The 72089-nt window shown below is 37.7% G+C and overlaps 1 protein-coding gene across 1 annotated transcript; it reads right to left on the bottom strand.

The window, feature by feature from the left end:
- Positions 1–14843: 14843 nt before the first annotated feature.
- LOC149171309 (putative protein phosphatase 2C 62) lies at positions 14844–57031 on the bottom strand. Its single transcript, XM_089425925.1, has 5 exons — positions 56805–57031; positions 21156–21417; positions 17462–17735; positions 17187–17291; positions 14844–14923 (listed from the first exon to the last, which is right to left on the bottom strand). Exons 1-5 carry the CDS (start codon positions 57029–57031, stop codon positions 14844–14846), a joined length of 948 nt encoding a protein of 315 aa, XP_089282051.1.
- Positions 57032–72089: the final 15058 nt, after the last annotated feature.

Here is a 72089-nt window from a genome sequence, read left to right on the forward strand (position 1 = left end):
ATGATCAAGAATTAGATTGAGAGGCCCTGCTGCTTAGAAGGTATGCTATTGTTTTGTGATGAATGTAAATAAATATGTCAATCATTACCTAGATGTTCATGTGATTCACTTGACGATAGAGATAGTCATGCATCTAGTAGTAGTGATGAATATAGATCTTAATTTGTAGCAATAGCAGAAGAATATACCTCTCAAGAGGAGGGAAGAATGTCTCATGGTGAGAATGAGGAAATATCCCATGCGTTCTCATTCATAGGAGAAAATGAAAGTACCACTAGTAGTGATGAAGAAGGGATACTTCTCAGGCCTATGGAAGATTCCATGGACACAAAGAGGAATCCATATCTCTATGGTGGCTCAATTAGAACCTTTGATAGTGAAGAAAATGATTTATTTTTGGAGGAAGTTGATCTCTACTCTACAAGAGATCAAAGACCTATCAAAAGCAAATCTCAAGCAGAAGGAGTGAATGCAAAAATTGTGATGTTGAGAGTGAACAGGTGAGAAAAAAATAGTTGATCCTAATGTTCAATAAGAAGAGGCCAGTGGATTGAATGAATTGTTAACCAATAAGTTGAATGGAAGAGAAGCCCTTTGTGAGAGACTACAAGCTGAAATTGTCTTGTTGAGACATGACCCAGAAAGGGTAAGTAAAGAGTTATCTCAATATCATAAGCATTAAGAGAGAAAGAATCCCTTGGATGAGATGTTTTCTAAGAAAATATTCCCTCTCATCAAGGTTGGTTTGGGGTGCAAATAAGAATCAAGCTCCAAGGGAACAAAGACAGTTGAAGGTCCCAACAACAATAAAGGAAAAGGAGTTGTTGGACAACAAAAACAACAAGAGAATAAAAATCAGCAGTAGAATGTTAAGCAACAACATCAAGGAAGAGAGCGTAATAGTCAGAAGAGCTAGAAACATTAAGGAAAATCTCAAGGTAGCAATTCAACTAGGCATAGAGAGAAATTGATGAATCAACAGAGGTACTTTTTAGTTGAGTGACAAAGGTATCAAGGAAAAGATATATTCAAGTATCCAAAGCTCTTTTATGGTTATTTTTTTCTTGCAACAATTTTGGACATAAACCCATAGACTGTAGATGGCATGCAAGAAAATATAATGTGTTCAGTAGCAACAACCCAAGAATACACAAAGTGCCTAGGAGAAGGCATGTTGGCCATCAGGGAAATTCTGATAGGAATGTTTCCAAGTGTAGCAATTATTTTTCTCCATTCCTAAGCCCTATTGAATGCTACAATAGTGCCTATTTTTGGCACAAAAAGGAAACATGTAGATATGGAAAGACAAGGCAGCTCACTCAAAATATGCAAGCCAATGGAGCAACTCAAACTTTGAAGATGAAGAGAAATATGAGAGCATAGGATTATGAGTTTGTCTTCAATGCTTTGTGTGGAGACAACATGTGGAAAAGACGAGAAAAAAACGAGAAGAAAAACAAGAATAATGATTGTCTTATCCCTATGATGGACCCCTCTATGAGTATTAGTTTCATTAAGCATAAATTGTAGGCAAGCAACAATAAAAACAACCCAATTATTTCTCTCTTTCAAATAAAGAAAAAAGGTTGCAAGAGGATTTGGGTGAAGAAAGAGGAATGAAAGGAGGAGTACCCTCTAATGTGCCCTCTAATTACTTATTTCCATTCTAGGATACACAACAATTCTATCAGGAACTCTCTTTCTGGTTCAACCTACATCACAACATGAGGCGGTCTTAAAACTTTATTTTAAAAAAAAAACAAAAAAAAGCAAAATTAAATTCTAGGTTAACGTATGAATTATAGCAGCTAGTAACTTTTACTTGTACTCTTGCCAATTTATTATATGGTTGGAATCATATATGTATTTGTTTGGTAAAGAGATGTGAAATACGTTATGCACACGCATATAACTTGGTAATGTGAGTCTATATGATATAGGTCTTATTCTTTCCAAGACTTGGAAGGGTCCACAATATCAAGGTGCTAACTTGGTGCAACCAGTCCATCTCAAAGTATTTATTTTGGGCTTGACCCTTACATAAACATGATCCCCCACTTGAAATTCCTTGAAGGTTCGTTTTTTGTCCGCGTAAGCTTTTTTTCTGTCTTGTGCTACTCTTAAATTATGCTTCACCTTCTTTACAACTTGCTCCATTTATATTAACATGTCTGGCCCCAAAATTAGTATGTTTCCTGGGCTATTCCAATTAACAGGGGTTTTACACCTTCCCCCATATAACACCTCGAAAGGACTCATCTTCAAGGATTCATGGTAATTATGGTTATATGAAAATTCCATTAAGTGGAGGTACTCCTCCCACTTACTTGGTTGTTGCATTACATACATATGCAACATATCTTCCAACACTTGATTCACCCGCTCTATTTTCCCATCCGTCTAAGGGTGATAAGTTGTGTTGAATTGAATCTAAGTCTCTAATCTCGAGAAGAGAGCTTTCCAAAAGACGGATGTAAATTTTTCTTCCCTGTCGAATACTATTACCTTAGGAATTCCATGGAGTCGGAATATTTCCTTCATAAATATATCTACAATTTGTACAACATTGTAAGTAGATTTAACAGGGATAAAGTGAGCTACCTTGCTCATCTTATCTACTACCACCATGATTGAGTCATTTTTTTTTTGAGTCCTTGGTAGTCCAGTTATAAATTCCATCATGATCGCATCCCATTTCCATTCGGGTATGGGTAAGGGGTGGAGCAGACCAGCTAGGTGTTGGTGCTCTGCCTTCACTTGTTGACATTCCAAACACTTATCTAGATATTCCATGATATCCTTCCGCATTCCTAGCCAGAAATAGTTTCTCTTAACAACAAAAAACAATTTTTGAGATCCAAGATGTTGTGGCATAAGGGTTTCAGTGGAATTCATCTAATAGAAACCTCTTAATAGCTAGTTGGTTAGGTACATGAATTCTTTCTTTAAATGTCAGCAAGTTTTCATTGTTTATACTAAAATTAGTCTGTTTCCCAGTACCTTGGTCTTGTTTTCTCTGTTTCCACAAGAACTTGTAATTCATATCTCGATTTGCTACTTCCTTAATTTGTTCTGAAAAATTAGATTCCACTTAGCTATACCTTATCTCATAAGCACAATGCAGCTTTCTGCTCGATGCATTCGCTACTCGATTTTCCTTGCCTTTTAAATGCTTTATATCAAAATCAAATTCACTTAAGAACTCATTTGATATCACTTGTTTAGAATTTAAATTAGGTTGTCCAAAAAAATTGGTTAGACAGTTATGATATGTCATGAGCAGGAATTCCTTTCCCGACAGGTAATTCTACCACATTTTAAGAGTGTGCACCACTGCAATTAATTCTAAGTCATAAGAAAAATATTTTTGCTCATGATCCTTTAATTTGAGAGATTCATAAGCCACCACCTTATCATCTTACATTAGAACTCCTCTAACACCCTCCTGGCAGCCGTCTGTACATACTACAGTTTTTTTTCTTGGACCAACAAATTTTAGCACCGGGGTCGTAGTTAACATATGCTTCAGTTCTTCAAAGCTATGTTGGCACTCCACGGTCCATTTGAATACCATTCCCTTCTTTTGTGGAGAAGTTATAGGATATGTGATTCTTGAAAATCCTTCTATAAAACGACGATAGAACCCAGCTAATCCCATAAACAACCTGATGTCTGCCACATTTTTGGTTACTTACCATTCCATAATAGTTTTGATTTGTTCTGGGTCTATTGCTAGAACTTCTGAGGATATCACATGCCCTAGATACAGAATCTGATCTTTATAGAAATCACACTTACTAAATTTTGCATAAATTTGATTTTCCCTCGGGGATTGTAGTACTATCCGGAGATGCTCTTTATGTTCCTCCAAACTTTTTGAGTAAACCAAAATATCATCTTAATAAAGACTAAAACAAACCTATCCAAATATGGGTGGAAGTTACCATTAATCAAACTCATAGACGTCGCAGGGGCATTAGTTAGGCCAAAAGGAAGCACATTAAACTCATAGTGGCCATAATGGGTCCTGAATGTTGTTTTATTGATGTCTTATTCTTTTATCCTTATTTGATGATAACTTGAGCTTAAGTCTATTTTCTAAAATACCTTTTCACACTTTACCTGATCGAATAGATCATCAATTCTAGGAAATTGGTATTTATTTTTAATAGTTAATTTGTTCAAATGTCTATAATCAATACATAACCGTAAGGTACCATATTTCTTCCTTGCAAACATCACCGAGGCAATGAGTATTTATTTTTAATAGTTAATTTGTTCAGCTATCTATAATCGATACATAGCCGTAAGGTACCATCTTTCTTCCTTACAAACATCATCGGGGCACCCCATGGTGATACGCTTGGGCATATGTATCGTTTTTCAAGTAGTTTTTGTAGTTGCAACTTCAGTGCTGTCAGTTCTGGAATGCTCATACGGTAAGGGTTTTTTGACACTAGAGTTGTTCTCGACACTAGTTTTATTGTGAAATCAATATCCTGCTTGGATGGAAGTCCCAAAATTCCCTCTGGAAACACATCAATAAATTCTTGTAGAACCATTATGTTTTCCAGAGTAGAGAGCTTGTTCTTAGAGTTGGTGTATCCAACTTGTACAACGTAAATTTAACAGCCTTTCCTTATACATTTACCTAACTGGTTAGTTGTGATTAGACGTAATTTTATCCCCTTTTTAATTCCCCGAATTTCTTGTCTACTTCCTTCATCTGTAAGGAAACTGGTGGTATTTTCTCTACAGTTTACCACAGACCAATGCTTCTCTAACCATTCCATGCCAATCAATACATCATAAGATCCTAATGGAAACATATTTAAAGTTGTCTTAATTGGTTGGCCACCTATTTCTACCAAACAATGTTCCACCTTGGAAGTCAATCTTCGTTTTGCCCCGGTGGCCAATTGTACCAACCAGGAATTATTAAACTTGGCACTTTGCAAATGACATGATTCAACTATATTTCGGCTAATGTAACTTAAACTTGCATGGGAATCTATTAAAACAAAAACAAATTGATTGGCTAATTTACCTTTCGAATTTGACCATTGCTGGTTGATATTTGGCCTGGTGGTCCTCCAACGCTACATTAATTTGTGGAATGTTCCTCACCACTTCCCCAACTGTAGAGGCTTCTCAAATGTTAGCAGTTTTCTCCACTCTACCACGATAAGGACAGATTTGATCTAAATGGAAAATGGCATCAACCCATGGTACTCATCCACCCATATTATTCATCGACCCATGGAATTTACCCATGGTATTGTAAATGGCATCCGCCCATGGTATTGTAAAATCCACCCATGGTATTCATTCACCCATGGAATTGACCCATGGTATTGTAACTAAAAAATACTATAAGTAACAAGTCACATTTTGTAAAAGAAAAGATTGTCTGCCACAATGTAGACTTTACACTTCAGAGGCATGTAGCCGCCACATCTCTTCTCAGAGATAAGCTACCATCGCCCTAGCTGATTTATTTCCATTACTGTTTGTAAGCTTTAAAGTTATTATCGGTTTTAATAAAAAGTTCCTTTGTGGTTTTGTTTATGGGGCATTCTCCTCTTTTTTTCTTCTAGCAATTCAAGTTTTCAAATCTTGGGGGTCTCTCCTCCCAAGATCCATTTCAATCTTTTAGATCTTGCGGGCCTCCCCCCAAGATCCGAATTAGTGGTATCAGAACAGGTTATGATTCCATGGGAATGAGGGTTTGATGCATATTTTAGTTTCAAATTTTTCAACAATATTCAACAAACTTCAGGCATGTGCTACAACCTCCACAAAGCACTTTCTTGGGTCAAGCAAGAAGAATTTTTTTGCAGGAATTTTTTTTTTTGGCGGCGACTTTGCAGATCAGATCTGAAACATTTGGTACAAAATTTACAAAAAAAAATAATACCAGATCTGGATTCCTCTCGAAAAATCACCCAATTTCAAAAAAAAAATGGGTCGAATCGGAGTTCGGATGTGGGAGATATCGCTGATTTAAAATCAGCTATTTTATCAGAATTTTTGTGACGGCAGAACTGTTGCAGCGCGAATCTGAGATCTCAAAGTGTCCAGATAAAGATTTCCATCACATGGGAAGATGCAAAATGGTCCTTCTGCTTCCAAAAATAGGTTATAATAAATATTCTGAGTTATATTGATTGAGTTATGCCCATTTTAATTCTGGAGCAGCATTCGGAGTGGGTTCTCATTGGAGACGTGCCCTCCCACCCCACTTTAGTAGGCACCTGCTTCACATTCATCAGTTTCAACATAGCAGCATTCGGCTTGGGTTATTTGGAGACGTGCCCTCCCACCCCAAGCTATGTAGGCACTTACTACTTCATCAGCTACCAACATCATGGTTATGGGTCATCCACAAACCCACACTTCATCGAAGTCCATTTGCTAGGCCGCACACTATCATCATCACAGTTGGTCACAAGCATTACAGGGTATCTCTATCCTCGGATCTTCATTTATCATGGTTATGGGTTAACCACATAAAACCCTTATCTTCAGTGGCTCTTCATATTCAACAAAGGCTTCACAGGAGGGAACTTTACGCAATGGGGACCATTGCTTCTTAAGGAGGGAGGAATGATCCAAATGGAAAATGGCATCAACCCATGGTACTCATCCACCCATATTATTCATCGACCCATGGAATTTACCCATGGTATTGTAAATGGCATCTGCCCGTGGTATTGTAAAATCCACCCATGGTATTCATTCACCCATGGAATTGACCCGTGGTATTGTAACTGAAAAATACTATAAGTAACAAGTCACATTTTGTAAAAGAAAAGATTGTCCGCCACAATGTAGCCTTTACACTTCAGAGGCATGTAGCCGCCACATCTCTTCTCAGAGATAAGCTACCATCACCCTAGCTGATTTATTTCCATTACTTTTTGTAAGCTTTACAGTTATTATTGGTTTTAATAAAAGTTTCTTTGTGGTTTTGTTTATGGGGCATTCCCCTCTTTTTTTCTTCTAGCAATTCAAGTTTTCAGATCTTGGGGGTCTCTCCTCCCAAGATCCATTTCAATATTTTAGATCTTGGGGGCCTCCCCCCAAGATTCGGATCAAGATTTTATAATAATGAGGCTCCCCACAACCCCAACACTATAAAGGGAATTTTTTTACTTGATTTGGATATGGCTTACTAGATTCCTTCGTTTGTCTAGTCTCATTTGTAGTTCAGATTTTCTGCTGACTCTGTTACATAAAATATTGTCACCATGACATTCTGCAGTCAGTGTGAGCCTATCACCACTCATACTTTCCTCCTATGCAAGTCTTAAACCTCATCTCTTCATGTCAAGCCTTGAAAAATGAGAGAAAGTCCTTGAAAATCTCTAAAACTCTGGTTCCACACTTTCTCTTAGCATTACCTGCGGTCCCGCACCTACTGGTCACATCCCCTGTGGACCTGCCCGCTCTATTTCTGTGTAATGGGTGCATACCCCTGTAAAAGTCAAAAAGGCACAAGTACATTCTTAAAAACTCACTTTGGGTTATTTCTGGAAGCTTCTAGAGGGAATCTTGAGGTGGCAAGTTCACTCCTTTGAGGTTCATGCATCCCATGACTAAAGGAGCTAACCCCTTGATGTGAGGAGCTTATCCCTTTGAAGGAGGACTCTATCCCTTCATAGGTGGACTTGTAACTTCCTTCCTCTGCACTATAAAATCAGGCATTGCGCTGGTTACTAAGGAGGTTGAAAGCTGAATATTTTTGAGGTGAAATGTTGTTGAAATTTAGTCTTCCTAATTGAGCTTGAGAGGAGAAAGTACATACCTTTTGATCTCATTGGGAAGAGTGTGAAGCTTGTCAAAGTAGAGGAGATTCTTGCTTGGACCCTGGGAGGAGCTTGTACAACATCAAGGCACCAAGGTTGTAAAGTTCTTCTTTGTTTAAATTTAATACAATAAAGTTTATTTTTCTCAATAAGCTGCCTCTTATGGTTTATTTCATGGATTCCTTGATCACCATGATGAATATGATTTATTATATTGGCTATGCAGGTGTTATTTGATGTGTGCTTGTTTGTGTTTGCGGGTTCTTTAAAGGAAACTTGTTCAGACGGTCAAAACGTGGCTGCCACAAACTAGCGTTGGACTTAAGGTAGGGTCTAAAACATCTCTTGGTTTTTATTTATAAATCGCAATATTTAGAGAAAGGTAGATTTGCTTGTTCTGCTTGTCTCTAGATATCAGTTGATACTAGGGAGATCGGTCTTGTCCGCAAGAATGATTTATCTGACCGACAAAATGGCGACTCCACGATTTTCTTCTGACTCCCTAAAATTGAAAAACGTCAAGTTTCTCCTATAATGGACTCGTTAAAATTTAACAGTAAAGGACATGTTCAACTTTAAACAAGAACGGACCACTCCTTCTTAGGGTTCGAATTTTAAACTTAGTTGGACTCATCCAAAGGGTGAGCTTATAACCAAGCAAATGTTATCCTCCTCAAGCTTGTCAAAAATAAAGAGGTACTTGCCAGAAATGGTGGGGGAAAAGAAAGAAAAATGAACCTGTTTGTTATACTTTGTGTTTTAGAAAAGCATCTAACCACTCTTGAACACGACACTTTTTTTTCACCTGGATTGGGAAATCCTTTGCCTAACAGTTAATCAAACCATATTGAAAGTCTTCAGCTGGTTTTTGGGTATTAGCTTTGGGTAAATTGTCACCAAACTATCTGCAGTGTCGTTATGTGTTCAAGAGGTCAGTGCAAATAAACCATTCATCTGCAAAATATCTGTCATCCATCTTGACCATCCCTGAGTCAGTCCTTGCAAATATATTTCTTCAAACTTGATCTATGATTTCGTGTTGTGGGATTGCCTACTCCGTATCGCTTTCTATCGACTTCAGCTCATTATCTAGAAATATGATCTAGAAATCGTCAGTACCTTGGAATCTACATGCCTCAATAGTAGGTTTCTCACCTTCGACGACAGGTTGCATCATTGACCTTCGATCAAAGGATTCCGTGACATGTTCGACATCAACTCATGTATTCACATTTCATGGATTGTATTGAGTATTTTGAGAGCCATTGAAATTACTGGTGGTTTCTCTCACACCTGTTAACAGTTTACATCATTGACTGATAATCAAGTGGTTTCTACCATGTTCAACTTCGACACATTCATTCACATGGATAGAATTGTACTAGTTCGGGAAGTAGAAATCAAGACCCTAGATCTAGTTTCCACCACCCAGGCTGCGAGGAATTTTGTTATTCATTATAGGGTGGACTATTCATAAACAGATGGTTGCGCCCATACTGTGTCTACATATGTCTATACTTGTGATGTATTACAAGATCATTCCTATATTAGAGCAGTTTAGTTAGTTTTCTAGTCAGTTTTGATCTGAGTATGGGAATGCCTACCTCAACGATGATATGATCACATATATATATTTTGTATTGAATGTTTTTACAGGTTCCAACCAGGCTCTCTACTATTCTTAGATGACAAATACTATCCTCATCTATTATAGACTTCGCACTTTAGGGGGCAATCCGTTACATAAAATATTGTCACCATGACATTCTACAGTCAGTGTGAGTCTATCACCACTCATACTTTCCTCCTATGCAAGTCTTAAACCTCAGCTCTTCATGTCAAGCCTTGAAAAATGACAGAAAATCCTTGAAAATATCTAAAACTCTGGTTCCGCACTTTCTCTTAGCGTTACCTGCGGTCCCGCACCTACTAGTCACGTCCCCTACGGACCTACCCACTCTATTTCTGTGTAATGGGTGCAGACCCCTGTAAAAGTCAAAAAGGCACAAGTACATTCTTAAAAACTCACTTTGGGTTATTTCTAGAAGCTTCTAGAGGGAATCTTGAGGTGGCAAGTTTGCTCCTTTGAGGTTCATGCATCCCATGACTAAAGGAGCTAACCCCTTGATGTGAGGAGCTTATCCCTTTGAAGGAGGACTCTATCCCTTCATAGGTGGACCTGTAACTTCCTTCCTCTGCACTATAAAATGAGGCATTGGGCTGGTTACTAAGGAGGTTGAAATCTGAATATTTTTGAGGTGAAATGTTGTTGGAATTTAGTCTTCCTAATTGAGCTTGAGAGGAGAGTTACATACCTTTTGATCTCATGAAGAGTGTAAAGCTTGTCAAAGTAGAGGAGATTCTTGCTTGGACCCTGGGAGGAGCTTGTACAACATCAAGGCACCAAGGTTGTAAAGTTCTTCTTTGTTTAAAGTTAATACAATCAAGTTTATTTTCCTCAATAATCTGTCTCTTATGGTTTATTTCATGGATTCCTTGATCACGGTGATGAATATGATTTATTATATTGGCTATGCAGGGGTTATTTGATGTGTGCTTGTTTGTGTTTGCAAGTTCTTTAAAAGAAACTTGTTCGGACGGTCGAAGCGTGGCTGCCACAAACTAGCGTTGGACTTAAGGTAGGGTCTAAAACACCTCTTGGTTTTTATTTATAAATTGCAATATTTAGAGAAAGGTAGATTTGCTTGTTCTGCTTGTCGCTAGATATCAGTTGATACTAGGGAGATCGGTCTTGTCCGCAAGAATGATTTATCTGGCCGACAGACTCCTTCCTAGGGGTCCATTAAAGGGTCTCTTAGATGAGTTATTGTTTCCAACAACTTTAGTACTCTTCATATTCTGAACATTTTATGTCCCTTTTATGCAACCACCCTTTGTTGTTTTCACCTTTCTATTTCATCTGTTGATAATAAATTCGGGCCTTTCGAGCAGCCTCATACATTGTTTTCGGGTTGTCAAATTCTAGCATCTCCTTCATGAAGGTTGGCAAGGTACTAATAAAACGTTGTATCTTAGCTTTCTCTTCCCGAATATAGGGCATGTATCTCAATAGTGAGGTGAACTTAGTTATAAACTCATCCATGGTCTGTTGACCCAACTTCAAGTCATGGAATTCTTTTGCTTTTTCATCGTAAAAGAGTTATGTCAAGTATTTGTCTTTAAAGTGTTTTTGGAACTTGTCCCATGTTACTTCCTACTCATCAATCTATCGAATTGCTTTCACCTCCTCCCACCACAGAGTAGCTTTGTTCTGTAATTAATATATTGTCAATCAGACATTATCATCGTATTCATATATTTGAAAATATGTATTCATGTTAATTAGCCACGCTTCGGCAACTTCCTCTGCCTCACCATCAAATGTTGGAGGTTTAATTTTCTTAAACTCCCCATGAAACTCAATTTTTGTTTCTTAGTTTTGCGAGCTGACACATTTTCATATTCTTCTTCATTATTCATTTGACTTCCCTCCACTTTGGGATGTCCTTCCCATGTGGGTTAATCTCTGCTCTATTATCATTATCTGCACTCGGGTTCAGATTCCTTTGATTATGTCTATATGATAAATTTTTTATAATTATTTCATGCTCCAACCTCAACCTTTCGTTGTCAACCCGTAGATTAGTCATTTATGCCCGTAATTGTTGGACTGTTTCCAGTAGTAATGCATTTGTGTTCTGAGTATTCTCCCCCAGTTGAACCCACATTTCTGGGTTGGTTCCCATGTGGAGTCCTGACTCAACTCCATCCCTTAGTAGTCTAGATGGTGTAGTTTCTACTCCTCTCTGCATAGTATCTTACTTCCACTGTGGATCATAAAGTGATTGTTATTCTTCTTTGTGCCCATACATGCCTCGACTTTTTAACCTTGCTCTGATACCAATTATAACATGTTCACACATATTATTAACCAAATAAACTTAACCATTACTATATATATATATATACACATCAACTTACAACACCACACTGATTAGTCCATGTATCTAGGTATATTGCTTTATTATAAAATATGTAGACATCTGACCTAGGGGTTTAACTGATTGGATTAATGGATGCAACTAATTCAATGCAACAAGACATGGAAATAACAACCGACAGACCCTACACAAAGTTTGGACTCGATTGGAATGATCCACACATATATGTATGATCATATATGTGTGGATCCAATTCTAATAGATTCAAGGGTTTGGATTTCATTTGAGTTGGTAGGGTATTACCCCTACCCCTAACCTTCGCAAACCTTCTCATTTTCTCTACCCTCTTCTAGCGGCTGCTCTGCAACAAAGGGTTTTCGGTTTCTCGGCAACTATGAACCTCCATGGGTGGTAAAACTAACAGGTAATCTTGCAGTTCCCTTCCTGTGATTAGAGAAAAAATCAATCAAGGGTTTCCAATTTTTTTCTATTCTTGAATAGGCTTTACCACAGTTTTTCTTAAAGGCTTATCCTTCTATCGTTGCTTCCTTATATAGACAACGAGTTGGCAATTCAATTTGAAGGAGCGAAAGAATTCATAGATATGGCAGGTTCTCGCCTACTATTTTACCTAAATCTTCAGAATTGAGCTCACTTTTATTTTATTTATTCCAGGTATGATTTTGGCGTATAAATTGGCCCATTTTTAACACGTAAGGTTCAAGTTACTCTTCATACTTTGCAGTTTGGGCTTTTGTCCAGGTCTGAGGCTAATCAATTTCCCACTCGCTGAATTTTTCAGGTACCCTATCTTTCCTTAAGCGGCCTGCTCATTTCAAGTTTATATATGTATTATTGAAACACGGGTTCAAGCAAACTCTACTATACTAAACTGGTATTCCCTTTCCCAAGTTATGTAGTTTTCTAGCTCAAAGTGTCGGTAACCTTGCAATGAAATTTCCTTTGGTTTTTTTCCTCCTTCGGATTCCATCCCCATTTCGGGTGGTCCTTTAAGCACTTGTTTAGGTTAACATGGATTTTTTTTTTTAACGGCTCAGCTATAAGCATCAGCCGTAGCCATTATTGGGGTTGTATAATGTTTATTAGAACTCGATTTGAGTCCTTTCGAGAATGTTTCCTCCTTATGTTTGGAATTCAATTTATCAATTGCATAATCGCTATTTCCTCCACAACTGATGTTAGGTCTGCAGTTTCAGTATACTAAATCTTGTAGTTATTTAGCCCTTTGTCTAAGCGGGAGTGGTCTAGCTTTTGCTATAACAGGGTATTATTTACTCATCTCTGATATTCATCTTTTTTCTATGAACATGATGTCTTTTGCCTACCTCTGTATTCAGTTCTGTTAAATATTATGGTGACTTTGTGGTTATTATAAGATTGTGTGTTCTTCTTTCTCCTGGAAATGAATTTAATTGTGTCTTTAATGATTAAGAAATGTGGTACCAATTTTATTTCCACGGTTTGTTACAACATATTTAATATTACTACTTATCAAGTATATTCTGAGTCTATTTCATGTTGGCATAGTATGATAGTTTTACTTGTATACCAAAGGTTCTTCTTTACTTCTCTTTTCTCCTTGTTTGTTAATTGGTTCCACTGTTAATTAATTCATACCTCAGGTTCAGAGCTGAAGTCCTTCTGGGATTTCTTTTTGGCCCACGAGGTTAATACGACCCCACTGGTAATGGACTATTCGACCCGAGGTGCTTCCAGGGGTAGACTAACCCTACCGAACTTCCAGGATTGTATTATTGTGTACTTTCTATAACAACCAGACTAATTCTGAATGGACATTAAGAACTTGTCCACTGGTCTTATGGTTATCTAATGTTCTCATGGGGCTCACTAAATATATGCCTAGTCTTACATAATAATTAAATTGTATTTTTTAATTACGCCGTAAGGCGTTCCTCTGGGAAGGACTCCCCTCCAGTGCCACTCTGTACCTTCCTGCGCCATTGATTTCGTTGTTAGACGATGGAATTAATATTCACCGTTTGATTCGAAGTGTTCGATTCATTATCCCTGGCCGCGCATCGCATCTGGCATCTGGCCGCGGCGCAAGAAAGGATCGCATCTGGCATCTGGCCGCGGCGCAAGAAAGGAGCGTTTACACGTAATTGGCTGAGGTACGTGGCTCCCTTGGAATGCTTTACGGGGAGACCTGGTCCACTCAACGGCCTTCGCATCACAATTGATCCCATCCCATTTCAGAGTAATCAACCGATCCATATTTCCATTAATTCCTCTAATTTCTCTGCCCATTTCTGGGTTTACTTTCGATTTACTTTCATCCATAGGCGGGTTTCATATATCTCATCTTACTTTCATTGAGCTCCTCCTCTCATCATCGAATCCATCGGTGGGGTGGAGTTGTTGCTACACTAGTGAATAATATGAAGGCTACAATAACCCAACAATGACCAGAAAACTATCAGGTATTTATTGTTTTTTTAGAGTGCTAGATTACTGTTTTTCTGTGATGATCTGCTTTCACTGGTTTTTTAAGCAGAGTTTCCTGTTTTTTGCAATGACCCGCTTTCACTTTTTTCTTTTTCTTTTTTTGGCAAAAGGCTTTCCTGTCTTTTTGAATATATGATTTCACTCGCTTTTTGCAGGCTCTTTTACCCAATTTAAAATTAGTGCGTAAGGAAGAAAGAAACATTCTAAACATACCAGTGATCTGCTGGCTCTCTAATTTTTAAGGCCTCTCTTTCTTTTAAGTTGTAAACTAGTAAGGAAAAGAGAAATGTTTTAATTAAATAGATGGATATATGATCTGCACCAAGTAAAGCGTATTCGAATTGCATCAATCAGGCTTAATCATATCAAGTAGCAGCAGCAACGTTGAGGAGAGGATAGGAGCGATGGGTAGCAGCTTGGATTTTAATGTTAATGGTGATAGTTGAAGTTCCAGGGACCACATCTGCTGTAACAGAGGTAGTTGATGAAGTAGCGGTAGTTGATGAAGTAGGATATTCAGTACGCCAGCTAAAGGCTGCTGTAGCTCCTTCTGCGCCCTCTCCAGGCCATAATGGTCATCCTCCAATACCAAAAGTCTCCGATGAAATCAATGAGTGAAGGGAAAAGTAAACACCAATGTCATTACATATTCCTTCGATATATCAACTGTTTTGGAGTAAGTTAGTAATAAGATAAGTTAGTAACAGTTTTTACAGATGGATGGCAGATTTCCAAGGGATGAAGGTTGATGTAAGGGTTTTTTAATTAATAATAAGTAATTTGACAGAATTGTTTATTCATATGAAGAGAGTTTATGAATTGAAGCATTTTGTAGTAATTTTCATTTCAGTATGATTGAATTTCTAGTATTTGAATACTTTTATATCGATGCCATTGATTTATTTCTATGAAATTTCAATATACATGATGCCTAGATCGTGGTAAAATTCTAATTGGCATATAATTTCTGCACCGTAAGCTTTACTGCATTGACTCTGATGAAGTCTTTTATGATAAATTCGCGCGCAGCTTATAAATTAGTAAATTTAATCGATAGAATAATATTATGATAATAATACAATTTTAAAATTGTATTCAAATTGATGCATAAGGATTTTCTCATGGTTAATAAATTCTCTGGTTTCATTTTCTACTGCATTTCTTTCCATGGAATTATAAAGTGTTTTAGGATCACCGTAGCAATGAAAGGACGTCTTCGTACTGAAAGGATTGATCTCATGAGACTACAATATTGTTTGGTGCAGCATAATATCAAAGTAGCTAATCGTAATACAGTTGAGCAATGGGATGGATACAGAATACCATATAATGTGACAACTTAATAGAGTTGAGTTGTAATGTGACAACTTAATAGAGTTGAGTTGATTAATTAATAGTGAAAAATAAATAATTTAAGATAATATTTTCCTATCTTTAATGTTTTGAAATATTAAAATATTCTTGAATTTATGAATTATTATTATTATTTTTAAGCCACGTTCATATGAGAGTTAGTAATAATAATATATATTTTTTATTATCTTACTCTAAAATGAAATAAGACATTCAAGGTGTTCCTTGTAACATAGATATAAACAAAACATCTAAAGAAAAGTAATTTCACAATGATCCAGTCCAAGAAAACAAGGTTTTCCACAAACCAATTAAGCCTTTCAACTTTTTTGGCTTATTTTCTTATATCAAACATTTGTGCAGGGTTTCAACCAATTAACATTTCATTTTGTATGTATTTACAAATCAATGATTTTGGGATCAAATCCCACAAAGCAATTCTATACCTGCTCTTCAAATTCCTTCAAGCTTTTGAAAGTAAAACCAATGAATTATCAATATAATTTTACTATAATAAAAAACAATTAGAAAGCCTTTAGCCAGCGCAACATCTCTTCTAGAAAAATTCAACAATTCCAATTTAATAATCCTATCGGCCTCTCTTTGTACCTTTTGGGACAATTGCTAGTGAATAATATGAAGGCTACAATAACCCAACAATGACCAGAAAACTATCAGGTATTTATTGTTTTTTTAGAGTGCTAGATTTATGGATCTGCCTGTGTTTTTGAATTTTGTTGATCCATCTCTTTTTCTTATATTAATTCATCTATCCATCTCTGTAGGGAAAAATACAACGAGAGGCTCCACTCATCGATGGAAGCCAACGCTGGAACAAAAAACTGTACTTGAATCTATTCACAAAAGCGGCATTCATTCACCAAGAGGATTACCAAACATTTGCAGCAGTATGGCAAAGTTGAAAATAAAAGTTCTGTCTGCAAGTATTTGATTCTGATTTGGAAGCATTGCCAACACAGCAGGAATCATTACGCATTCAAAGGCTGATTATGTCTGAAATAGGCAAATTGCAAATTTGTTTTGTGAAGGTCTTGGAGAAAGGGGATAGCTATGAGGTTCAATACACACATTTTATCAATTTGCTTGACTTATCATTCTGCTTCCACATACTATCTGTTTTAGCATTCTATTCGATTAGAAGAGAATTCTTGCCCATGTATACATTGCTAATTTGTAATAATATAATGCATCTTTGATTCAACTGGTGAGGTCGACGGAATGTTAAGCCAACCACCTTACCTCCATTCTCGCTACAGTTTTCCGCATTCCTATACCATAAGTTAAGGGGTGACACTACGTGCAATTCCAGGGACTGGGCAGATAAATGCCCCTCGGATCTGGCACCTAGGGAAAGGAAATCCTCTCTTTGCAATGCAGTTACTTGGGGCATATTTCTTTAAGAACTTCAAAAAAGAACCTCTCTGGTATTCAGATGAAGTATTCGAGTAAAATTAATGACAATACAGTAATCAAAAAAATTTCCTAGATGCTTTCTCCCATGAGATGAGTTTGCGAAAAAAAATATGCATCTAACAGTAACTATGCAAATAAGTAAATGATTGGAAAAAATGCCTTGCCTTCCACAATCCATCACTAGCCAAAATGAGAAATTTTGTGGTTGCATCTATGGTCGTGTCTCTCACATCTGGTTCTGAACTTAAATGAACTCGAGGTACATCTCCTAATATATCAAAAAAAAAAAACGCCATTAAGTATACATTTTCTCCTGTGACCATTCAAATGTTACTCTTGAGCTAGACCATTAAGATAGAATTATAAAGTTACAAATCAAAAAATTATTTAAGTATGTTCTCATTAAAATTAATCTCTGCACATCATTTGTAGTTGTACCTGGCAGGAGTGTCAGAAATCCACCCTTCTCGATGTTTTGGCGTTCAATACTTGGCTCATGATCAACAGTCAGCTCAATAGCAATGTCGTTTTTCAATATAACAGCCCTGGAATCCCCTGTATTTGCTACAAAGAGTTTTTTCCCATCAACTAAAATAGCAGTGACTGCTGTGGAGCCACCGGGCCCTAAATCAGCTGCCTTTGCTAAAATTTTCCCATCAGTCCGGTTGTATGCATTCTTGATGGCACTTTCTGGGTCTGTCCAGAACTTCGGCTCCATTATTATCAGAGATACTTGTCAGCATTAAAATACTTAATTAGCATTTTACACCATACGAAACTTTGAAAATAGCAAGTGACAACCAATACAACGAATGGCAGATCAGTTGTAAAAGCATTTTACTGGATGTGCATCAGAGTCAGAAATCTCATCTAATATACAATTTTTTTTTCTAAAGAGTCATTTGAGAACCATCATATTTATATAAATGAAGGAAATTATCAAAAATGATAACGATTTGTCACAAACGCAATTTTTGCAATAAGGAAGCACTATTGCTTTATGCCATGACGTAATGCTACTATTGGACGTTTTTTCTTTGGATAGGTGCAAGAGACAAATGAACATATAAGTATAGGAAATATATGAACAGTTTAAGCTATTTGAAAAATAGTGGATTTACGTATGAAACATATTCAACTAGAAATATGATGGGGAAAAACAAGAAATTCATTATATGTGAGAAGTAAAATGTTGGAGAATCTTCGCCTTTGAGGTTTGAGAAATGGACATGGCAATATATCACAACTAGAAAAATCTTGTTCATTGAAGCAGATCATTGTTACAATTAACAATATATATCATATGCCAAAGATAAAACACAGGAAATTAACCCATGAAGTCAAATGCAAGTAGAAACACCATAATAGAACCAATAGAGGAGAAAACGAAATTGTTTCACAAGTTACAATCAAGTTAGGAAATTGAGATAAACATATGCAATTTGGAAAATGGAAAGAAACTTTGAACCTGCTCCAATTTAATGTATAATTTTAATTTTTGATTGACTAGCGATTGCAAAACAATACATGTCACAATACAATCAACTATAAAATTTAAATAGATGTTGAATTTTGATTACAAGTATTCCCCATGATTCATAGATGGTAAACCAGGTAGACCATCAGCATTGATTACAAGTATTCCCCATGATTCATAGATGGTAAACCAGGTAGACCATCAGCATTGATTACAGTGCATAACCCCAAAGGAATTGTAAGAGTTGAACTTGTGACATCCCATTTCTGAGAAGTTCAATGTCTAACTCCAAGGCCAATCAAGCCAACCCCAGGGCTCAAAAATAAGATAATAAAAAATATATGCATTTGGTAACGAGGCGTGATACCTATCATCCAGCTCAGAAAGGATATAGGTTGGTAACAATTGAAATAGACTTACAAATTAGCTAATTTAGAGAGTTTCATTGTGGGCAAAATCAAGAATCTCATTCTAGATTACGATTTAAGTTGGGAATCAAACCCTACTCAACTAATGAAAGGACTGAAATTTGCTAAACCCCTTTCCAGCACTAATTTAAATATGTAGACTATAGATTGGTACTACCCAGGCACTCCCTAGGTGACATTATCAAGCAGCGCATCAGTAGCTACAGAGTGATTGATACAGATGTGGATGCTTCTTCTCCCTCCTATACTTTTTACATCTATACCTAATGACAAGTAATGGGCACTTCCACAGTATGTTGTAACTGGTGTACTTTTGAGCCCCGTCGACCTCTCTTTTGGTCACCCACTGCCATTAATAAAACTAGTCTTATCTTATCTTCTGTCGTCTGTTAATAGGAAATGGTACTGTAATATAAAAACAATACTAAATAGCCAGGACTAACTCTCACCAATTTAGATCCTCATCTAGGTGAGCACTTAGTGTCTATACTTTCTTTTCTATATTTGAGGCCAATGTACATCGAGAAATTACACTGTACAATACAAGTATTCAAGAGACATTTGCTATCAATTCCATCTGAGCAACGACAATCTCAGTTACATACCATGAACCACGTAATCCAAATGTACATCAAGAAATTAAATTGTACAAAACAACTATTCGAGCGACACCTCCCATCAATTCCGTTTCAGCAAAAGCAATCTCGGTTATTTACCCTGAACCTCAAAATTTTGACGACATGGTTCATGGTATACAACTGAGATTGTTGTTTGCTGAAATGGAATTAATGGAAGGTGTCACTTGAATAATTGTTTTGTACGGTGTAATTTTTTGAGGTACAATGGCCTCAATAGCCATTGGGTTCTAGGCTTATTCTACATTACATCTTTAATATCGGAAGCAGGATCCAATTTGACCCATATTTAATATCGGAAGCAGGATCCAATTTTACCCAGATCTATATACATAATAATAATAGTGGATTGAGTACCATCAAAATTGTGTAATAAAATAAATTTTGTTATTTTAATTTTTTATTAGTTTTTTTTAACAAATTTGATTTTTATTTTATTTGGTATAGAGAGTAAATGTTTGAAATTGTTGGTGTATAATTAGCCCATGCCATACATTTCAATAATGAACATTGCATGCAGTTTTGTTAATAGTGTTTTTGTAATTCACTGTTAAACAATTAGAATTAACCATATGTAGTGGTAGTAGGCAAGACCTTTTTTCGCACCATTTATGACTGAATTTTTTCAAATTTTATGAAGAAAATTGATATTTAAAAGTCTCTTTCAAGAGGTTCTAGGGAATTTGTATTTGGAAAATATTATATCCATGGTTTATAAATTACTCACAAAAAGTTGATTCAAAGTAAAATTCCAATTTCTATTGTGATGGGTTAGAAATGGTTTTAACTATTGACTTTTGTATTTTAATTTTCCCCTAGCTTTTAAATACATTTCAAACTCTTTAATTGGCTTCATGGATTGTGAATGCTTAGAATTATTGACCTAAATATATGTATTATTAATGTCTTTTGCAAAACAACCCTTCACAACCACCATAAATAAAATAGACCCTAAAATCTTTGAACCCCACACAATATTTAAAATTTTTAAATCAGTAATATTATTAAATAAACTAATATCATTTTTTTTTTGAGAAATTTAAATTTTATAAATTCTCAATATTACTTGCAGTTATTCTTAGCTGTAAAAATTTTACACATTTAGGGACGAAAGGCACACTCATCATAAGTTTTACTTCATGAATTGGAAGGTCAGTTTACCAAAAGAAAAATATAGTATTTTCTTGGGAATTTCACGACAGTAACAAGGTGCTCTACAGCCCAGTATTACATAGATGTTGTTACATATATATATGGCAATATCTAAAAAATAAATAAAATAGCATAGATCCATCTTAAACCCGGATCTCTCAAATACCAAGAGAGATCAAATAATAATAAAAATTTACACCTCAAGAAATTTGATCCCTCTCAGTACTTGATGAACCCAAATTTGATGAATCTACACTAGTTTTAATAAAACCCTTTAAAAAAATGTTTAAAAAATGTATTAAAACATCATCATTAACAAAATTGAATAAAGTTGATCAGTTCAAAAATTTACGAAAAAGGTTGAAATGCAATACAAAATCTTGCAAAAAGTCCAAGAAAATTTGAGATGACCATCCAAGGCACGAGCACTTCATACCTACCTCATTTAAAATGTTGTCAAAAAGATTTGATTGCAAGTAACATGGGACGCCATGTCCCAAATGTCCATCAAAGATAGCAAAAAGCCCCAAATCATGATCTTCTACATGCCTATACTCTGCGACATGGTAGTCCTCCATATCATGCCTTGTTTTACCCTTCACTAAATGAAATCCATGAATTACTTTATTGTTTGGTAACTTGCAACATCCTTTTCTTGTATCAGATGAGGATGGAGTGAAGCCAATTGCCGTATTGTTGCCACTTTAGCAGCCATTGTAGCCAGTCAAGCATTGATTACGGCAACATTCTCAATCATAAGACAGTCCATGGCTCTTAGTTGCTTCCCTCGAGTGAATATTGTTCATACCTCACAAAACTACGAGGGTTAGATCTATTCACCTAAAGTTAACTATGTTCTCATGGTTATCTGCCTTGCAATTGTCGTAGGATTCCGGGATGGAACACAATTTGGTAATGCATATGGTAAGAATATACGAATTTATATCTGACAACCGAATTTGGTAGTTTTTATCGATTCTTTTGAGTTTCCAAGGATAATTTTAGGTGTTTGGTGGTGCAGAGGTTGCAGTGGTTGGGGTCATGTTCATTACAACGTGCGTAGTAGCCTTGGTCATGCTTGTGGTTGGAACATGCATGTTTTTCTTATACTACCCTTCACTCTATTTTTTGCTATCTTTGAAGGCGTTTATCTATCATCTATATTGAAAAAGGTGCCACAGGGAGGTTGGTGTCCCTTCCTAATTGCAACAATTTTGGTCATGCTTGTGGTTTGGAACATGCATGTTTTTCTTATACTACCCTTCACTCTATTTTTTGCTATCTTTGAAGGAGTTTATCTATCATCTGTATTGAATAAGGTGCCACAGGGTGGTTGGTGTCCCTTCGTCATTGCAACAATTTTTCTGACCATAATGTTCTCTTGGAAATAAGGAAGGTAGAAAAAGTATAAATATTTAGCACAGAGAAAACTCAGCATAGAAGGTTTGAATGGATTGATCGTTGGGATTAATTCACTTGTATCAGGAATTCATTTCTTTTGCAGTGACCTTATTTCTGACTTACCACCGATTATTGAGCATTATGTAAAGAATGTGGGGTTTCTGCATGAAGTTCTTATCATTGTCACCATAAGAATGGTTCCAGTCAAGACAATACTTTTGTCGGAGAGATTTATGGTTGGAAAACTAGAGCCAAAAGGTGTATATAAATGTGTAGCCCAATATGGTTACAAAGATGCCCCAAACATTGAAGGCTCTAAATTTATCAGCCAGGTTTTTGAAAGCATAAAAGACTATCTCAAGCTTAGAGGAACTCATTCCTCCTCACATGACAGAAGTTATGCAAGCAGAAATACAGTGGAAGAAAGTAACTACTCTTAGATGAGGAATTGTAGTAGATTGAATTGGCAAAGAATACAGGGTTTGTGTATCTTCTAGGAAAAATCACATTGAAGACTAATAAGAGCGCTAGGCCTTTTGAAGGATTACTGATTGACAAGCTCTATAGGTTTCTCCAAAACAATTGCAGGTTGATTATGTCTCCCTACAATATACCACCTGTGCATTTACTTCAAGTCAGAATGGTGCAAGAAATTTAGAGCTCATTCACACAAAACTGTTAGAAGACTGAAATTATAAGATTTTACTCATAATAAAACTTTTGGGGCTGTAAAGTTCCTGATCACTCAAAAATAAGATATAATTTTGTACTATTGTTACTATTTTAATAGATTTATAAGATTTCAAAATGCAAAGTTCTGTTGAGATCAGAAGAAATAAGCATTGATTTTTTTACCATTTCTGCAATAAATCATGAATCATGTAGAGTGAACTGGTACATACATGTTTAATGTTTTGTGACTGGTGGAATAGAAAAAAATGATAACAGCTCATTACTTTTCAGTTTCAATCCTTATTTTACAGTAAGGCTCTTATCTTTTGATGAAATGCAGAGGCTAGTAAATTAAAATTTTCAAGAAATCCCAAGTAGAGTTTGTTAAGCGGGAATTTTAAATTTTAATAGTAACTCCTTTTTATCCTTTGTCCTCGGAAATTTGTACACTCTCGAGTTGTTTGGGGCTAAGTACCAGTTGATGTGTTACAGGCCCAAGCCACCAAACAACACTATTACGATGTTGGTCCCTTCAAATTCTGAATCTAAGAAGCCCCATAGGAGCAACAAAATGAAAATGATACCTAGAAAATCACTCTTCTTGCCTAAGCCACCAAAAGGCACCAATCCTAGTAAGGCTTAAGGAGGACCAACGATAATTATAAGGATTCCATGCTTCCACTATACTCTCTATTGCTTTATGATCCAATATGTTTCTCATCCTACCTTTCCATTTTGTTTTGAATGTGGAGTCTTTACAGCCTAAGCCCCTATAGCAATATTCAAAATGTGGCTAGCGTTGCTTTACAATATCTGTAGATGACAGTATGCAAAATTGTTTTATTATTATTGTTTTGATTTAATGTTTCATTATGCATACTAAATCTTTTTTTCATATAAAACCAAATTTTAAATGTTTACTCATTTACAAATACTACAACAGATACCCCTTTTTCGGATTGATGTTTATGAGTAGTAGGCCAAAACTTGCCAAACACTTCAATTTCTTTTCCAAAATTTCAAAGATGCCCATTTGAAAAACCTTAACATAATGTACAAAAACACGTTCACATAAACAACAACTACTACATGGATAATGGATAACCTCTACCTGACATTAACTATAACTCATTATCATCCACCCATGCTTTCAAGAATGTCCATTCACATGTTGCTATTCTTCCACAAACTACTATTACTTACAAAATATCCCTATTCAAAACACACATAACTAATAGTTTCAAGTGTAACTCAATATCATCCACGCTTGCTTTCAACAATGTCCATTCAAATGTCACTATTCTTCTACACACTATTATTTACAAAATATCCATATTCAACATACACATAACTAACAATTTCAATTGCAACTCATTATCATCCACCCTTGCTTTCAACAATGCCCATTCGCATGTCGCTATTCTTCCACACTCTATGCCTTACGGCGTTTCCTTTGCAACATCAGGTGCAAATGCTAGTTAAGACTGTTATCACAAAATTTACTTTAACATTGTCAAGCATATTTTTCATACCACTTTCATGCCAACAATAATACTAAAACAAACAGTACAAAATATAATTATCTATATAGATCCTTGCAGCTTAGGAACTCTACCAGAGAAGTGCTCTCCTCCCTTCCAACGAGATTGGCAATTACCTCTATGTCTCCCCCTAAGCTGCTAAACTTCCAACAGTTCTATGATAGTGATTTTTGAGTCAAACATTCAGATATCGAGACTCACTCGAGTCCAATCTGAACAACTCCAAACCTCTGTCTGTCAGGTGAATAGTTCCACTGATTCGACCCAACTCAAGAACTAATACTCACACCTCTGTCTGTGAGGTGAATAGTTCCACTGATTCGACCCAACTCAAGAACTAATACTCACAGCATAGCTCTATGCTACTTTCCTGTCCAATTCTAAGGTTGTCCCCGTCTCCTTTTTTCCTCCCAAAAAAGGAATTCAAAAAGAAAAAGAAGCAACCCTCTCATTCACCGTGACTCTTTATCTCCAGAATGAAAAACAAAACCCATAACCGTCACAACTATTCGGAAGTTAGATTTTCATCTATAGCTCTTCCGAAAATTCCATTCTTCTAAAAAATTCCTTTCAAGATAAGAGAATATTCACATAACGACATATGTTGTTGTCCAGGGTTTATATAAATAACTCTTTTAAATATCAAATTCACCTATAGTAAAAGTAAGGAGTCGACGGCCAAAAGTGGTCAGAATCCGGGCAAAAAAATTTCAAAAAATCTTGTAAAGGCAGTATTTGAATCGTGTTTTTGATGGTGGAAATAGATTCAACACCATCAAAAACGTCTAGGACAACTAAAATTTTGAAATTTAACAACTATAACCTGGATTTACAATAATCTTTGCTAGATTTTCTCTAAATATAACCGGAATTTCCATAACTTTCTGAGCAACTCCTCCACCTCATTGACTATGTATAAAAGTAATAAGAGAAATTACCAACATCTGCTGAAACTCACTGGAGTGAGCATGATAAATGTTGTGGGCATGTGGTATTGCACACGGCATGACTTGTCTAGAGGTGGAGTTTCCTAAGACTTCAATTCTCTTCCGTCACCCGTAGGGCGGACGCGTATGTTTCCTGAAATGGATGACGCATCCCACACAGCGTGAGTCACGTAGGGGTGGACTTTTATACGAAGTCAATTTTTTCCCGTCACGCGTGCCACCTTCTTTCATATTCTTAGGATAGCCTCAATCAATTTATTCCCGTTTGGAGTACGTACAAGAAGATATTCATGAACGCGAAGATTCTTAAAAAATTATAATCCTACTAACTAAATCGAGCAAGATTGCATTATACATCATTATCATTTATAAAAAAATTCAATTACAAATATATTTCTTTATACATCATTATTATTTATAAAAAAATATCAATTAACAAATAAAAAATCACTTATTTAATTTTTATAATTTTAAATTTTTGATAAAATATTAATTAATAAATAAAATATATATAAAAAAGGTGAGAGAAAAATATTAATAATTAAATTTAACCAAATATAAATAACATAGAAAATTAATATTTAATTAAAATTAGATTTAATTAAACAATAAAATTGACATGAAAATGATATATTTTTTCATCAAAACTAAAATTTATTAAATAAAATTAAAATAATAATGTTGTATAATAATTCTTTAATAATAAAGAATATTTTTATTAATAGAGATAAAAAAATAAGCTTTCAATTTTTCATATTAATAAAATAAAGATATATTGAGAGGTCAGTGGTTCAATTCCCTTGTTGCTTTGTGGTTGAGTTGGTAAGAAGTGATCTTTTTGGATGGATAACATAGAAAAAAATAACATAAATTGATAATCTAAAAACACATTTAACTAAAAACAACATTATAATAAAACCAAACTAGATCTATCTTAACCCTAGATCTGCCAAGAGTCCACCGGGATCAAATCTCTTGAGGTGCAAACCTCTTTTTGGGTGCAAAACTTGAGGAAATGTTTGCACCTCGAGAGACTTGATCCCTCCAAACGCTTGATAAATTCGAAGTTAAGGTTGATCTAAGCTAGTATTTATTATAATATATTAAACCTAATATCATATTAGACCTAATAATATAATATAAAAATAAGTTAATATTAAACATTTAAATTTAATGTTAATCTTCGATTAATATTAATATTATAATAATTCACTTTATATTATCTCTCAAGTTACAATAAGGACACACTACATACAAATGGGTCCTTGATGGCAACCTTCACCTCTTTTTCTATCATTTTGAAGTTTATTCTAGAAGAACTCATGAATTCCATGAGGGAAGCATCACCTTCATCTCCAAGACATACAACAATTTTATCTCACTTAAATAATTTAATAAATGTAAAATATCTAATCTAATATCATGTAAAATATATTAAATATATTATCATAATATCATAAATAATTATAATATGATAATAGTTATAAAATAATCATTATATAATGTAATCATTAATATATATTAATAAGTGTGAATCATCATTTCTTTGTACTTTAATTATAAAAATTAGTAAATAATTAATATTTACATATATTTATTTTGTGTGTGAAATTTTCAGATGTTAAATGTAGTTACCATTAATTTTTTTATTATTTTTATCTATGTTTTTGTGTTAAGAAATGCATAAAATAAAATTTGGTAGTAACTCCTAGTATGTATGTTTAATTACATTCTAATCCTACCTATTTTGATGGAAATACTTGTTTAAATTATGGTAGGCAATAAGATAAATATATTTATTTACATGAATATATATTTATTTGTCTATATTAATTCATGTGTATAAATAATTATCATATGGAATTTTAAACATAATATAGATTTATATAATCTTTGAATTTTTTTAAATTGAATTGACATTTAAATGTTTACACTCATTTACTAACATTACAACATCTAAAATAAACCAAACATTAAAATAGTATAACAAATAAAAAATAATACAATACACCCTGAAAAAAGTATAAGATGTGGTTACATCTTGACCTTTCTTTTATAACAAATATGAATCTCATAGAACTTTTCTTTTTTTTGGGTTACTTTGTCATTATAGGGTTCTCTTTAATTTAGTTTATAGTTATTGACTTTTTCATGTATGGAATGAAATTCATTCTTTGTGATTTTAAAAATACTAAAATTTTATTTTTATACGAAAAGTATTGCTTATAATAGAGGATAAGGAAAAGTGTAATTTATATAGTATAAATTAAATAAATGTAATATAAAAATTAAAACAAGTAAAGTTATATATAAAAAAGTGAATCAATGTTAAGTTAATTTTTATTTAAAAATGAATTAAAGAGTTTTAAAGGTTTTTAAATTTATAGTTTTAGTGGCTAAAAGTATATTGTTTATAATTTTACATGTAATGAAGTGTATAAATAGATTTGGGATTCTCCATTATAAAGTGTCAGAAATGTGTGAGTGTCGAGTTTACTTTGAAGTTAGCTTGGTTAGATTTAACCAAAAGATAATCAAAGATCTTTATAGTGAGTTTTTTTCACAATGGTTTTGTAGGATAAATTAGTATTGTTGTTATGAATGTATTTTTTTGTATTTTATTTATGTTGTCTTTCTCATATTCCTAACAACTGATATCAGAGTTGGGTGAGCTATTGCATGACCTTATCATGAAGATAATTAGGTAGAATGGAAATCAAGTGGAAGGGTCCTTTATGTGATGGGTTGGCTTGAGAAGTAATGGAAGGGCTCGATTTTATCCATATGGTGATAAAGAAGCATGAGGCTAGGAACTTGAAGGTGGATATGTTGTCTTGATATAAATCTAGAACCTAAGCATTTGAAGGAAATGTGAATCATACTAGGTTTACCAATTTAAAGGAGAAATGACTATATCTACAATATCCTATCAAGAAAGCCACCAGAAAGGAAATCGAGTAAAAGGCATGTTATGCCACACAGTGGTTGGCATGTTACAAATGCAACTTCAGGATGACATGTTTAGGTGGTGAAGAAAGACAATTAACATCTAGTTGGTAGACATTTTTTAGTGGGTATGTTGTGTGATACCTATAGGTTGAAGTGAATGATTATCGAGCAGATGCCATGTGGTTGTACATGTGCCATGGAGAGATGGGTGTGGTAGATATAAGTTGTGTCAAGGATAATCGAGCTATGGTAAGAAGAGATTCAAAATCCTAGAAGGGGTGTGGTGAGAGCCCTAATTGATGCCTAGGAAAACTAGGATGGGGAAGAAATTAGGCTTTTCTCAGTAGTTGATTATTGAATATTGATTAAGGAGGTTATGTAGCAACATAGGTGAGCCAGAAGGAGGTAGCTCATTCTTCTTAGGATTTTCAAGCAAAAGATGCAAAATGAGGTTGTGCAACACATGGTAGGCAATGACCATGGAAAGGAGAGAGAACAATGGCATTTATAAGTGATAGTTAAAAAATCAATGGTCATTCCCAGAGGTTCTAGAGGTAATAGGAACAATAATTAAAAATAATAATAATTATTATTATTTTGGAGATGAAAAAAATTAAACTACATGTAAATAAACTATGACTGTAAGACCTAGTTAAGAATTTGCACCTTTGGTAAAGACTAGATTAATAAGGGAGCATGTAGGATTCCTAGATACCTTGCTTATAAACTTTGAAGGGGGTTAAACATAGAGAATTTTCCCAAGTCAAGTTTAAAGGAAGTTATTGTTGAAAAGTGCAACAAGAAATGCTAAAAATAGAAGATTCTAAAAATAGCACTGCTATAAATAGTCGGGATATAAATAGCAGTTCAGCCATTGGAGATCTTAGCTACAATGGATGAAAAGTGAAAGTGCTAAAAATAGATTTTCTAAAAATAGCATTTCGAGATCCCTTCTTATTTTAGTCAATCCTTGGACTAAACATAGGAAGTAAAATTGGAATTTGATATTAACAGCAATTTGAAAATTGATTAATTAATTCATCTTGAGTTAATTAGTTAAGGAAAATCAAACTTGAAGTCTATGTGAGGACATGCAATAGTTTCTCCTTTGATTGAGGGGTTTATCCATCAGTTAAAGAGATAAGAGTGAGTTGTAATATTGAGTTGTAATTAGTTGGCTCAGTAAATCAATCAAGTCCAGTTAGATTAATTTAATAATTTGTTAAATTAATGAGAGTTTAGTTAGTTAATGCTTGCATGCATATAACTACTGTATTTCAGATAATTGAAGATTCACTCATGGATAACTCATGCATGTCAGTTCAATCAGAGACCCAGTTGAGATCAGATGGAGGGACAGTGTACTATCAATTGCTAGGATATTCCTTGGTGAATATTCCTTGCATGCAGAAGGAATATTATTCCTTGAGGATTGCGTAGTTGAACCTGAGGTTATAGTGATTGTGATGAGACCAATTCACACATGTGATATCATTGGACCCCAACCAAAATTGTGTAAGGAAATAGGAGGCTTGGAGGGCTTGAGGAAGATATATTCTATGTCTATTGAGTCTGTGAGCATAATTGTTTGATTGCAGAGAGAGTAGGATAGCTTGAGAGTTGATTCTTTTTGTAACTTGAACAAGATTTCCACTTGTATGATAATACAGAGTTGGGGTTTTAGGCTGGTGCTTTCCCCAGTGTTATATCTTCTGTGTTATGGTTGATTACTTCTCATTCTCAGTTATATCTGTTCATGCTTGATGTTGCTCATGTTCGATTAAGCTTCCGCTAAATTGTTTGTAGAAGTAGATCAAGTGTTTTGCTTTAGTACATTACATTACCAGGTGATCTACAGTGGGAATTTCTACATGGTATCAGAGCAAAGGTGATCAAGGAAGAACAGTATACAAGTAGGAGAAGTTCGAAGTTTGGTTTTTGAATATTGAATTGAGTTCTTATCACATCTATTTCACCGATGGCGTTCAGTGGTTTGAGACTCGAATATGCCCTTGATGGCAGTTCGAATTATATAGCCTAGAAGGATCGCATGGAGGCAGTATTAGAAGATAACGGCCTAAAGGACTTCATTGATCAAGAAGTCCAGAAGCTGACTGATGCTACTCAACTAGCAGAATGGAAAAGGTGTGTGACTAGAGCAAGGAGAATCATCCTGGAGGGAGTTCGAAATCACATTGTCTCGAGCCTCCGTGGGAAGGAGACTTCGTTTTCGATGTGGAAAAAATTGAAAGATCTTTATCAGAACAGCAACGATCAGAGGAAGTTGGTGCTGAAAGATAAATTTCAAAAGATCAAGTGCGAAAAGAGCGACACAATCTCTACGTTCCTGAACAAGCTCACCACCTGCAGGGATGAGCTTGGAAGCGTAGAGATCGTGACTGCTAATGATGATATGGTGAGTCTTGCACTCCTCGGTCTTCCTAAGAGTTGGCATAGCTACTAGGACTCAGTTAATGGAAGAGAGAAACTGCCAGATTGGGAACGACTTTGGTCGGATCTGATGCAGGAGGAGATAAGGCGAAGCGCCAAGGATGGATCTTCATCAAAACAAGATGATGAAGAAAATCTAGCTTTAGCAAGTAAAGCTAATAAAGGGAAAGGGAAGGTGTCCCAATCCAAATCTTCTCATGGTGGGAAGAAGGTTGACAAGTCAAAGGTGTGATGCTTTCATTGTCATGAAGTGGGCCATTATGCTATGAATTGTCCATAGAAGAAATCCAAGAATGGTTCCTTAAAGGGATCTGATGATGATGCACTAGCTTCACAGTTTGAGCTGGATTTCTCGCTTATCGCATGCATGGTTTCATCCATGGTGGGATGTGTTTGGTACCTAGACAGTGGAGCTTCTTTCCACATGTCGGGTGACAAGAATCTTTTCAATACATTGGAGGAGAAGGATCTCTAGATACGGATTGAGATAAGAGATGATGGAAAGTACTGTGTCTCAGGTGAAGGTACAGTTGTGTTTCAGAGGGAGCATGGTGCTCCTCTCACCCTATCTACTGTTAAGTATGTACCAGGTTTGAAAAAGAATCTTGTGTCTATTGCTATGCTAGAAAATAAAGGCTATGATGTAGTCTTTAGTAAAGGAAACGTTTTCCTGAGGCATATCGGCACTGGACAGACCAAGAAAATAGGGATTCGAGTAAAGAATCTCTACAAGCTGGAGGTAGATGACTGTGTTGCACTGAGTTCCAAAGCAGAGGTGCAAAGCCAAGATGTTGGCGAGCTATGGCATAGGAGGCTAGGCCACTTGCATCACGGGGCCTTGAAGATCATGCAGCAAATTTCTACCGGCTTACCCAAGGGAAAACTAGAGCAAACAGACACATGCAAAGGATGCACCCTGGGTAAGTATGCAAAAGATTTCTTTCGAGATCAGGATAGTAGAGCTGGAGCAATCTAGGAGCGAGTTCACTCAGATGTATGTGGACCATTCTCTACAGCGTCCACCGCTAAGCAAAGGTACTATGTTATTTTTATTGATGATTTTTAACGTAGATGCTGGATCTACTTTATGCAAAAGAAGGATCAAACCTTCTTGAGGTTTTATGAGTTTAAAGCCTTGGCAGAGAAAGAATCTTGAAAGAAAGTAAAATCCTTGCGTAGCGACAATGGTGGAGAGTATGTTTCCCAGTAGTTTAAATACTTCTATGCTACAGAAGGAATTAAATGGGAACTGACGGCACCTCATAACCCACAACAGAATGGGGTGGCCGAAAGGAAGAATAGATCTATTGTGTGAGCAGCTCGAGCCATGTTGCATGACCAAAGCCTACCACTTCATCTGTGGGTTGAGGCATGCAATACAACAGTGTACCTTCAGAACAGAAGTCATCATCATATTTTGGGGATGAAGACACCTATAGAGGCTTTTTCGAGGAAGTGACCAGATGTGAGTCACTTCCACATCTTTAGATCACCATTTTTTTGTCATGTGAACAAATATGCTCGGAAGAAGCTAGACCCAATAGCTGAGTTGGGGATACTTGTGGGGTACACAGATACACCCCACAACTATCGTGTGTTTCTGCCTGCCAGTCATAGGACTGTAGTGTGCAGGGATCTAAAATTCGGTGAGCAGAGAGCCATGCGAGTGTCACTTGAGAGGGAGCTCAAGTTGCATGGTGATGAGGAACTTTTAGTTCCAAAGGAGGAGGAGCCTCCTGATCATGTGGATCAGCCACATGCAGAGGATCCAGTAGTGGAGACCACCACTCCTGGAGAGTCTTACAGAGATGGGCGGAAACACTCGCGGGAAGCTGACAGATTGATGCTAGATGCGAGAGAGAATGTGGGGCAGCCATCCTCTCAGCGCAGACAGAGGAGATCTCCCGAGGGATACATTGGCTACATGGCCCTGGCTAGGGAGTGTGTAGTGACCGAACCTTCTTCTTTTCAGGAGGCAATGCAGCAACTAGTCTGGGTTGATGCAATGGTAGAAGAGTATGATTCTATCATATGGAACATTGTGTGGGATGTTGTCCCTAGACCTGGGGACAAATTAGTGGTTAGTTCCCGATGGCTTTACAAGGTAAAGCAGGCAGCTGATGGCAGTGTTGAGAAACACAAGGTAAGGTTTGTTGCCTGAGGTTTCTCATAGGTTGAGGGGATCGACTATGATGAGACCTTTTCTCCTGTAGCAAGGTACTCATCTATCAGATCGATGCTAGCTCTATCAGCTCAGATGGGATGGAAGATCCATCAGATCGATGTGAAGATGGCGTTCCTCAATGGGAAGATTGAGGAAGAGGTATACATTGAGCAGCCCAAAGGATTTGAGGCCTTCTACTGCGAGTCGCACGTTTGCCGGCTCAAGTGAGCACTGTATGGGCTAAAGCAAGCACCCCGTGCTTGGTATACCAAGATCGACAGCTATTTCACCAGGTTGGGCTTCACCAAGAGTGAAGTAAATGCGAACCTTTACCACATCATGGTAGAAGGTAAGCCATTAATTATTGTACTTTATGTCAATGATTTGATTTTGACAGGTGATGATCATCTGATCAAAAGTTTGAGATGAAGGACATGGGCCTCATGCACTACTTTCTAGGCATGGAAGTGTGGCAGAAAGATGGGGAAGTATTTGTGTCTCAAGGCAAGTATGCCAATGAGATACTCAGGCGCTTTCACATGGAGAAGTGCAAACCCATGCAGACTCCTCTAGCTGGGAACTGGAGGAAGGAGGATGCTACTTCAGGTGAGGTAGTAGCTGCTATTGTTTATCGGCAACTGGTGGGTTCACTTATGTATTTGGTGAACACACGACCCGACTTATGCTTTGTGGTGAACCAACTGAGTCAAGCTATGGTTCAGCCTACCAAGCTGTTTTGGAAGGCAGCGAAGCATGTGTTGAGATATCTCAGAGGCACTACATAGTACAAATTATGGTACAGACGGATAGAGGGAGTGAAGCTGCAAGGCTTCATAGATGCGGATTGGGCTGGTAGTCCATCAGACCGGAAGAGCACTTCTGGAGGAATCTTCAACCTTGGTTCAGCTGCAGTTTCTTGGTATAGCAGGAAATAGAGATCAGTTGCACTTAGCTCAGCAGAGGTTGAATACATGGCTGCCAGTCAGGCAGCATGCGAGGCCATTTGGATGCAGAAGATTCTAGTGGGATTGTTTGGTCAGATGATGGATCCTATAGTGATATACTGTGATAATCATAGTTGCATAAAACTCTCTGAGAATCCAGTGTTTCATGACAGTTCCAAGCATATAGATATCCGTTACCATAATCTACGGGACCGTGTGGTCAAGAGGATCATGATGTTGCAGTATGTTTCGACCGAGGAGCAGGATGCAGATATTTTGACTAAGGCATTGTCAAAATGCAAGTTCGAGTTCCACAGAGACAGGATCGAGGTTACTGATAATCGCTTTCTTGTTGAGAGGGAGTGTTGAAAAGTGCAAAAAGAAATGCTAAAAATAGAAGATGCTAAAAATAGCACTACTATAAATAGCCGGGCTATAAATAGCAGTTCAGCCATTGGAGATCTTAGCTACAATGGGTGAAAAGTGAAAGTGCTAAAAATAGCTTTTCTAAAAATAGCATTTCGGGATCCCTTCTTATTTTAGTCAGTCCCTGGACTAAACATAGGAAGTAAAATTCGAATTTGATATTAACAGTAGTTTGAAAATTGATTAATTAATTCATCTTGAGTTAATTAGTTAAGGAAAATCAAACTTGAAGTCTATTTGAGGACATGCAATAGTTTCTCCTTTGATTGAGGGATTTATCCATCAGTTAAAGAGATAAGAGTGAGTTGTAATATTGAGTTGTAATTAGTTGGCTCAGTTAACTAAGTCAAGTCCAGTTAGATTAATTTAATAGTTTGTTAAATTAATGAGAGTTCAGTTAGTTAATGCTTGCATGCATGTAATTATTGTATTTCAGATAACTAAAGATTCACTCATGGATAACTCATGCATGTCAGTTCAGTTAGAGACCCAGTTGAGATCAAATGGAGGGAGAGTGTACTATCAGTTGCTAGGATATTCCTTGGTGAATATTCCTTGCATGTAGAAGGAATATTATTCCTTGAGGATTGTGCAGTTGGACCTGAGGTTACAGTGAGTGTGATGAGGCCAATTCACACATGTGATATCATTGGACCCCAACCAAAACTGCACAAGGAAATAGGAGGCTTGGAGGCTTGAAGAAGATATATTCTATGTCTATTGAGTCTGTGAGCATAATTGTTTGATTGTAGAGAGAGCAGGATAGCTTGAGAGCTAATTCTTTTTGTAACTTGAACAAGATTTCCACTTGTATGATCATACAGAGTTGGGGTTTTAGGCTGGTGCTTTCCCCAGTGTTATATCTTCTGTGTTATGGTTGATTACTTGTCATTCTCAGTTATATCTGTTCATGCTTGATGTTGCTCATGTTCGATTAAGCTTCCACTAAATTGTTTGTAGAAGTAGATCAAGTGCTTTGCTTTAATACATTGCATTACCAGGTGATCTACAGTGGGAATTTCTACAGTTATAGTGGTAACAGTCGAAATCACCCATGTGTCACATGAGTATGAAACCGACCCAATTTCTCATTCATCTAGTCATAAAAGGAAAAAGAAATATATAAAATATAAATAACAGGTATAAAATGTAAATCCATTTTACCATATAAATTAAAATAATTGTAATATGACCTCATAATATTGATAAGCATCAAAATATTTACCTCATAATACATCTCACATTGCCAAGATTAAAAAAGCCGTAAAAACCTAAATTATAACTTTATTTTAAATTATTATTATTATTAATTATTAATTATATAAAAAAATAATATATGAGTTGGACATATATACATTTAAACAAATATGTAACATGATTCTTAACCATATATATTCATCTCACTTTATCATGGGGATTCTTAACTTATAAATAGGCCTTGTTACAATGTCATGTCTTACTAGTATTACATGCCTAAAAAACAATAAATATCATCCATCTCATAATTATTGATAATTAAATTAAAATTTTGGAAGCCCTATAATATTATAGTACTATAAATAACTATCATAGATCCATATTAACTCTAAATCTATCAAGTTTCGAGGTTTGCACTCAAAAAGAGGTTTGTTATAGCGGAATATTTGATCCCTTTTGACAATTGGTAGATCTAGAGTTTTTTTTTTTTGTTGGTTCCAAAAGAAAAAAAACATAATTTTCATTCATTTATAATGATAAAAAACACATTCTATAGATACACACCCTGTGTGTATTCGGTTATTTTGAGCAATTGTTCAGTGATATTTCTTTTTTGTGCTTTTTTAAGCTTTCCTAGAAATGTCAAAAAGACATTGTTTCCATAACAACATTACATTAGCATAATGTGGAGAAAAAATTCCACCTTTCTTATAGTCACATACTACTATACTGTGTAGTAAAAGTATACAAAAAGAGGTCAAAATACATGGTAATTAGTTCCTTTCTTCCCATGTAGGCATATCCCTATAAGGATCGTGGTATAACTCATAACTGGTGCCATCTCTCTGCTCCATAATTTGTCATAAACCTTGGTCCAAATTCAATCATTCTTTGAAATTCGATCCACTTCTTCGTTCAACTCTCTGTATGTGAACATGTAAAAAAAAGAAAAAACTTTGAGCCGCAAAGTTTCATCCAAGATAGCGTCTAAAATGATATTCCTACAAGCTTGTGTTTTATTAAGCCAATTAATTATTAGCATTGAATCCCCATAGATTTGTAGTTGTGTACACCCTTTTTCTAGAGCGAAAAGTAGCAAGTTTTCACAGGCTATAATTTCCACCTAATTATTTTTCCTTGGTCCAAGCCCTAGTTTTATTTGGTGAAAGTGGGACTCCGAGATACAGAGGATGAAGCCTCCTCCAATCCTTTGTTCCAATTCACTGGATATCCCGTCAAAATAGGCCCATGGCTTAAGGGGATCAAGAGTTTCAACAATAATTATTCTCACTAAGTCTACTCCCTTTTCCTGTAGAAAGTGGCTTAGAATAGCTAAGGCTTCCACTGCTATGTGTATTTGGTTTGAGAGTTTGTCCTAGAAAATGACTCTATTTATAGCTATCCAAACTCCCCAAAAAAATACTAGGGGAAAGTGCCTTGAAAGATCGATAGTTTGGGTTTGTAATCTAAGCCCTCCAAGCTTCCTCCAAATTCTTCCCTTTCCCATAGACCAATTTGGCCCTTGGAGTTCCTGCACACTGCCCAAACCTATTCAAAGAAGGGGTACAACATAAAAAAATGTAATTTTGTTTCTTCAGTGACCTTGCACAGTGAGCACCAGCCTGGCCCATGCGCAAACCATTTTTGCAAGACATCCCGGATAGGGACCTTATTCTCCATTAAACACCACATGCAAATCTTTTATTTTCGCAGGACTTTGGATTTGCACATCACCTTCCTGTTGAAATGTGGCAACAAGAATATTTCAAATTTAATTTGTCCTTGAGTTAAATTGTGAATTAAAATCGAATTTAGTCTTAACAGCTACTTGGAAATAATTAATTAAGTTATTTTGACTTAATTAGTTGGGGAAATTCAAGTTAGAAGTCTTTCTGAAGTCATGCCAAAGTTATCCCTTAAATTAAGGAGATAAGGTTAAGTTATATCTGAGTTATAATTAGTTAACTTATTTTACTAAGTTAAGTCCAATTAAATTAGTTCTAAACTGTTTGAGGAACTAATAGAGAGTCAAGAGTCAATTGATGCATGCATGCACTCAACTAGTGTACTCCAGTTAACTGAAGATTCCCTCATCAGAAACTCATGCATGTCTATTCTGAGAAAGACCTAGTTAAGTTAAATATCAAGGACAGTGTACTATTAGTTGCATGTGTTTTCCTATAAAGAAAAGTCATGCATGCAGAAGGAATCATTTCCTGGAGGATTGCGCAGTTCTGACAGTGTGAGATCAGGAGATCATCCACTTGGTAAATCGAGTTTTTCCACTTGGTTGAAGGAGATCATCCCATAGGAACAACGCAAGAAAATAGGAGCTTGGAGGGAAGAGAGGAAGACTTGAGAGAAGCCTAGATTGCCTGTGAGAATCTGTGAGGATTGTACTGAAAACTGGCTAGCTGTGAGAGCTAAGGCTTTGTATAATTCCTATGTATTTCCTCCTTGTATGATAATACAAATAGTGGGGTTTTTAGCTAAGGCTTTCCCCAAAGTATTTTCATGTGTATTGTGCGATTGATTCTTCTTCTTCTAGTTATATGTGTTCAGCTCGATCTTTAAGCTTCCACAAATTGATAGTAGAAGTAGGTTATAGTATTTTTCTTTGGTTATATTGCATTATCAGGTTAACCTACAATCAGATTTTCTACATGGTCTCAAAAGAGCGAGATTTGTAGAGAATTTGTAGAATTTATACATGGTATTGGAGCCAAGTTTAACGGAGTTGTGAACAGTATACAGAGAAGAGAATTCGAAGTTTGAATGTCGGGGTTGCAGGTGAAAATTGAATTCTTATCATACTTCAAGGTTGGCCAATGGTGTTCTATGGCTTGAGACTCGAGTATGCCTTGGAAGGTAGCTCGAATTACATAGCATGGAAAGATAGAATGGAGGCTGTATTAGAAGAAAATGGCTTGAAGGATTTCATTGATCAAGAAATCCTAAATCTAGCGTCAACTAATGCACAAGAGTTGGCTAAGTGGAAGAAGTGTGTGGCGAAGGTGAGAGGGATCATAATTGAGGGAGTTCGAAACCATATTGTCTCGATTCTTCATGGGAAGGATACTCCATATTCAATGTGGAAGACATTGAAGGACCTCTACCAGAACAATAGCGACCAGAGGAAATTGGCACTCAAGGATAAGCTTCGAAGAATCAAGATGGAGAAGGGTGATACTATTTCCACATATCTGAACAAGCTCACCACCTGTAGAGATGAGCGTGGAAGTGTGGGAATAACTACTTTTGATGATGATATGGTGAGCCTCTCTGTCCTTGGCCTTCCAAAGAGTTGGAATAGCTACCAAGACTCTATGAATGGAAGGGAGAAACTGCCGAATTGGAAACGACTGTGGTCAAATCTTATGTGGGAGGAGACCAGGAGGAGCACACGAGATGGTTCTTCATCCAAGGATGATGATGAAGAAAATTTAGCCTTAGCAAGTAAGGCAAGGAAAGGGAAGGGGGAGGCGTCCCATTCCAAATCGAATTCTTCTCATGGAAGGAAGAAGGGTGACAAGTCTAAAGTGAGATGCTTTAATTGTCACGAGATGGGACATTATGCAACTAATTTCCCATCGAAGAAGTCCAAGAAGGGATCCTCGGAAGGATCGGAAGGTGAGGCATTAGTCTCTCAGTTCGAAATCGACTTTACCCTCATCGCATGCATGGTGTCATCGATGATGGGTTATGTTTGGTATCTTGACAGTGGAGCCTCATTCCACATGACCAATGATAAAAGTTTATTCAGTGCCTTGGAGGAGAAATACCTCAAGATGCGCATAGAGATGGGTGATGACGGAATGTATAGTGTTTCAGGAGTGGGCACAGTTGCTTTTCAGAGGGAGCATGGAGCTCCTATCACCTTGACAGGTGTGATGTATGTGCATGGACAGAAGAAGAACTTGGTATCAGTCGTGATGTTGGAGGACAAAGGCTACGATGTTGTCTTTAGTAAAGGAAAGGTGTTACTAAGACACATAGCCACGGGTCAGACCAAGAGGATAGGGATTCGAGTGAAGAATCTCTATAAACTAGATGTAGCTGATTGTGCAGCATTGAGTACGAAAGTAAAATTGGTGCAAAGCCAAGACATTGGCAAGTTGTGGCACAGGCGGTTGGGCCATTTGCATCATGGAGCTTTGAAGATAATGCAACATATATCTACAGGACTTCCCAAAGGTAAACTTGAGCAAGTTGACATATTCAAAGGTTGTACCTTGGGAAAGTACACCAAGACTTCCTTTCATGATCGAGATAGTCGAGAAAAGGCTATCTTAGAGGGAGTTCATACTGATGTGTGTGGACCATTCTCGACGGCATCCACAGTGAAGCAAAGGTATTTTTTGATTTTGATTGATGACTATTCTCGCAAATGCTAGATTTATTTCATGTAGAAGAAGGACCAAACCTTCACAAAGCTTTGTGAGTTCAAAGCTTTGGTCGAGAAAGAGTCAGGGAAGAAGATCAAGGCCTTGAGAAGTGACAACAGTGGAGAATATTTCTCTCAAGAGTTTAAGGACTTCTGTGTAGCAGAAGGAATTAAACGAGAGTTGACGGCACCTCATAACCCACAGCAGAATGAGGTGGCCGAGAGGAAGAACAAAACTATTGTAGGGGCAGCAGGGGCGATGTTGCATGACTAAGGCCTACCACTTCACTTATGGGCTAAGGCATGCAACACAGCAGTTTATTTGCAGAATAGAAGCCCACATCGCATACTTGGGATGAAGACACCATAGGAAGCTTTTTCTAATAAGAGACCAGATGTGGGTCACTTCAGGATATTTGGCTCATCGGTATATTGCCATGTGACAAAGGATGCACGGAAGAAGCTTGAGCCAACAACAGAGTTGGGGATATTTGTGGGGTACATTGATACACCTCACAACTATCGGGTGTACTTGCCTACCAGTCAGAGGATAGTGGTTCGCAAAGATCTCAAGTTTGATGAGCAGAAGGCCATGTGAGCTTCCCTTGAGAGGGAGCTCCAACTACAGGCTGTGGAGGAACTGTTGGTTCCTAAGGAGGAGGAGCCTTAGACTGATGTGGAGCAACCACATGCAGAGGTTCCAGGAGTGGAGACATCCACTCAAGCAGAGTCTTCTAGAGATGGATGGAAGCGCACAAGAGAAGCCGATAGATTTTTGAAGGATGCGAGAGAGAATGTGGAAGCATCATCTTCTCAACGCAAACAGAGGAGGTCACCTGAGAGGTACACTAGATACATGGCCCTTGTTGGGGAATGTGTTGAGACTGAGCCATCTTCCTTTGAGGAAGTCATGCAGCAACCAATTTGGGTTGATGCTCTGGTGGAGGAGTATGACTCCATAGTTCGTAACAGTGTTTGGGACGTGGTTCCGATACCGGAGAATAAGTCAGTTGTGAGTTCCCATTGGCTTTACAAGGTAAAACAAGTTGCTGATGATGGGAGGATCATGTTGCTGTAGTATATTTCGAAAAAGGAGCAAGATGCTGACATTTTGACAAAGGCATTTTCGAAGTGTAAATTCGAGTTCCATCGAGACATGATCGGGGTGGCAGATAATCCCTTTCTTGTTGAGAGGGAGTGTTGAAATGTGGCAACAAGAATATTCCAATTTAATTTGTCCTTGAATTAAATTTTGAATTAAAATCGAATTTAGTCTTAACAGCTACTTGGAAATAATTAATTAAGTTATTTTGACTTAATTAGTTGGAGAAATTCAAGTTAGAAGTCTTTCTGAATTCATGCAAGAGTTATCCCTTAAATTAAGGAGATAAGGTTGAGTTATATTTGAGTTGTAAACTCAGTTTACTGAGTTAAGTCCAGTTAAATTAGTTCCAAACTGTTTGAGGAACTAATAAAGAGTTAACTATCAGTTGATGCATGCATGCACTCAACTAGTGTACTCCAGTTAACTGAATATTCCCTCATCAGAGACTCATGCATGTCTATTCTGAGAAAGACCTAGTTAAGTAAAATATCGAGGATAGTGTACTATTAGTTGCATGTGTTTTCTTATAAAGAAAACTATGCATGTAGAAGGAATCATTTCTTGGAGGATTGTGCAGTTCTGATAGTGTGTGAGATCAGGAGATCATCCACTTGGTAAATCGAGTTTTTCCACTTGGTTGAAGGAGATCATCCCAGAGGAACAACGCAAGGAAATAGGAGCTTGGAGGGCAAAGAGGAAGGCTTGAGAGAAGCCTAGATTACCTGTGAGCATCTGTGAGGATTGTACTGAGAGTTGGCTAGCTGTGAGAGCTAAGGCTTTGTATAATTCCTATGTATTTCCACCTTATATGATAATACAGATAGTGGGGTTTTTAGCTGAGGCTTTCCCCAAAGTAGTTTCATGCGTATTGTGTAATTGATTCTTCTTCTTCTAGTTATATGTGTTCAGCTCGATCTTTAAGCTTCCACAAATTGATAATAGAAGTAGGTTATAGTATTTTTCTTTGGTTAGATTGCATTATCGGGTTAACCTACAGTCAGGTTTTCTACATGGTCTCAGAAGAGCGAGATTTGTAGAGAATTTGCAGAATTTCTACACTTCCACCACCATTTTGGATCATCTAGGGATCTATCACTTGTCATGAAAATGTATCCAATTTTGGGGGTGTAAGGTAGATCTATAGTTGAGATGGATCTTATTTTATTTATGTTGTCTTCCTCATATTTCCAGTAATCAAAATAGAACCACCATAAGTTATGCACTCATATTAAATCATAATTTCAAGATATTGTTACAATATTCATCTTTCAAACTTTTTAACAAATCAAAACTATGTTCATTTAGGAATGCTTCCTTTTAGTATAAGAATAAAATTTTAAAGCAAACCAAGTAATTCCTTATATGTATGTATGTATGTATGTATGTATGTATCTTTATTTATTTATTTTAAGGAAAATTCTTTAATAATAAAAATGATCTTCTTTATCCACAACCTCTTTATATATATTCCACTAAATCATTATTCTTTTTGATCCAAATGGATCCTAGAAAACCCTCTAAGTCTTCAAAACCCAAAAACTTTCGCATAAGAAGAAGTGTTAGAATAGTCAGATAACACTATTGGGAGGCAAAAACATAGAGAAATCATTGAAAAACATAGTATCGGTGGTTTAAAACACTTTGAATCGGAGCCATCGAATCTAGAAAATCAACGGTCTAGATCTGATCGGTGAATCACAATCGGCGGTGGCAAAGGGAGGCTATTGGCGGAGACCACAAGGAATGCATGAAAACGATCATCAGGGTCAAAAAGGACCGTCGATCAAGCCTGCAGATCGATGGCCCAAGTTGCATCGTAGTATTGCTATAGTCAAATGCAAAGGAGCCCTTACAACGGCCCGGGGTATGTGCGATATGCGATTGCGATCAATCGCATCGTAATATCGTGTTGGCACATTTCAATGGAGCGGGGCCGATAATAAAGATGACATCGATAGCTGGACCCAATAAAACTATGGATGATATTTGATAATATTTAAAGTCCGAAAACGGCGATTTTTTAGTGTAAATCGCATTTTCGTTAAACAAACGAAATACAAGGGATAAAGCGTCGATGCAATATTACGAACCCGAAAGGGTTTATTAATGTTGTTGAATACTATTTTCAAGTCCGATATGAGCGGGATTTCAGCGTTTAATGTATTTTTTAATACAAAGGAATAGGCAGGATTTCGGGTAGGCCATGGGCGGTAAATGGTTTGGGCCAGGCTCCGCCCGATCCCATATAATGGCTGCCACATGTCTAGGCTGAGGAGAGAGAAAACCACCCTCATCGGGCGATTAACCCCCGTACGAAAGGGCCACCCGAAATGAACCATAGTCGTTGGATCTGGATCTCCCAGATCAATGGTGGAGATGCGATGTCGACATACAGATAGACCCGATAGGAGTATAAGGTGGATTTATGGATATTTGAAGTCTGATAAATAGTGTTTGGTAGACTTTTCTTGTGTTTGAATGTATTTCTCTGTGTAAACAGAGAACGGTGATTTCGAAGGATTTCAAAGGCCCGATGACCAATCCGTTACAGTACAGGTGGCCACCATCCCTGGAAGTGTTTAGCAATGATTTCTAACGCTCCAAAAGGGATCTAAGCGGACAGAGGTCGGGGAGCCAGAGAGCCCGAGAAGGTGAAATGAACAGACAATGCCGATTGGCTTTGAAAGCCACAGACATAAAGCAAACAGGGACAAGCAGTGCTGAGATAGAACAGAGACAGAGAATCAGTGAGGAGAGTTTGTGTACTCAGAAGAGACTTGGGGGATCCAAGTAAAGCCTTATTGTTTTGTATATGTTGGTGAGGCTCAAATTGAGCTCACTATTGTAAAACTATGTTTTTGAAGACATAATAGAGAGGTCACCACTGAAGGTTGGACCAAGAGACGTAGCCCAGGAGTGTTGGGTGAACTCCTTATTAAACTTCGTGTGTTTATGTGTGTTGTCTATTATGTTCTTTAACTGCTTCATTGTCTATGTATTTTGTAATCTTATCGATCCATTGCACAAAGTAACATAGGAAAATCCATGCACATGAGTCTGTAATACCTTAATAATTTTCTAAGATCTCATTATCAGATCAAATGGTATCAGAGCTTTAGGTTTGTTAAGGTTAGACAAGCTTGTGCTGGATTTTTGAATGCTAACTAGGTCAAAGCTCAAATTAGGAGAAGGAGAACTAGTTGAGACTAACCCCGAAATTGGAAGAGTCTATCTTAGGAGGAAAATGGAAGAATAAATTCCCTTGGAATCAGACTCTCAGTTCATGGACAGTTTCATGACCATGAGAGCCATGGTAGAAGAGATGTATAGAGAATCTAAGAAAGGTTGAGTTGAAGATACTTCAACCTCTAAACAAGACAAAGGAATAGAGGAACCTCTTCTAGAAGGCCATTCAGAAAGCAAAGGGAAAGGGAAAGAACCTCCTTTATCAACACCTCCTTCTAGCCCTTTGATTAAATTATATGTAAAGTTTGATTTGCCAATATATGATGGAGAATTAAATGCAGAAAAGCTAGATAACTAGATTAGACAGATTGATGTATATTGCAGGGTGTAGAACATCAATTTAGAAAGGAGAAAGATTCAGCTGGCCAGCCATCACCTTGGAGGAACTGCCCTAGTGTGGTGGGAAGGCAGGACACAAGCTGATTTGAAGAAGCATGATAAAATTATTTCTACCTAGAGTGAATTTGTTACTGCCATTAAAAAACAATTCTATCCACTAGCTTATGTACAACAAGCAATGATGAGTTGGGAAACTCTTTGCCAGCTAAAGGGCCAAAGTGTACAAAGCTATACCCAGGAATTTAGAAAAAGATCTTTAATTCTAGGCATTTCTCTAGACTCACCTAAAACTTTGTTGAGTATATAGGTGGTCTACACAGCTATTTGAGGCACACTGTTCTCATATTTAATCCTACTAGCATAGATGAGGTATCAGTTCAGGCTACACATCTAGAGGCTAGAGGCAAGAATGTGAACCCAGAGATTGGGGGATCATCAAAACCCACTACAAGTAAGAACAAGGAAAAGAGGAAGCAAAAATGGAGAGAGAGGAAGGCAAATGTTGTACAGAAAGACAAACCTTCATGCACTCACTGCAAGAAGGATGGAAATGACGATGAACATTGCTAGTCTTTGCATCTGGAGCTGAAACCCAAGAAGTTCGATGGCAAGAAGAAGAAGACTGATGCTGCTATTCAGAAAGATTTGGGGTGAGACTCAGGTGATGACACAACAATCACAGCCACAGATATAAAAGGTAAAAATTCTGAAGCATCTACTAGTAATTCTGCACAATCTATTGATAATGAAGAAAATGAGAGGAAAAGACATGAGCTTTTTCATATTAGAGTTACTTCCAAGCATCAAAAGATTGATACTTTATTTGATAGTGGTTCACAAGTAAACTTGATTTCTGAAGAAACTGTAAAGAAGTTGGGACTACTAACCACACCTCACAAGAAGCCATATCCACTAGGATGGGTATGTGATAAAGAAAAACTACAAGTTACTAGACAATGTAAACTTAGGTTTGCTTTTGGGTCAACTTTTGTAGATGAGGTTGAGTTAGATATAGTTCCCCTGGATATATGTGGTATTGTTTTAGGAAGTCCTTACTTGTATGATAGAAAATCCATTTTCTATAGAAATGAAAATAAGTATCAACTCACAAAATATGGAATAGAATATATTGTAAGAGCTCATCAACTCAAAAATAACTACACTCTCATTAACTCAGGGTAGATGAAAAGAATTGTCAATTCATGCAAGCAATTTTTACTAATGGTTGCAAAGGAAAAGACCCCTGATAAAACCAATGCATTTGAAGGTTGTGATTCTAAACAGAAAGTTGATTTAGAAAAAGTTGTTTTAGAATATGATATCCTATTTCAAGAACCTAAAGGTCTGCCACCCAAAAGGGAAATTGTACATGATATTCATTTGCAGCAAGATGCTCCATTGCCTAACATCGGAATGTACAGGTTATCCGCTTTAGAGAATGCAGATATCAAGAAGTAGGTACAGGAGCTTCTCGACAAAGGGTTCATAAGGCCAAGCACATCAGCACGCGGATCTCCAATTGTATTGGTGAGAAATAAAGATGGTTCGTGGAGGATGTGCATTGACTACAAAGCACTGAATAAAATAACGATCAAGAACCGTTATCCTCTTCCTCACATTGATGATCTATTAGATCAACTGAAAGAAGATGTTTACTTTTCCAAGTTGGACTTGTGTAGTGGCTAGCATCAGGTCAGAGTTGCAGAACAAGATGCATGGAATACTACTTTCAAAACAAAGCAAGGGTTGTATCAATGGCTAGTTATGCCTTTTGGCTTAACTAATGCTCTTGCCACTTTCATGAGAGTAATGAATGATGTACTTAGGCCTTTTATTGATGATTTTTTAATTGTATATTTAGATGACATTCTTGTTTTCAGTAAAACATGGGAAGAACATTTGAAGCATGTAAAGCAGACTCTAGATGTTTTGAAAAAAGAAAATCTCTATGTTAAATTATCAAAATGTGAATTTGGAAAAACATCTCTGAATTATTTGGGTCATATTGTAGGGGGTGGTGAATTGAAGATAGATACCTCTAAGGTTGAAGTCATTATGAACTGACCTAAACCCAAATTTGCTACAAAAGTTAGGAGCTTCCTAGGAGCAGCACAATATTGGAGAAAGTTAATTGCTAACTTTTCCTTGATTGCAACTCCCTTACATGCTTTAACAGGATTGAACAAGGTGTTTCAGTGGGGAGGCAAACAACAGAAAGCCTTTGACACCTTGAAAGAAAATATTAGTACAGCACTAGTACTAGCCTTGCCAGATCTTCCAAGACCATTTGAGATTGAAACAGATGCCAGTGACTATGCCATGGGAGCAGTGTTGATGCAACATGGTAAACTCATATGTTATCATTCAGAGACATTTAATTCTGCAGTAGTTAATTATCCCACCTATGCTAACGAATTGTATGCATTAGTACAAAGTGTGAAAAAGTGGAAGCATTACCTATTGGGCAAAGAAACAATTATACATATTGATCATCAACCACTTCAATATTTACACTCACAAACTAAATTGCAGCAATCAAGATACTATAGGTGGATGGGTTTTCTACAACATTTTCATCTTGTCATCAGATATAAGAAAGGCATACACAATAAGGTTGCAGATATGTTATCCAGACCAATTATCAATGCATCTACTATACTTAAGCATAACCCAGTATTGCATGAAAGCTACATTGAACAATATGCCTGAGATGTAGATTTTAAGGATGTATATGCAACTTTAAGTCATGGCAAACAAGTAGAAGAATTGGATTATCATGTTAAGGACCAACTCTTGTATCATTTGGGAAATTTATGCATTCCTCAAACTGAAAGAGTTAATATAATCTGAGAAGCACACACTTCTCTAATATCAGGTCATTTTGGTGTAAGTAAAATAGTTGCACAGCTACAAAGATTCTGTTATTGGCCAAGAATGCATGAAACAGTTTCTAGATATATTAAAGGGTGTACCATGTGTGCTAGAAGCAAGCCCAACAATAGAAAACTAGGCTTGTACACTCCACTTCCAGTTCCTTCTCATCCTTGGGAAAGTGTTTCCATGGAATTTGTTGGGGGATTGCCAAAGTCTAGAAAAGATCATGACTATTTATATGTTATTGTGGACAGGTTCAGCAAAATGTGTATTTTAATACCTTGTAACAAGCAGATTATAGTTGAACAAACAACAAAGTTGTTCTTTCAGCATGTATGGGTTCATTTTGGGTTACCCACTTCTATTGTCTCTAATCGAGATTCTCGATTTGTTGGGAAGTTTTGGTCAAGTCTATGGGAGTTGATGGACACCAGACTGAAGAAGAGCACAGCCTTCCATCCACAAACAGATGGCCAAACAGAGGTGGTCAACAGGACAGTGATCCAGTTCTTCAAGGGCTATTGCAGCAAGCATCCCAAGCTTTGGGATGAACATTTATGTTATGTGCAACATGCTTACAACCGTGCTAAACATTGTTCTACACAGAGATTTCCTTTTGAGACTTGTTTTGGTTTTACACCAAGGTCTCCCTTAGATTTTGTTTTTAGTAAAGACATAGCAGTTGATGGACACAGTGATGTGGACAAAGAAACCAAGTTTGTTGAACAAATCCAAGAAATTCACCAGGCAGTGAAGGAACAGCTGGAAAGGAGCCAAGCCAAGTACAAATCAAGGCATGATAAGCATCAAATTGAGCATAGCTTCCAAGTTGGTGATCAAGTCTGGCTGTACATTAGCAAAGACAGAATGCAAGGTGAAGGTAAGAAGTTGAAGCCAATAAGGTATGGGCCTTTCAAGATACTTGAGAAAATTGGTGAGAATGCTTTTCGCCTTAATTTGCCAACTTGCATGCACATCTATTTAGTAGTTAATGCAGAGAACTTGAGACTATTTGAACCTTCATTGATTGAAGATCTCGAAGAGCAAAGTCAGTTGCCTTCTATTGATGATTTGTTTCCTGAATATCTCAATGAGTTGCAGGAAGATACACTTTTCGACAAGAAGGTGAGAACTATGTGTAGAGGGGATGTTGAGTACCTCAGAATTGGACTCAAAGGTTCAAAACCAAGCAGTGCAAGATGGATAGAGATTGAACAAGTGAGGAAGATATATCCTCACCTGATTGATGCTTAAAAACCAACTTTTGGTGGTCCAAAAGCCTTTTTCAGTGGGAAGGCGTGATCCAAATGGATCCTAGAAAACCCTCTAAGTCTTCAAAACCCAAAAACTTTTGCATAAGAAGTGTTAGAACAGTCAGATAACACTATCGGGAGGCAAAAACATAGAGAAATCATTGAAAAACAGAGTATCAACGATTTAAAGCAACTTTGAATCGGCGCTGTTGGATCTGGCCGATCAATGGTCCAGATCCAATTAGCGAATCGAAATCAGTAGTGGCAAAGGGAGGCTATCAGCAGAGACCACAAGGAATGCACGACAGCGATCAGCGGGGTCAACGAGGACCGTCGATCAAGCGTGCAGATCGACGGCCCAAGTTGCATCGCAGTATCGCTATCGACAAATGCAAAGGAGCACTTACAACGGCCCAAGGTATGTGCGATATGCGATTGCAATCAATCGCATCGCAATATTGTGTCAACACATTTCAATGGAGCGGGGCTGATAATAACGATGATAGCGATAGCCGGACCCGATAAAACTATGGATGATATTTGATAATATTTCAAGTCCGAAAACAACACTTTTTCAGTGTAAATCACATTTTCATTAAACAAACGAAATACAAGGGATAAAGCGCTGATGCGATATTATGGAATTGAAGGTGTTTATTAATGTTGTTGAATACTATTTTCAAGTTCGATATGAGCGGGATTTTAGTGTTTAATGTATTTTTAATATAAAGGAAACAGGTAGGATTTCGGGTAGGTCGTGGGTGGTAAATAGTATCCCATACAATGGCTACCATGTGTCCAGGCTAAGGAGAGAGAAAACCACCCTCATCGGGTGGCTAACCCCCATACGAAAGGGCCGCCCGAAATGAACCATAGTCGTTGGATCTGGATCTCCTAGATCAATGGTGGAGATGTGATGCCAACATACAAACGGACCCAATAGGAGTATAAGGCAGATTTATGGATATTTGAAGTTTGATAAACAACATTTGGCAGACTTTTCCTGTGTTTGAACGTATTTCTCTGTGTAAACAGAGAATGGAAATTTCGAAGGATTTCAAAGGCCCGATGACCAATCCATTACAGTATAGGTGGCCACCATCCCTGGAAGCATTTAGCAATGATTGTTAATGCCCCGAAAGGGATCTGAGCGGACAGAGGTAAGGGAGACAGAGAACCTGGGAAGGTGAAATGAACAGACATCGTTGTTTGGCTTTAAAAGCCACAGACAGAGAGAAAATAGGGACAAGCAGTGCTGAGACAGAGCAACAGAGACAGAGAGTCAGTGAGGAGAGTCAGTGTACTCAGTAGAGACTTGGGGGATCCAAGTAAAGCCTTATTGTTTTGTATCTGTTGTGTGAGGCTCAAATTGAGATGACTATTGTAAAAATCTGTTTTTGAAGACATAATAGAGAGGTTACCACTAAAGGCTAGACCAAGAGACGTAACACAGGAGTGTTGAGTGAACTTTTTATTAAACGTGTTGTGTTTATGTGTGTTGTCTATTATGTTCTTTAACTGCTTCATTGTCTATGTATTTCACAATCTTATCGATCCATTGCACAAAGTAACATAGGCAAATCCATGCAGATGAGTCTGTAATACCTTAATAATTGTCTAAGATCTCATTATTAGATCACTTTTTAAATACTAGAATAGATCCATCTCAACTCTAGATCTACCAAGTGGTGAGATGGATCAAATGTCTCAAGATACAAACCTCTTTTTAAGTGAAAAACTTGAGGAAATGTTTGCACTTTGAGAGATTTGATTCCTTTTAGTGCTTGATACATCTAGAGTTACATTTTGGACTTATGTTATTTCTTAATAATAACATATATATATATTGCATCTCTATATATAGAAATATTCTTATTTTTAATTTTATTGAAACCTTAATAGTACATATATTTACATAATTGTGTGTTTGACTATTTTTCTTTAACATGTTTTATAAAAAAAATTGTTTAAATGATATAACATAACATTGATTATATACACATATAAAAAATTTATTGTAAATATTAAGTTTTTGTATGTTTATTAGTTAAATTTAAATATATAATCTTTGGAATCTTAAGCTCTGCCCCAAAGTCACTCTATTTATTTGGTTGCTTATGTTCAACAAAACATTAAATTGGGATAAGCTTAAGGAAAACATGTTTTCAAGGCCCTATATGTGCCAACTTTGTTCTACTAACCCAAATATTTTTGAGCTTTTGTTGAACAACTGTGAGTTTCCATCTGAGGTATGGGATCTCATGGCTATTGTATTTTGACAATCAAATTGAAATAAAGATAGCCTATTAATATCCATAGAGGAACAAAGATCTCCCTCTCTCTATCCAATTGTAAATATAGTTTGATGACTTTTTCTCGAATTTATTGTGTGGGAAACTTGGAAAGAAAGGAATCTATGACTTTATTGGATAGTTGGAATTGTCTGGATGGTTGATGACATCTAGTGTGTTGGCATTGATGTCAACCAGGCTATCTTTGAAGGAAACTAGATTAGGTATGATGTGCATGGTATGTCAAGCTTAGGGAGAGTTCCATGGTTGTTGTAGTCTTTGGTAAAGGACCATCATAGTAGCAGGATATGAAAATAAGCTATAAAATATTATAGCTATGATGGTTTGTTGTCCTAGTATTTGGAGGAAGTTCTACCTTAGGAGATTAAATTAGATTCTATTGGAAGTGGCATAGTTGGATAGTGTTCAGAAAGAGATTTCCAATGATATGTGGAAGTTTTCAAATGGCCTCTTAGAGTGTAATTTATTTCCATTCAAATTTAGGACCCCCAAAATCAAATAGGTAGAGCTAAAAGTGGTTGGAGGACGCTTTAGAGCAAGTTTAACTTTTGCATTGTTTCCAAATGAGGTGGATTATTTAATCGGAGCCTCTAGAAAAAGGGTCGGGCATATGTGGTACACAAAACAATAACAAAGACATTTTTTATTAGTCAGCAGTGGAGCCCTCACTTCACACAATCCCGACGGAGTTTTCCTTGGAAGAAATAAAAGTGCATGTAAATGTTTAAGGCTCGGGATGACATGAGTCAGGCGAATGTGGTAAGCATCGGTGTAGGAAAAAAGAGTGTTTATTGGCGGAGGTCTTAAAGCGAGGAGACACATTTGACAACTAAGCCTGCGAAGCTTACCCCGTGAGGTTTTAAAGGGTCATAGAAGTTAAGGCCCAGGACCCTTTTCTCTCTCCTCATGGCAGGCACGTGACAACATTGTTTTGGATGGTGATGACATCAACATGATGCCAGTACAGGGGACACATTGAAGGTAGATTCGGGGTTTTCAGATACCCAAGTGGGCCATTTTTGGGTGACACATGGAACACTCTAGAAGTGAAATGTGGCATGTGTGATGTTAGCATGATGTCATCCCACTAGCAGGACCCGAGAAGGTTTTGGAGCGAGGCGCAAAGGAGCCAACGGTTTGATTGGGTGTCAAGTTGACATGGTAGATATTAGAGCCGACTCAGCTTGGCAGGTAGTTGATTGGCTCACATGGCTACAGTAGGGGACCCACGGGACATGTCATCCCTATAGGTTTACCTTGAAAGGTATGAGAAACACACAAAAAGAAAGTTGGAGGTTGACTAAGCAGCTAGACACGTAAGCATTATGGTGGTTGTGAAAAGTCATCTCGACTAATCATTGATTGGTTGATGCTAGCATTAGGGTGTCCCACTGGACATGTAAGCCTATAAGGCTTACCCCAGAGGAAACAAACAAGCATCGAGAAATATCATCAAAGTAACAGAGTTAGGAGGCAAAGTTTTTATTGACATTTGACAGTCTCATCAAATGATGGAAGGAATGCCCAGGTCATGGTTTTGTAGCACTTTTTCATGTTATTGTGACCAAGAGCCTTTGGGCCAAATAGAAAGAAAAAGGCGTTAGAACAAGAAGGCTGGAGGCTAAGGCTAGTCAAGGAGTCGGTCCTGTGGTCACCATGTGAACAAGGACATAGAAATTTTATGCATGTAATTTAATTCCTCAGGGCTATAGTGCAAAGGAGTGCCCATGAGCTGCTTATAGGATGGATTTGTGTATTTCTATGACTAAGGGCCTTTGGGCTATTATTATTAAAAACATCGTGGGCAAGTGTTTCAAGGGTGAATTGGTCAACAACTCTTTGGCATCATGGACCAAACTTGGTTCTTATGCCATATTTTGGGTCTGTTACAGATCTAAGGGCTTAGCACCTGTGGATATGAACGAATCGACAACTTTAGAGATGAGTCCATCCATATTTGGCGATTATTCCAAATTGGCTATTTTCCATAGTTGGGTCTAGCAAGCATTCAAAGGACGTATGAGTCGATATCTATTTAGCATTATGGGATAGGCCTGGCACTTCTGCCATAGTTGGAGTTCATTATAGCTTAATGCTATGGGGTAAAATGCACGGTGTATGGAGAATGAAAACTACCCTCAAAGGCCTTCCTGGGACCTTTGACAGACTGTAATATTATCTGCAGAAGCTACCAAGTTATACACATGTTCATCTATCAAATATCAATTAACAAAGTATGGAAAGAGGATTACCTCAAGTCTCCTTCTAGATTTGTTTGGAGATCTCAATGCAGCCAAGAAGAACTCCTTCAAAGCTGGCTCCAAATCAATTCCTACACAAAGGAAAGGAAAACACAATCACAACATACAATATTGAAAACTAATATAAGAATGCACAATGAACATCTATTTGCATACAACTAAACCACTCATCTAAACAAGTATCGAATGAACAACTTAATGAAAAAAGGTTACCGACACCATGGAGTAGGGAACACAACTGCAATTCTATATTAATAATGGAAGAGTGATTACAACCATCCGTTGTATCAGTCTTCCTTTACCCCTTCCGCTTCTCTCTCTCTCTCTCTTCTAGCTCACTTCTTCAAGTATGTAACAGTTTACAACAGCTTAGTAGGCTATCCTTTCAAATGTTCTGACCCCTTTCACAATAACCCTCACCTTCCTTATATAGCAATTAAGTTAGGGTTGTCAAGTTCCTCATAGAGTTCACTAGGGCAAAAGCAATGAACTTGCTCTACTTTTCAACTCTTTCCCATTTGCCTTCTTTTTTTAGATTAGAAATCCTCCAAATATCTTGATTTTGGATGTTTCCTTGCTTTTCTTGAGCAAATTTAGGGATAAATATCTAGATATTTGTGAGTCAATTTGTTGGTTTGACCCATTGAACTTCCCTTAGTTTCACTAACGCTGCCCCTGGTCTAACAACTTGAGTTAGTAGGGTCACTAACGCACCCTTAGGCTTGGTAACAAGCTTTATAAAGTAGGTTTTCAGTGTGTAACCAGCGTTAGTGTGGAATCAAGGCCTGCAATTGTGGTCTTTGCTTCAGTCATCATGTCTTTCACCTCTGAGTTGATGAGGAGGTCATTTTGTTGTATAATAGATGCCCCCTAAAGTATGAGATCAGAGGCAGAGACGATGGCCAAAATACTTTACTGAAACTGTAATTTTTCCTGTCAAAATGTAGAGAGAGAGAAAAGCTTCGGGCAGCAAGGAAAACCTGATACAACACATATATATATAACTGCTAAAATCATGTCCTGAGTCAGGCATTCCCATGCTCAGTAGCTATGTCAGAGTAATTTTCTCAAAGAGATATGACAATATTGGCTGTCAATAAGCACAATGCGGATCTAGTGTCATAATAGAATCATCCTGAAACAGCTGTCTCCGAAAAACAATATCCGTAGCTTGGGAGAGGAAACAAGAGTGAATGATGCAAGCCTCTACCCAAGGTCTTGATTTCCGCGTCACCGAACAATGTAGATCGATACATGTGAATATATGCGTTGATGTCGAACATGCAAGAAATTGTCTGATTACCAGTCAATAATGGAGACCATTAACAGACGCGAGGAAGGCCACTGATAATGGTGATGGTCTCCAAGATGCACAGTGCAATCTAACGAGTGTGAAAAATGTCTTTGTCATCGAACACCCGTAGAATCGCTTGATTAGGAGCCAATAATGAGAACCCCTGACCAAGCAGAAGGAAACCTTCCACTAATGTCTACAAGTACCAAGGCATTGAATGTGTTTTTGTGTTATCTTCCTAGATAGAGTGTTGAAGTCGATAGGAAGAAACCTGTCGAAAGGTAGGCAATAATGTGTCCTACATCAATCGACATGAAACGAGACAAGAATGATTTTGTTTTTTGAGGAATCTTTTGAACATTTGGGTCTAAGTAACGGAGGGCATGATGAAAGGATATGTTTGATCGATTGATGGAGGAAATGAATGGGTAACCCTTGAACAATAGAAGGCATGACAATGGTTTTAACCAGACAGCACTAGACTCATGAACACTACAAAGTGTTAGGATACAGAGATGTAATTACATTAGGGTATAATGGCTAAAACTCATAGGATAGTAGGGTTCATATTGAGAGGCCATCAAAAGGAGGTTTATCTGAGGGAGTGCCATGTTCAACGGAACGACTGCTACCAAACCACGCTTTTAAATACGGAATACAGTTGTATTGTCCACTTTCCTTGTCTGATTAATTTTATGAGTCCAGACGAATAAACTCATCGATCTTTTCATATTTAAAGATTCTAAAAAGGACCACAAAAATAACGACGCTTTGCCCTGTTTGATTAGTTTAATGAGTCCAGACAGGCAAACTCGTCGATTTTTTCATGTTTTTAAGAGTCTGAAAAGTATCGTAAAAAGAACGACTCTATATCTTGTCTGTGTAATTTAAAGAGTCCAGACTAGACAACTCGGTGGTCTTTTCATATTTAGAGAGTCTGAAAGATTATAAAGTGCAACTCCATGGTGGTCCCTTTTTCATAGTTGTTAACCGAGTGTGACAAAAGGTTAATAGTATACCTGGATTAGTTACTTTTCTGTTAGTTAATATATTGAACCCAGATAAAGAGAAACCTATTTTCAATAGATGTCGACCTCATTTTGTGATGAGTACGAGACGACGGACTAAACTCGTTTTTCGTCATGACTTTTTAATGAGTCACGCGACGACAAACTCAATACCTTCATCAAAATTTTTAACGAGTCAAATGAAGAAAAATCAAAGTATCTTTTTCAGTTTAGTGAGTGAGAAAAAGACAGAAAAGAATGGCTCATCCCTTCTTCATAGTTTTACGAGCTCAAAGGAGGGGAAAAACTCAGGGATTTTTCGATTTAAAAGCGAGAAATGGTCCCAAAAAAGAACATGCTCTGGCTGCAACCGTATGTTTTTAACGAGCCTGGTAACAAAAACTCGAGATTTTTCAATTTAACGAGTGAGAAAAGTACCTAAAATAATGCTTGGGTCATCTTTATAAAGTTTAACGAACCTAAAGACAAAGCTCAGGATTTTTTTAGTTTTAAAGAGTGAGAAAAAAGCACCTAAAAAGAAATGCTCCCTTGGTCTTTTTTGGTTGAATGAGCTGGAAAAATATCAAAAAAGAGTTTGCTCAGAGCATCGTCATATAGATTTAACGAGTTCACCGATGAAAACTCGGAGATGTTTACATTTTTTAAAGAGAAATAAAATATCACAAAAAGTGATCTAACTATCGTTGCATAGATTTTAACGAGCTCAACAATAAAAACTCGAAGATGTTTATATTTTTTAAAGAGCAATAAAATATCTCAAAAAGTGCTCTAACTATCGTCGCATAGATTTAACGAGCTCAACGATAAAAACTCAGAGATGTTTATATTTTTTAAAGAGCAATAAAATATCTCAAAAAGTGCTCTATAGTATTTTTTGGTTTTGGAATGTTTATGTAATGTTACAAAGCACATGCCGAGTGCAATACTAGGTGTAATACTTTTTGAGATAGAGTCCATTTCTGGGCTCCTTGAGCGGGACTCCTTCCCAGTCCTGCAGTTCATATGCCCCTTTGGCGAGGAATTTCATTACGACATAGGGACCTATCCTTTTTGGTTGAAGCATACATGCCTCTAAGAGGTCATCTTTTAGATGATAGAGCAACACAAGGTTGCCCTCATGGTAAGGAGGAAACTTAAGCTCTTTTGCAAATAGGGATTGTACCTAGCGCTTGTGAGCCTCGAGTGTCAAGTCAGCATCTCGACGGGTTTTATCCATCTGTTTAAGGTATAGTAAGCGTTCTTCTTCGGCTGTAGTGTCGGGCATGGGTTCAACGGCTATTTCTAGGGAAGGGATCTAATACCTAATGGGTTGGTCATCGTCGTAAATCTGGATCTCATGCACGACAGTCGACGGATTAATGTCAGGCATTTCCTCGTGAGACCCATTGAATACATCGTGGAATTCCTGAAATAGGCAGGTGGAGCTCGCAATTTCCTCAGGATTGCAATTCGCTCTCATCTGGATGTTTTCCACGATGCCTGTCTTGATAGAAATATTGATGGGAAATGACCTAGAAGTGTCACCCATGTTTCCTTCTGCATCCAAAGTTTGGATGGTCGTATATGGATAGGAAACGATTTCTGGTATGTCAGGGGATAGGATTTGAAGAGGTGTCATGTCCGAATCAGATATCGGAACATGATGATGCCAATCCTCCCAATGTTGCTCTCCAAAACTCATGATCTCTCGAACAGCTTCATCCGTAGGTAGGAGTTGATTGAATGGATCTAAAGGAGGAGCGGTTATGGGAAGGGCGGAGGTACCGTTGGCAATAACCAACATGACTGGAGATGTGGATGTGGATTGAATGGCTTGGTAGGCAAATTCAGCTGGTGGCAGTGGCATCTAGTCTCCAAATGTGTCAAGGTCTGAAGGAGCTGGTGGGATCCATGGATCGGTCAATTCATGAGGAATAGATGAAAGCATGTTGACCGTATGTGAAACCTTGGGCGGCTGAAGAGGAAAACAAACCATGAGGGAAGAAGCCTTCAGTAGACCGGTACCTAAACTGATATATGAGTCAATTCCACCTCCTACTAGGGGTACAAAGCCACTTGGTAATGGTGAATAATCAGGGGTGCAAAAAGACAACTGATCTACTGTAACTACCTTTCCATCCAATTGAAATAGGATGATGCAAAAGACAGTAGATACGATGGTCATCATGGCATATATCCAACTGTGACCCAGCAAGAGATTATAGTTGAGTTTTTTTGTCTACGACTTCTATGTCCACCATTATGGTTTTACCATACAAAGTGATGGGGAAACTGGCTAGGTATCCTTTTGGTATAAAGGTGTGGCCGTCAAAAGCTTTAAGGGAGTTCGACGGCAGGGTTAGGGTTGGAGAACCTAGGACGAGCCAACATGAAGCCGACATGACACAGGTAGAAGCACCTTCGTCGATGACAGTTCTGTGTATACCTTTACCTTTCGAAGTGATATGCACTTGGAATGCAAGCTAGTGACAAAGGGGAGGTTTACACTTATCCATGTCAAAAATAGCAAGCATGGAATCCATTGGGTCAATACCTCCAATAGCCGAAAGCAAAGCTTTTCGTTGCATTGGGCATGTTTGTAATACTTCGAATGCCGACATAGTCGATGGCGCTTGCGCTAAATCCTCTACAATGTTGTAGTGTTGGTCAGCACGTGCAGATGTATTACGCGTTGTGCGTCGAAGTTCCCCTTTTGGGGGTTGAATCACAAAGTCCTCAACTGGCCTTTCGATATGCAAATCGTTAGGTGGCGGTGGGTTTTGACCTAAGGAAGTTTCTGCTGCAGGAGTGACAGGAGCTCCATATGATTTGGCTCTTGTGGCGAGTTCTACTGTTTCAAATGTGCAAACGGTAGAAGATCCTTCACCAGCCGAAGGATGTTGCGAACCATCATTTCCCCCTTGTGGGGGTTGCGGTTGGTTTGCAATAAGATTTTGTTGTTGTTGATTGGGAAAAGGATTTCTAAGGACAGCAGGGGCCTTACTAGAATCCCTCTTGGCAAGGTATTTTGTGCATTCCTGAAGCCGCGGACATCGCCAAGTCATGTGGTCTTCAGCACAGAGTTTGCATGGATATCTGGTGGTTTTATCCTTTTCCTCGTCAGTAGGCGTAGCGACCTTCTATTTTGGGTTGGGCTGCTTTGGTGACTGCTCTTCAGAAGGAGCAGTCTTTTTCTTATTCTTCTTGTTCTTGCCACTGGATTTTTGTGTAGACTGCACAGAGTTTATCATAGTGGTAGGAAGAGCAGTCGTATTGGTAGAGGGGTCCACTGCCAGCTTGGCAATGGAACCACTGAGTTGTTTTATAGCAGCCCTAGAGGTTGCACCGACAATCCTGTCGACATGCACTCCGGGGTGCTGAGTGGTGGAAGCATTGGGGTTACCAGGAGCATTGGGGATTATGTCATAAAGAGTGCCAAACTGTGAATATATCAGATCTAAGTGTTGGGCACGACATATGGATTGGTCTTCTGTGACTGCACCACCTAGCACGACATCTCTAGTGATTTGCGGAAGTAAGGACTTACAGAACCAGTCCGTTAAGAGAAAGTCTAGGATGGGAGCTTTTACTAACCTCCGCCTATGTCTCCATTCATGTATATGATCAAATATGTGGGTGGTGGTATCCTGACGAAATGAAGTGAGGAGCTCTATCCCAGTCTCATAGCAGATAGGTAACTAGAAGTGCTTTAGGAATTCCATCACTAAAGTGTCAAAGGTGTTTACTGATGCACATGGTAACTCAATATACCATTTCGCTGCTTTGCCAGTGAGGGTGCAAGGAAAAATATGTAACCGGACACTATCATTCACCATAGAGTTTGAAACACACCAGAGATGGTAGGTGGAGATATGGGTGCCCGAATCCTCCCCTTGTTTTCCATCGAACTTTGGGATGTCCGTTGGTATTTTATGCAGGATCAGCGGCCATTGTAAGTTGTGATAGATGGGGTCATTTGTCAACTTGTATAAGTCAGGTATATCCAACGTTGCCAAAAAAGGCAGAGAGTTAGGTACCCCCGACTCAGACCATGGTGATGACGGATGACTTGAGGAGCTTTGCGCTCCTCCCATCATTTGGTTCCCCATATTATACATGGGTTGCGTGGTGTAGCAGTTGCTTTGAGGTATGGTGTTGTAGAGTGGATTTCCATGAGGATTTTGATACTGGGGTATGTAATTTCCCCCAGTATAAGCGATGCCCCCTTGACTCATTTGAGTATGTGAGTAGGGTGCCCCCATGGACTAGTTGGGAACCCCTTGAGGGTTCCCGCCTGACACAGAACTAGCCATTTGTCCTTAATTGACAGAGGGAATGCTCATGTCAATTAGCAACTGACCATGCATGCCTGAGAACGGAGGGGGAATCATTATGTTCCCAACCGGCATGTGCATATTGGGAACCCCCCCAAGTATATGAATCTGGGGGTTTGAATTGTACATTGGCGGCTGACCATGTTGTTGGTAAACGGGAACCGTGCCCATAGTGTTGCATTGAGTGTTATAGGGATCACTGTATGTGGCACTTGTCGAAGGTATGCAGTTTGGCACCAAAGGGGTGGAACCTGGCATTAGCGGGATTCCACTCAGATATGGCGTCATGTGAGTGGTTGGACCTGGGACAAATGGTATAGCAGGATTCTCCATTACCAATGTTGTGGTGACTATCGACTGGGGAAGTGGTGGAGTACAGAAAGTGTCCACAAAGTTCCACGACCCATTAGTCATCGGCTGGATAGATGGAAATGTTCCAACTACCAAAGCAAGAAGTATAGGTACCATGAGAGCCAAGACATGTTCCAACGGATTCATGAGCGGAGTGTTAAAGGAAGGAAGGAATCCTTCGGCAAAGAAATCCTCTGGCAAACTTGAATCGTCGGTTGTCCAAACAGATCCTATGTGAGATCTAGGAGACTGATCCCCCGAAGATGGGGAATCCAGTTCAGTGGAACTCAGCGGATCCTCCACAATGAGTGGAGGAAGTCCTAACAATCATCTGGAGTGACGACGAGGGCTGGATGTAACCATGGTGACCGTTAATTTTTATCAATAAATTTTTATTGTGATATTCTTTTAAAGTCTCAAAATGATAGCACTCAGGTACCTAAAAATATATATAAAAAAATACACTAAATGGATCAATCAGCAAACAAAGGGAAATTACCTCGTCTGATAAGCACCGATCACCGGAGATGAAACCCGGTATCTCAATGAATAATAGAGAAGGATGGCCAAATGTACAGTTATGATTACTTTAGAGCTTCGCCCGAACCTTAGATTGAGGGGCCAAGTACTCTCGTGAAGACGAGCACCCTCCCAAAAACTGAAGACAAAGTAGATCTGTCTGTGTTAGGTACCAGGACAGCCCGTCCCAATCACCTTGTGTAAGTCCCTATAAGTTTGGCCACTAGAGATACCTCAAATCACAGACATCACCAGGGGGGACATAGTCGTAGACAGCACGCTGTGTGGGCAGGATACCTGAGTCCCCGACTCAATTCTGAAATCCCCGAAGGGACCCCTAGTACACAGAATGCCCAAAGGATTTGTAAGAGAAGGCGGGCTACCTTCAATTACAATCTGATGTTGTCTCGTATTTCACTCCGTTGTTAGTGGAGTGGTCCCGGTAATATGAGTGCAGAAGGAATTTTTCGCTCGTTAATGACACTAGTTTTGGTTTTCAACCTTGGGCAGTTCACTCACATGCTTATCCCAAGATCCTAGCCTAGCTAATGTTGGTTTGCTCAAAAGAGTAACTGATTGATTTTAATGTAAATTTTATGTGTACTTGATTATTTGTCTTCGGTAGGGGTGTTGACGTATGAAATATGGTGAGACTCTTGACTCAATAAATCATGCAAAACAATGCTCTGAAAAAAAAAATTAAATTTGATGCAAACAAGCTTTATTCTACATATTCATATTTTTCTCATATTGATAGTTTCGTCTGTGCATCTATAGTCTTTCAACACATGCATAACCAAAAGATTCTTTTCCAATATTTCCTAACAACTACTTGAAACCAAAATTAAGCAACTCACAACTATTTAAACAGAAGGATGAATACAAATTATCAGTCTTTCTTTCAGAAAAAATGTTTTTAAGAGAGAAAAACCAAAACTTTTTCCTAAAAATAAATTTCTAGGACACCAATTTTGCTGACATAATACAGTTACAAATCTTATTTCAGCCCATGAGAATATTTTCCATCCCTTTTGGTCCATAAACACTACTAGAAATCAAGACAAAGGGAGACTAATGCTCTGTAACAGTGGCTACAAAGAGTTAGTAGGGTCACTAACGCTCCCTGTACACAGGCACGGTGCTTTATAAAGCTCTGTGTAGCCTGGTAACCTGCGTTAGTGTGGGAAATCTTTCACAAAAAGGGTTTCCAAGATCAATTTCTAAGATGAATGTATACTAGTAGGATGCAGCAAGATATTTGGTGGATCAAAAAAAGGATTGTTGAAGAAAGGGAGCTCTTGGAAGGAATAGAGAACAGAGAAGAGTTTGGGTAAACTGGGAACTAGATGTATAGTCACCAGCGGAGTGGCCAATTCTACTATGGAGTAAAATGCACAGTGTATGGAGAATGAAAACTACCCTCAAAGGCCTTCCTGGGATCTTTGACAGACTGTAAGATTATCTACAGAAGCTACCAAGTTATACACATGTGCATCTATCAAATATCAGTTAACAAGGTATGGAAAGAGGATTACCTCAAGTCTCCTTCTAGATTTGTTTGGAGATCTCAATGCAACCAAGAAGAACTCCTTCAAAGCTGGCTCCAAATCAATTCCTACACAAAGGAAAGGCAAACACAATCACAACATACAATATTGAAAGCTCATATAAGAATGCACAATGAACATTTATTTGCATACAACTAAACCACTCATCTAAAAAAGTATCGAATGAACAACTTAATGAACAAAGGTTACTGACACCATGGAGTAGGGAACACAACTGCAATTCTGTATTAATAACAAAAGAGTGATTACAACCATCTGTTGTATCAGTCTTCCTTTGCCCCTTCTGCTTCTCTCTCTCTCTCTCTTCTAGCTCACTTCTTCAAGTATGTGACAGTTCACAACAACTTAGTAGGCTATCCTTTCAAATGTTCTGACCCCTTTCACAATAACCCTCACCTTGCTTATATAGAAATTGAGTTAGGGTTGCCAAGTTCCTCATAGAGTTCACTAGGGAAAAAGCAATGAACTTGCTCTGCTTTTCAGCTCTTTCCCATTTGCCTTCTTTTCTTAGATTAGAAATCCTCCAAATATCTCGATTTTGGATGTTTCCTTGCTTTTCTTGAGAAAATTTAGGGATAAATATCTAGATATTTGTGAGTCAATTCGTTGGTTTGACCCATTGAACTTCCCTTAGTTTCACTAACACTGCCCCTGGTCTAACAACTTGAGTTAGTAGGGTCACTAATGCACCCTTAGGCTTGGTAACAAGCTTTATAAAGTAGGTTTTCAGTGTGTAACCAGCGTTAGTGTGGAATCAAGGCCTGCAATTGTGGTCTTTGCTTCAGTCATCATGTCTTTCACCTCTGAGTTGATGAGGAGGTCATTTTGTTGTATAACACTTAAACAAGAAGGCTTGAACAAGTTGACAACTATCTAGCAAAATGCACTATAACTAGGATTTATGCCATATCCAGAGGCTTGTCAAATTTGGACTGCCAAGAAGCTTTGGATGGAGACAGAGAGGACCACGATTTGTAGAATGAATTAATGAAGCTTGGCTCAAACAAAGCAATCCATCTCTGGTCTTCCTTGCATGATACGAAGAATTCAATTGAAAAAGAATGCTAAGTGCAAAAGCTCTAACCACATACCAGGAGAGCCATGCCTGTAGTACAATTTGAGCTCTGTGGGAAATTAAGAAGCATGTAGAGACTTGTTGGAGTAAACATATCAACTGAGAATTGATTTTTAGCATGGAGGAATACTCAGGTGCCCACTCTCATAATTAATGGTGTTGCAGTGAGAAAAGTTACCAAAATAAATAGTAGCATGGATAGCCATGTAGAAGTAGACTTTCAGGTAGTATGGAGGACAACAGAGAAAACATCAATCACTGTGTTGCAGTGAAATAAAACCCACAATGGAAATTGTGCATGGGGGGGGGGGGGGGGGGGTGTGAGTAGCATAGTTGAGAGAGCCATGTGGAGAGCTCTATAGAGATGATGTGTTGTAAATAGAGACTGAGAGTGCCTGAGGAAGAGGACCAATAACAGAGAACAAAGTGTTGAGTATGTTGAAAAAATGTTGAAGATCGAGAGCTAAATGTCTATTATTGTAGAATGAGTAGAGTGAGTAGAGAGAAAAGTGTTGTAAGGGCCAAGAATGAGAGTTTGTTGCTGAGCGAGAGTGAATGATGTTGAGTATAATAGAGGGCCAAAGGAAGAGGAGAAAGGAGAGATGAAATAAGGCAGAGTGGTTGCCAATTCTAGAGAGCAAAGATTTGTTTATTGAGTGTGCATTAGAGCCTACATACAGGGAGTTGGTGTGTCCATCCTAGTGGATGTCTAAGTAAATCTTAGGGGTTGGTGCCTCCTACAAGTTGGTGTTTGCATAAATCCAAGGAGCTATAAGTTGGTGCTTGCAACAAATCCATGAAGTTGGTGCTTTTTCTGAGTTGATTAGGTCTTTGTAGAAGAAGGCAGTTGGTGCTTCCTACTAGTGGGTGTTAGCAAACATTCAAAGGGAGTTGGTACTTCATGTGAGTGGTGGCTCACAAACATTGATGTAATATAGTAGGATTTCTTATTTACATCATAATACAAACAAACTTTCGTGGTTTTTCTCCCATAATGGTTTCCACGTTAAAACTTGGTGTCTTATGTGTATATTTCTCATGGTGTGTGTAGATTGTTGACTTATTCATGTGTTGCTATTATAATTGTTGCTAATTTCTCACATGATGGTTGCAAATTTTGAATAAAAAATATAAATTGGCACAAAATTTCAAATTAGCCTTAATATGGATTCACCCCCCTCTCAGTATTAAACATTATTTCCAACAATTGGTATCAGAGCCTTGTTTCTTTAGGAATAGCTTAATTGCTTGAAGGTAGATCAAAAGGAAACAATGGCTTATCAAGTTTTCCTATCACCAGAGGGAGTTCCATTTTTGAATGGATCGCACTATGAACTCTGGAGGATTAGAATGGAAGCCTCTTTGATGGTAATCAACGAAGATATTTGGTTCATTTTGGAATATGGAGAGAGGAATGAGTTCAATACAAAGGCCAAGAGGATTATCGTGAAAGAGATATCAAAACAAGATGATGATAAGATGAGGCACTGTGAGACAACAAAGGAAATTTTGGAAAAATTGCAATGTTTGTATGGAGGAGATAGTCATGTGGCTCAAGAGAAGGCCAAAGAACCTTTCTTCTCAAGTAGTGAACCAAAACATGCAAATGTTGTTGGAAATGATAAACAAAAGAAGAGAAGGAAGAAGTTGAAGAAAGCATCCTTGAAAAGAGATGTTGAGAAGATTGAAGATATTCCTCTTAATGCACAAGTTGTTGCTCATAACTCTTGATAGGATGATCAAGAATCAGATTGAGAGGCCCTGCTGCTTAGAAGGTATGCTATTGTTTTGTGATTAATGTAAATAAACAGGTCAATCATTACCTAGATGTTCATGTGATTCACTTGAAGATAGAGATAGTCATGCATCTAGTAGTAGTGATGAATATAGACCTTCCTTAGTAGCAATAGTAGAAGAAGATACCTCTCAAGAGGAGGGAATAATGTCTCACGGTGAGAATGAGGAAAGATCCCATGTGTTCTCATTCATAGGAGAAAAATGAAAGTACCACTAGTAGTGATGAAGAAGGGATACTTCTCAGGCCTATGGAAGATTCCATGGACACAAAGAGGAATCCATATCTCTATGGTGGCTCAGGTAGAACCTTTGATAGTGAAGAAAATGATTTATTTTTGGAGGAATTTGATCTCTACTCTACAAGAGATCAAGGACCTATCAGAAGCAAATCTCAAGCAGAAGGAGTGATTGCAAAAATTGCGATATTGAGAGTGAACAGGTGAGAAAAATAATAGTTGATCTTAATGCTCAATAAGAAGAGGCTAGTGGATTGAATGAATTTTTGACCAATAAGTTGAATGGAAGAGAAGCCCTTTGTGAGAGACTACAAGCTGAAATTGTCTTATTGAGACATGACCCAGAAAGGGTAAGTAAAGAGTTATCTCAATATCATAAGCATTTAGATAGAAAGAATCCCTTGGATGAGATGTTTTCTAAGAAAATATCCTCTCTCATCAAGGTTGGTTTGGGGTGCAAATAAGAATCAAGCTCCAAGGGAAAAAAGACAGTTGAAGGTCCCAACAACAACAAAGGAAAAGGAGTTGTTGGACAACAACAACAACAACAAGAGAATAAAAATCAGCAGCAGAATGTTAAGCAACAACATCAAGGAAGAGAGTGTAATAGTAAGAAGAGGTAGCAACATTAAGGAAAATATCAAGGTAGCAATTCAAGTATGCATAGAGAGAAATTGATGAATCAACAGAGGTACTTTTTAGTTGAGCGACAAAGGTCTCAAGGAAAAGGTATATTCAAGTATCCAAAGCTCTTTTATGGCTTCTTTTTTTTCTTGCAACAATTTTGGACATAAACCCATAGTCTGTAGATGCCATGCAAGAAAATATAATGTGTTCAGTAGCAACAACCCAAGAATACACAAAGTGCCTAGGAGAAGGCATGTTAGCCATGAGGGAAGTTCTGATAGGAATGTTTCCAAGTGTATCAATCATTTTTCTCCATTCCTAAGCCCTATTGAATGCTTTAATAGTGCCAATTTTGGGCACAAAAAGGAAACATGTAGATATGGAAAGACAAGGCAGCTCACTCAGAATATGCAGGCCAATGGAGCAACTCAATCTTTGAAGATGAAGAGAAATATGAGAACTTAGGATTATGAGTTTGTCTTCAATGCTTTGTGTGGAGACAACATGTGGAAAAGAGGAGAAAGAAACTAGAAGAAAAAAAAGAAGAATGATTGTCTTATCCCTATGATGGACCCCTCTATTCAGTATTAGTTTCATTAAGCATAAATTGTAGGCAAGAAACAATAAAAACAACCCAATTATTTCTCTCTTCCAAATAAAGAAAAAAGGTTGCAAGAGTATTTGGGTGAAGAAAGAGGAATGAAAGGAGGAATGCCCTCTAATCATGCACAACCAAGAAAAGGCCCAAACATGCACAAAGGAGAAGCTGGAAATAAATTTTGTTGTTAAGAATCGACAAATGAAAGTATGGAAGAAAAAGGAGGATATTCTACTTAGGCAAAGTATATCCTTGATTTCTCTTCATTGAAAGATGAGAATGGCCTCAAGGGAGGCCAAATAAGTTAGATGCAGGAAGCTAGAATAGAATAAACAAATAGGTGCATCTAAATATTGAAGGTATGATCGAGTCCCCATGGTGATTATGATGGTGATTTTTCTTACTCAAACGTATCAACATTGCAAGAGAAAGGAGAGGCAAGCAATTTGGTTTTAGGTGGAGCACACAAAAACATTGAATCTTGTGTTGTAAGAGGAAGAAAGGTTGCATGAGAAGCGTGGAAGTAAAAGAGGCCTACAGTCTGAATCAGGTCCATAGGATCAGTCTCCATGTAGAAGCAAGAAGGAAGATGCATTAATATTAGGAAAGAGAGAAAGAATTGGCTCAGGGAGAGCCACTTTAGTAGCAGTAGTAGGCAACAATTATTAGTCTCAGGAAGAAAATATTATTTAGGAAATGAAAGTTTTACACCTTGGGTGGAATACCCTTATTTCATTTAAGTTGTGAATTTGATTAAGCCTAGCAATCTTATGTTCTATTGAACACAATTGATACAAGCTTTGTATGTCCCTTAGCTTTCAATTGGTATCACTATGTCAATTGGTGGTCTTTGGTTCATGTGAAGTAACCTTTTTTGTATATGGAAATTTCGTTTTGAGTTGAAGCCATAAGAGTTTTCCTAGTACATTTTCCAATTTGTATCAAATTTTTGGTGCAATTGGTATCATATAAGCATCAGTCCCTAGTTGTGGATACATGATCTTAGGGGGAGAAGAGTTTGGGATGCTCAAGTGAAGTGAGTGTAGTCTCAACAATAGGAGCAATAGTGAAGAATGAGCCTGAATGCATCACTAATAATTGGTATTTGCAGCAACAACAATACCATTTGTAATTTTCATTAGTATCAACTTCTTCTAATTGGTACAAAAAATGCATTAGGAAAGAGTGTTTTTAACCAATTGCCATAAGGTGTCCAGAACTAGAGGACTATTCAAATAAGAGGAAGTATATGTTTAGGGGGAGCATATAATATGTGTATATTTCCTAGAGAAACAATAGCTACAAGAAGACATAAAGACATGTTTTATTAAAGGTTGATTTTTGCAGGTGTCTTTGTTTATGATCATGTTTGTAGCTGAGCTTGGATGATTGACTTCAAGTGCCCCATCATGATGATATCAACCCTTGAAGAGAAGTTTGTAGAGTAGAATGCACATTATCAACTTGTAGCCCCTTTCGATTAACATCAAAGGGGGAGAGTAAGTTATTCATTGCCTATGCAGAGGAGAAAAATACATTAGTGCCTCATGTAAGGAATAGTGTGGAAGTAGCACAAGTATTGGCCATGAATGTGGAAAGGTGATGAGGTGTTGCCATCAATGCCAAAGGGGGAGATTGTTGGACAATTGGAATTCTCTAGATGGTTGGTGCCATCTAGTGTGTTGGCATTGATGTCAACCAGGCTACCTATGAAGGCAACTAAACTAGGCCTGATGTGAATGGTATGTCAATCTCAGGGGGATTTCCATGGTTATTGCATTCTTTGGTAGAGAACCATCATAGTAGCAAGATATGAAAAGAAGCTATTAAATATTATAGCCATGATGGTTTGTTGCCCCAAGATTTGGAGGAGGTTTTGCCTCATGAGATAAACTTAGATGCTCCTAGAAGTGGCATAGTTAGATATTTTGCAGAAAGAGCTTTCCAACGGTATGAAAAAATTCGCAAATGGCCTCCTGGAATGTAAGTTATTACCATCCAAATTTAGGACCCCCAAAGTCAAATGGGCAGAGTTAAAAGTGGTTGGAGGACCCTTTAGAGAAAATTTTAGTTTTTTGGTGTTGCCAAATGAGGCAAAGTATTCAAGCGGAGCCTCTGAACAAAGGGTCAGGCATATGTGGCACATAGTGCAACAACGAAGAAATTTTTTATTGGTCGGCAGTGGATCCCTCACTTCACACTATCTCAGTAGAGTTTTCCCTGGAAGAAACAAATGTGCACACCAATGTTTAAGGGTTGGGACGAAATGAGTCAGCTGAACATGGTAGGTAGCGATGTAGGCAGAAATAGCATTTATTGGCGAGGTATTAAAGAAGGGAGGCTCACTTAATAACTAATCCCATGTGGCTTACCCCGAGAGTTTTTAAAGGTTCGCAGAAGTGAAGGCTCGAGATGGAAGCAGTGAGAAACGTAGCAACAACGCAACAGGGTAGGGCTACATAAATTAAAAGAATTGGTCTAGACCCTTAAAAAATTAACAAAGGAATTCGCAACAAAACACAAGGCCCGAGACCCTTTTCTCTCTCCTTATGGTAGACACATGGAAACATTGTATTAGTTGGTGATGACATTAGCATGACATCAGTACACGGGACACGTGTATTGTAGATTTGGGGTTTTCAGGTACCCAAGTGGGCCATTTCCATGTGATACATTGACCACTCTAAAAGTGACACGCGGCATGTGTGATATCAACATGATATCATGTCCCTAGTAGGACCCCAGAAGGTTTTGGAGCTAGGCGCAAAGGAACCGATGGGCTGACTTCACAGCTATTAGAGCCAACTCATCCTGATAGGCAGTTGATTTCCTTTAATGGTTGCAATAGGGGGACCCACGAAATACATCATCCCTATGGGTTTACCCTGGAAGGTTTGAGCAGTACATAGAGAGAAAGTTGCGAGATGACTGAGCAGCGAGACACATGAGCATTGCGATGGTTGTGGAAAGTCATCAAGTATGGTCATTGATTAGTTGACGTGAGCGTCAATGGAAACGTAAGCCTGTGAGTCTTACCTCGAGAAAACAAACAAACATCGAGAAATATTGTCAGGGTAATGGAGCCAGGAGACAATTTTTTGTCAACATTTAACAGTCTCGTCAAATGATGGAAGGTGTGCCTAAGTCATGGTTTTACAACAATTTTGTGTGTTATTGTGACCAAGAGCCTTCAAGCCAAATACAAAGAAAAATGCATTGGTACGAGAAGGTTGGAGGCTAAGGTTGGCCCAAGAGTTGGTCTTGTGGGCACCATATAACCAAGGACATAAATATTGTATGCATGGTGTTTAAGTCCTAGGGGCTATATTACAGAGGAGTTACCATGAGCCGCTTATGCCATGGATTTTCATATTTCTATGACCAAGGTCCTTCCGTCTATTATTATTAAAAAAAATCATGGGCAAGTGTTTCGAGGGTGAACGGGTCGACAACTCTTTGGCATCATGGGCCAACCTTAGCACTTATGCCATATTTGCGGTCCATTACAGATCTAAGGGCTTGTCACCTATGAATATGAATGGGTTGGAAACTTTGGAGATGATTCCATCCATATTTGGCCGTTATGCCAAATTAGATATTTTCAATAGTTGGGTTTGGCAGGCATTCAAAGGACTTATGAGTCAATAGCTCTTTAGAATTATGGGCTAGGCCTGGCACTTCTGTCGTATTTAGATTTTGCTATAGCTCATAGAAGAAGGCTTGAATAGGTCGACAACTATATAAGAGAATGCACTATATCTAGGATTTATGCCATATCAGGAGGCTTGCCAAAGTTGGACTTCCAAGGAGCTCTGAATGGAGACAAAGAGGACCATAGTTTGCAGAATGAATTATTGAAGCTTGACACAAACAAAAGCAATCCATATTTCATCTTCCTTACATGATATGAAGAATTCAACTGAAAAATAATGCTAAGTGCAGAAGCTCTGACCACAAAACAGGAGAGCCATGCCTATAGTACAACCTGAGCTCTTTGGGAAATTAAGAAGCATGGGGAGCCTTAGTGGAGTACACAAATGAACTGAGAATTATTTTTTAACGTGGAGCCCATTCTCATAATTAATGGTGATGCATTGAGCAAGTGATTAGAAGTGACAACAACATGGATAGCCATTCAAAGGTACTCTTTCCAATAATATGGAGGACAACAAAGACAACATCGAACATTGTGTTGTAGTGAAACAAAACCCATGATAGAAATTGTGCATGGGCGGGGGTGGGGGGGGTGAGAAACATATTTGAGAGAGAAGTGTGGAGAGATCTGTAGAGTTGGTGTGCTGCAGAGAGAGGTCAAGAGTGCCTAAGGAAGAGGGTTGAGAGTAGAGAACAGAGTGTTGAGTATGTTGCAGAAATGTTGAAGGCCGAAGAGACAAATGTATGTTGTTGTAGAATGAGCATAGTGAGCAAAGAGAAAAGTGTTGCAAGGGCCAAATATGAGAGTATGCTTCTGAGCGAGGGTGAAGGTCGTTGAGCAGAACAGAGGGCCAAAGGAAAAGGATAAAGGAGAGTTGAATTCAAGCAGAGTGGCTGCCAATTACAAAGAGTAGAGTTTTCTTTATTGAGTGTAGGTTGGCACCTACATACAAGGAGTTGTTTCTTCCATATCAGTGGATGTTTGAATAGAGCTTGGGGGTTGGTTCCTCTTGTAAGTTGGTTCTTTCATAAATCCAAGAAGTTGTAGTTTGGTGCTTGCAACAAATCCATGAACTTGGTGCTTCTGGTAAGATGATTAGGTGTCTGTAGAAGAAGGGATTTGGTGCTTCATGCTAGTAAATAATAAAAGGGAGTTGGTGCTTCTTGTGAGTGGTGACTCACAAACATTGATGTAATAGAGTAAGAGCTCTTATTTATATCATAATACAAACAACATTTGGTGGTTTTTCTCTCGGAAGGGTTTCCACATTAAGCCTTGGTGTCCAATGTGTATGCTACTCATGGTGTGTGTTGATTGTTGACTTATTCATATGCTTCTATTACAATTGTTATTGATTGCTCACATGATGGTTGCAAGTTTGAATAAAAAATATCAATTGGCACAAAAGTTTAAATTAGCCTTAATACTGATTCACCCCCCCCCCAGTATTAAACATTTTTTTCCAACAGAATCTTCAAAAACAAAATAAAATTCTTGCATGTAATCTAGCATTCCATCCTTAATAAGATTAGGGAACAATTGTGCTAACCCCCTAGACGACCCGGGATTAGGATTGCAATCAATGAGAAAATCAATTTCTCTCTATTAAATCTACAACAATCCATCATAGTTCCTCAAGTTTCTTTGTCTCCTACCAACTCTTCAAGTCCCAGCCATTGACCCCCTCCCATGAAATATTTTTTAATCATTGATGGCACCTCGAAAGGTAATCCAAGACCAGTTAGTTTCAGGGGTGTTTTTAGGACCATTCAAGGTCAAATAATTCATATTTATTTAGGAGATCTTGGGATAGATAGTAACAATGTTACTAAATTATTTTCTTTGTT

The sequence above is a fragment of the Pinus tabuliformis genome, chromosome 4_2 (assembly GCF_031772625.1).
Source record: "Pinus tabuliformis cultivar Carrire ecotype Pingquan chromosome 4_2, CPIR1, whole genome shotgun sequence".
NCBI lineage: Eukaryota > Viridiplantae > Streptophyta > Pinopsida > Pinales > Pinaceae > Pinus > Pinus tabuliformis.

Bases quoted from the DNA above. Each gene is read 5' to 3' on its own strand.
- LOC149171309 (XM_089425925.1), bottom strand. From the start codon at position 57,031: ATGGGTGACACTTCTAGGTCATTTCCCATCAATATTTCTATCAAGACA. The intron at 21,418-56,804 runs GTATTAGATCCC...TGGCTGCTAAAG, and splicing joins GACGATGACCAACCCATTAG to TGGCAACAATACGGCAATTG. The intron at 17,736-21,155 runs GTAGGTATGAAG...ATAATAATGGAG, and splicing joins TTGACAACATTTTAAATGAG to CCGAAGTTCTGGACAGACCC.